This window comes from Melopsittacus undulatus, chromosome 3 (genome assembly GCF_012275295.1).
Source record: "Melopsittacus undulatus isolate bMelUnd1 chromosome 3, bMelUnd1.mat.Z, whole genome shotgun sequence".
NCBI classification, from domain to species: domain Eukaryota; kingdom Metazoa; phylum Chordata; class Aves; order Psittaciformes; family Psittaculidae; genus Melopsittacus; species Melopsittacus undulatus.
The window spans coordinates 73869785-73941873 of record NC_047529.1 but is presented as its reverse complement, the minus strand read 5'-3'; the positions used below and the strand labels follow the sequence as shown (position 1 = coordinate 73941873).

The following is a 72089-nucleotide window of genomic DNA, read 5'->3' as shown; positions in this document are numbered from 1 at the left end:
TTATGTGTAGACAAGCCTTCATTCACAGTAGGAGCTCTAACAAGATCAGGAGGAATGACTGGCCCATGCCCAGCACGTCTTAGGACAGATACTTCCCACACAACACAGTGTAAGACATTCCTCAGTCACAGCTCCAGCTATAGGGCATCCTCAGAATATATACCTAGTCACATATAAAGCACAGTCTGAAGTACTTTTCTTAAAGCCAGTGCTGTGGACAGATGCCCAGTTTGGAGACAGGTGTGCAAATGTTCCCTACTAATTGCTCTCTTCTGATAGAGAACCCTGCCCTTATGAAACTGCAGGGCTCATAAGAGTCAGTCCAAACTTGTTCAAGCTTTGTTGATCTTGGTCAAGCAGCAAAGAAAGGGCCTTTGAGCTCCCTCAGCTGATTCTGCCTTAAGCAGATGAGGGTGCATTTTCCTCACTACCAGCCCCCAAACTCCTTTCTGCCTTTGTAGCCACTGAATCTTGCAGACTCATTCCTTCCTTGCCCTCATTTTAAGCTCTTGTTCTTACTTGAGTTCCTTTCTGTCCACATATTTCTGATGCACAGAGACACCCTTCTGTCTCAACAAGTCTGGTTTGTTTGGTTTTGTTTTTTCCCAAGCTGGTTCAATTATATACTGTATTACAGAGAGCCGAACTATTATTACTCCAAATGCCACAATTCAAAAGTACTTTCTTGAACAGCTATTTACTGTTTTAGTTTTGGTTTGTAGGTTTGGGCACCTACACTCAGTTCTGGCAGTGAACAGAATTTAAAGAATAATTCTCAGCGGAAGTTATTATACCAATGTCACCTGAGCACTCCAATTTTCTTATTTATATACACAAAACTAAAGTAGTACTTAAATTTACTAGACAAGATAGAATAGTTATTTTCATAGAGACCCTATATGGTGAACTTTTATTTTCCAGGTTTTATCTTAAAATGTGTCTATTTTTATAATTATTTGAAATAAAAAAATTATTTTTTACAGCTATTACATGGGGGAAAAAAGGCAAACAAAAAGGAAAACATCTGTAAGCATAAACTGCTGTGCTATTACCTACATTTTATTCTTTTTGAAAAATCTTATTTGTAAGTTTTTAATGTTTGGGTTTTCTGGTTTCTGGGGAGGGTTAGGTGCAGATGGGGGTTTAACTGCCTGTTTATTTCATAGGCAAAATGATACCTCTGTGTGCTAGATGTGGCTTTGGAATTCTCTTTTAACAGTATATCACTTGTTTTAGACCAGGTGTTGACTGGTCAAATTACAGGAACATGAAGTATAATTTGTACTTGTCACGCAGGCAGCCCTTTCTTAAAGGCATTAAGTACTATCTTTTTCACCTGATTCAGTGAAAAGAGATCTAAATGTGTGGTGGGCAGTTACACCCTCTCAATGTGCCTCCACACACATCACCCTGCGGATGGTGCTTTGTTATCCGAGCACTGGAATCATGCTGGACCCAGCTGGAAAAGTGGCAAAGCAAGCAATGTGGGAGGAGCAGAGCTCTTAGAAACCATTCCTGGTTTTGTAAATAGGAAAAGCAATTATAATTCAAGATGATGTAGTTTCCAAGTGATTAAGCCAGAGAGAAAGATGACTTATTCTTCCAGTGGAATTGGAAGAGGCATGTAGGGAGTCCCTAATGCACACAGGAGTCCAAAATGCCAGAAGGGCCAAAAATTATATTTCTAAAATCTCAGGCTAAGTTTATCATTAGCCAACAATTTAACATTATAGGCACAGATCAATCAAAGTTCTTAGTGCTGAGGTTCCTACATCTGCAGTTCAGGCAGCCTGGGGAGCTCACTTCAGACTACTTTTAGCCCAATCCCCTTAACTGTGTGTTCACCCAGCCGATTCAAAGCTGTTGAAGGGATCCATTACAGGCTTGGACCATCACCAGCTGTCAAAGTGTTTTCGGTGTACAAGCAGAGGGAAGCTCCTCTGAAAGGAAACAGAATTTAGTTAGCACATACCAAAAAAACTTTGCAAACTAAACCAGAGCTCGTAAGTGGAGACAATTGGGGAATTAACTTCAAAACTGCATTGCTGCTCCAGTCTGGAACACCAAGTACAGCCTCAGGCACCTGAAAAAGGAATGTGGATTTCCAAAGCAGCCAAGTGCCAACAGTACCCACTGACTGTTTATCTTCAGAAACAAAAACACAACATTAAGCTACACAACAATGGCCAATTCATTAAAAAAAAAAAAACAAAAACACAAAAAAACCCACACACACACAAAGAAATATTGAAGCTTCTTCTTTCTAATGCCTCATATGACAAATTACTGAATTAGAAGTCCTAAACAGTGTTTAGGGAAGGGAATTAGAGGCCAAATATTGAGGCCAAAATCTACTAAGTACTAAGGCACCAAGCAGCTCTGTAGATAGCCAGCTCACACTGAAATCACTCAAGCCCAGTGAGGTGCCTAAATAACATTGTGCCTCCTGCCTCCTTCTCCACCAAATAAAGTAAGGCAAATAGTTTTAAAATTTCTGGGGTTAGATTAATGGACTTCTGCTCAGGCAGTTATATAATAATTTTGCACTTCAAATACCAAAACAGCTGAGAGACTTTCAGACCGTAGATAAAGTAATAATACGTTGCACTTTTAGTTTGTTATTCAATGAATGCTACATAAAGTGGGATTTATTTTGCAGCTATTGTACTTGAGCAGCTCCTATTTGGGGCAATGGGCACTTGTGTAGGAAGAACTGCTGTGGAAGCAGTCTCCATAGTGCACTTATTGACAAGATTAATCCTCAGGTTTTCTTCAAAGTGATTACAAGCTGCATCACCATTCCAGAGTTCTCATGTTTCTGTATGTTTCCCAATATGGTGTTAGCAAGAAGTTTTTAAAACTCATATGGCAAAAGCCTGATTAAAGAAAAAAAAAATCCCTAAACTGGGCCATATGTAGGACATTCCTCTTGGTAATCTCTCTGTTTTATGGAACAGCCTCCCAATTTAAATAGAAGTCAACCCAATTTACAAAATTGGATTGGACAAAACACTAGAGAGCATGTTACAGAGTGGGGAGTCATCACACATCGCAGTGCAGATGCACTGCTGAATGACCTAACTTGTCTATTTGCATCTCTAATTTCTATGATATAATCTCCATTCCATACCGCAATTATTAGAGAAAGAAATTAATTTCTTGGTTTCAAGGAAGTTGAAAGAGGAATAGAGGGGTGAAAAGAGGAAATTGAATTTTGCAGAACTATGATTCCAAAAATAATTCCGAAAAGGAAAATCCTGTATGTGTAAGAAGGGGATAAAATGTTATGGGGGGGAACTGACGTTCAGTATGCTTTTAAAGGAAAAAGTTTGCATTGCTGGAATAGTGGCAACAAAGTCACTCCTTGTTTCTATTTTATTCAAAGTGTTTTGCTCTCTTCCACTATTCTTTGCCATTTATTTTTATATTTACTGTTCCATATGCCAATTAAGAATTCTTAGCAGGTCTACCAAGCTGTCGAAATTTAAATTAGATTGCAAAAAAGAACCTCAAAAGCAGAGTAAGATTTTAAATGGATAATTGAAACCAACTGCAAAATTCCTTTATCAGAATGGGGGAAGGGTGATGCTTTTTTAAGAGTGCCTTAAAATTAATCCAAAATGAGTATCACTTATTTTCAGCATGTCAGATTTGGCAGGTCTACTCTGAGGTTAATATGAAAATGAATGTAAAAATATTTTAAGCTTTTTCTCTGCCAAACTGGAGTACCATTAACTGAAAGCTTTCAGAAACCAAGGTGGTATCAACAGTACTATCCACAGAGTATGCAGAGTGCCCTAAAGTATATCCTATTGAGGGAACAGTCTGCATAGAAGCTGCTCAGGGTACAGGCTGTTGTTGATTCTCCTTCTGCTGCTTGGAATAACAAAAACGGTGTCCAGCTGCACGTCATTTAAGGGATCTGCAGTCCTGATATGCAGTAGCTCCGCACTACATAAAGCAGCAAAATAGGCAGTCCAACCTTCCCCCCATGCTACCAAACTCCCATCTTTGCCTCCTGCCCTGGGCTGGCATGATGGTCGTGTCTCGACCAGAACCACAGCTGGTCTTGCACATTTAAATGAGTTTGTTTTTGTGGGTTTTTTTCCAGCAAAAGCCTACAAGTAATAAACAAGACAACCTTCAAAAACTGCAGTGTCTGCACTGGGGCACAGTGGCCTTGTCTGCACCAGTGTTTTTTCTGGAGTGTCTCAGGACTAACAAGGCCAGCCTAACCCCACCAGTATCAGTGATGCTCAGCGCACAGATGCAGATGCAGCTCCCCACCGCTGCCTGCGCTGGTGACTGTTTTACCCCCACTAAGCATTTCCAAAGTTTTAACAGGAGCTGTGCCTCACCCATTACTAGTGCTTAACAGCTGGGGGCAGGGAGGAAGTAAAAAACACCTCAAAATCTCATTAAAGAAGAAAGTGTGTCCCCTCCAGTGGAAGGCCTTGGTTTTGGAGCAGCTTTGGTCTCCGGTGCTGCACCACCTCCCTCCCACATGCTCCCTCTAGTACTTAGGACTCTGGCACTGGGTGACCTGAACTCCTCCTTTCTTTTTTCTAAGTAATTTTCCATTCCTTACACCTGTGAAGAAGAGTTTGAAAAAGGTGACCCATGCAAAGCCAAACCACAAGCCAGGTGATTTCTGCACGCAGTTTTGGAGGGCTCCCTGGGTCCAGCCAAGGGACTGACACTAGGGACCACAATTCTCCTTAAAGTCAGCAGGTCCCAGCTCACACAAACAGCAAGAAATTGCTGTGAAAGCCAAGCCTGCTCCAAATCCCCAAAACTAGAAGAAATCCCACCGTGCCCGTGCCCTGCTCCCAGCACAGGCAGGCACTCGCTGGCCTCTGGTGCTCCCAATGTGTTGGCCCCACTGTACCATGGCCAGTACAGGCAAGACATCCACCATGCTGACCCAGAGGGTCAAGGATGGGTAGAAGATGTCACATGAGGCCTGAGGAGAAGAAGTGCCAGGGATGAGTGGAGCCAGGGCAAAGGGGCTGTGGGGTGGAAGGGAGGAAGGAGCTCGCTCAGCCTGGTGTCAGAAAGGAACATCTCCTGCAGGCAAAACAAAAACTCCTGAGGGAGGTGATAGCTGCTGACCAGCCTGTATCAAATCTGGTTTAACCCCAAAGTTAAAAGTGAAATCTCCATCAGCCCCAAACTGGGATGTGAGTACTTGGATGTGTCCTTGCTGAGAGAGCGTGATTTCTCAATGTTATTTTAGTTTTGAAGCTCTCAAGTGGTTGGGAGAACTGCTTCTGAAGAGAGAGCGGCTTGTGCAATAGCCATTAGACCGCTGGATGGATTTAGTTTATAGACTAGCTCCCTGTCACAGCAAAACAGGCCTGAAACTCACGTGCATGTACCAAACAGTGAAATAACAACAGTCATAGCAACAAAAACTTCTGGGTCAACAGACAAAAGTTTGTGAAAAGAAAGAAAACTTTGATGCCAGATCTTCAGATTTTGAGCTATTTCGTGAAGCAATAGCAAAATGCAGGGTAATGGGGAACCAGAGGAAGTTATTTAAGCAGTTAAAAGGCTTTGAATAAAGACCATTCACAAAAGGCTACTAAGGAAAGTCAGTAGCTAGGAGAAGAGCAGGTAACGCCGTGCCAGTTGTGGATGCAAATCCTGTTAGGGAATAGTAGGCGGGGGCAGAGCAGGACCAATTGCCCAGCTTTCTTGATGGCATTTAGGTAGTGGGGTGCCTCAAGGATCAAGACAAACAGCAGCAGTGTTTAATGAACTTTCTGAGGACTTACTATAAAGGCTGTATACGTCAGAGCAACACACAAGACAAGGCCAGCAGATCGTGAGGCACCTCAGTAAGCTTCAACAACACTAAGTAGCTGAGTAATGCGTCAGCAGAGGGAATGTGGTGTAGATAAGTGCAGAGCAATGTGCCTTGGAAGGCATGATTCAAACTACTCATATACACAAATGGGTTCTGAATTAATTGTAACCTTTCAACAGAAAGATTGAGGCATCAGTGTGGACAGCTTAATGAAGACGTCTGCTCAGTGTGCTGCAATGGTCAAACTCAGAAAAGAAGCTGTAATAAAAAAGTGGATGACAGAAAATATTGTAATGTGATTGTATTAAATATTGATAGAAAGTTTCAGTTAGCCAACCTTAGAGGGATGTGGAAGAGAAATCTGCCTACAGAATAAACTGAATGACCTTGTAGCGGTTGGTCCTGCTAAGTGCCAGGGTCATCTTGCCTGTCACTGACTACAGTTCATCCTAGGCTCTCAGCACCTTAACTGAGCAGAATGATAGCTTTTACAGAAAGAGTACAGGACTGTTTGTACAATGAAGGATAACCTTGACATGGTACATGGCATGCTTGTGTACCTTGTTTAATAATAACGAAACACTCAAAAGGACAAAGCTTATCAATGCAGTGTATAGCTAACTAATCTCTAGAAAGCTGGTCATAAAACGTTCCTATGGTAAATAGTTTTGTTTACCACCAAAATAAGGAGACTTAAATATACATTAAAATACAGTCAGTCCATTAACTGCTGTAATCAGTAGAACTGATTATATAAACCAAGGACATACCATTTCATCAGTTGTTGTACAGAAAATAAAAATGACAAGAGCCTTCAACTTCGAATGTTGAAGACCCAGCAGGGTTAAGATAGAAATCCCTCAGATTTATGTCTCCATCAGTGATGATATAACTGGTGTATTGCTTTATATTAGAGGTTTGTCTTCTCAGCTGTATGGCCACAAGGGAATCCTTCCCCAGGTATAGTGTTGTTGAATGCCTGATGCATTATGAGTTCTTTAGAAGATGTTAGTGTTGGCACTGCTAATAGGCAGATACTGAACTCAGTGTACCAGTAGCTTTTTTCTGTGCTATGAATACCTATCTTCAAGCAAAATACATGTGACTGAATTTCAGATACCCTTTTAGCTATTTGTTCTTTCTGAAATCAAGCTCCCTTGTGCTGTGCTAACAAAAATAGAGCCAGGGATAGCCAGCCATAATGCATGAGCAGCAATGAACCTTATATTACAGTTAAAAATAGCATTAATCAGAGCTACACAATGAATTTAAGCCAGTATTAGTCAAAGAGCTGTTCGTTTTATTCCACAAGCAACATAAATATTCTTGAGCAATCAACTAGCTTTGAAAATTTAAACACAATATATAGACAATGAATGAAATGTTCATAAAATGTTCCAAACTGACAGGACTTTTGCCCTTAAATGTGAAGACTTTTAGAAAATCTGTAAATAAAAATACAGAGCAGTGGATATTTCTCAAACTGTTGGAGGAGTAAAAAGCTGTATGTACATGTTCATTAGCACTAATAACCACCTTCCTAACCTGACACAGGACTGGTGGGAGAGGACTGGAATATCAAGCAACCTCAGGAGGCAGAATGGTAAACTAGCCTCACACTTGCAGGACATATTTTACTAAAGATCTTGTAGACATCTTCAGATGCATGTAAAATCCCTAACATGCATTCTTCCTGTTGCTGAACACCTTCCATACCAGAGCAAACTACAGGGTATTGGTTTTATTGAGCAAGGCATTATAGCGAGGGAAATTATTAGATTTAACATTTTCTACATGAATGCAAAGTGGCTATTGGGGTGTCAGAGTCTGGAGGGAAGAAAGAAGCTGTGGATGTGGTTATGCAAAGAAGTTGTTGAAGACTATAACTTCTGTGATGGACAATACGTTGCTGGGCTGTTGCCATTCTCAGTGTGAGAGATTTGGTGAGCGGTGTTGAATGTAGCTGCAGGAAATGGGCTATTTGGAAGGAAAAATGCATTGATCTTCCCAGACAAGAGCTATGAGGATTGAAAGTTTGCAGGGATAATTCATCCTGGAGCAGAAAGGAAGCAAGAGTCTCCAAAGATTCTTGCAGAGGTAACTGGTAGGGAGCACTGGGAGTGGAATATTTAGGACACAGACAAGGCAGAGAAGAGAGGGGAGCATTTTGTCCTGTGGCTTGGGTGGGAGCAAGCGTGGCAAGGAACTGCTGCCAAGAGGTTGTTGGAAATGTTACCTTCTGTGTAAAATTAAAAGTACCAGGGTGGACTTTGCCTTTACTGAAGTCAGTGATGATGATGACTGAAATTAAGATGGCAAGGGTCTCACTCATACTCTGAAATAAAAGCAGAAAACTAGGATAGCTTTAAAATCTTTTTTGACATCAAATATCAGTGGCCACAGTAGTGGTACTTAGGCATTCACGCAAAAAGATCTCAGGCACTTTCTAGGAGTTTTTCCATTTCATAGAAAGAGAAACTGAGGTCTGTGTGAGACTTTCACAAAGGGAAAGGAATTTGGATGGTTAAGTCTGACTTTCATTGCATTGCTGGAACTGGGAGAAGGGGGAGAACAAATACTCTGGCTCCTGTCCTGTTGATGAGACCACTATACAGGCTGTTAAAGGACTTATTTTCCTTTCTGATTACATATCACTATTTAAATCCATCAGCTTCTACTTTAAAAGGAGAAGAGTGCATGCTCAATTCTAGAGTAATTAGGTAATGTTGGTATTAGCTCTGAAGCTGTAAAGTGCTAATTTATGTAAAAGGCAAGTAGTAGTATTGTTAGTGCTCAAGTATGATATCATCAGGCTGACGCATAAGAACAGCAAAGTGTGAAAAATCCCATACATCTGCTTTGCCTTCCTAAAACAAATTTAAAGTGAAATTAATCAATTGAAAAAATCAGTGTATCATAATTTTGCAGCTCTCACAAAGACATGTCTGATAAGAAAATTGAGTTTATCTTTATGTTGCTAAATAAAAGGCCTCAAAACTTGAGGTTTAACTAGTTTTATAAAATATAAACTATTTTGAACTTTTCACATTTATTTTGTTTGCATTATTTTTCAGGGGTCCAACCAACGTAGTGTACATATTTCAGAGCAAAACTAGAAATGTACTGAAATCAAGTCCATTGCTTCTGAATCCTATGGCTCATGAAACAGCTACTTACACAAGTGGAAACAACACTTCCTGGTGCCAACCAAAACGACAGGCTGAGGGAAAACAGGAAGTAATCCACACAGAAAGTGTGTAACTAATCTTGTGAGGGATAGCAGTAAGCCTCCTCTGCAGCAAGCTTCAGGAAGGGAGAAGCACAGATAGGCACCTACACTGAGAATGGCCTGTCTGAGCAAGATTAACCCTTGCCACAGAAAACTAAGATAACATATCGCTGTTGCAGAGAAAAACAATCTGAAGTACTGGATTGAGATGAGACCCAATGAAATGTAAAGCCTCAAAAGAGGGGCTTGCAGTAAAAAGAGTTACAGGCTATCAACTAGACAAATGCAGTGAAAATCCACTGAAAAGATGGGCCAGACTGGAATGATTCCCAGATCCTTCATACTTACAAAAGGAAACCACACTGGAGAAGGTGTATGCGAAATAAGTTGCCTAAAATGCTGAATGAGATGAAAAGGTTTATTGCTTACAAATTCTCCTGAACACACAGCATATTCGTAAAGGCCTGGAATGAATGATGCTGCCATTACCACACAGTACACACATTATTTAATTTAGGAGAAAAACATAATCAAATCAAAGGAGAAAATGTAACTGAAACTGCAACTGTCTGCTGACAATGTGTGACATGTGACCAACACCACAGCTGCTTGTAACCCTTTATCATCATCAAGAAGATTAAACTACTTCCCTATTTATTTAAATAAAATTCGAAGTAGCAAGGATGCTGGAGAAGCATTAATGATCATGGTGATATATATGTACCGAAGAGCTATTTTCCTCCATGCTACAACACTGTTTTGACACACACTTGTTTGCTGTACACTGAACCCTTGTAGCATGCCACATAAGTCAGTATTTCTCATGTGATTTACAAAGATTCTGCTGCATATGATACTGTCAGGTCCAATAATCACGTCTGAAATATGTGCTTATCCAAATCTACATTAACATTCAGTACAGCAACAGAACATTTCTCTTATGTAACCATTACATTCATTTTACTAACATTTTCTTCATGACAGAAATATTGGAATTGCAAAGCAAAATGTGTACTTAATCAATGGAATAATATAATTACATTTTAGATTGGGCATTATTAAACTCCAGGCCAGACACTCACACAGATCAGCATCTCAAGTGGGTTGCTGGGCTGTAAAGATGCAACCACCTGGAAATCCAGTCCCAAGTACAGACCACTGTTGGATTTAAACTGCTAGTTTGATTGGTTGGTGGTTTGAGAAGTCAAATTTTGTTAGCCTTACTCATACTGAGAAGTATCTTACTTCCTGCAGAGCCCCACTGATTTAAAATAGGATATTTGTATGCAGGCATGAGAGAGTAGGTACAGTGTGAAATTATTTGCCTAAAATATGTGATTGTTAATCGTGTGTATAAACGTATCTGGGATTCAGTCCTATATTTGTAATCATAACTCTTTCTGGGTTGGAACATTCCAATTCATTCTAATAATAAGCTTCAATTATTTGGTGGACTTCAAATGAATTACTTGTCAACTACTAGCTCAATTAATTACAGAATGTATGCAATGAACACTTCAGGTGTAATCATCCAGGTCTAATACGTACTTACAACTATGTACTCTGCTTTCTAATAATTTTTAATTAAATAAAACATTTTGTTCTACCTGAAATTTTTAAAAGTCCTTGTTGACCCAAACCAGTAGCATTATTACACGGCTCAGTCTCCAAACAGAACAAAATTCGGATCCTAAAGCATAGCTGGTGACTGCTTTCCATCTCTGTGCTCTAATTGAACCTGGTGTCATTTGGTTTACTACAGAAACTGATAGCATTTTCTCAAAGGCACCTGAATATTCTCCTTTTGTTGTTTCTGGTTCCCACTTATACCCAAAAGGAAAGAGTAGCAAAATTGTCCATGCTGGGGTTCTGCATGACAGGTTACAAACAGAATGATACTTGATTAATGATTTACTTACATGTCTGTTTATTTTGCATGTTTACAACCTCTTGAGCTTCTTTAAGAAATAATGTTCTTAATAAGTTTTCCCATTTTTACAGTTACTTTTTCAAAGAAATTACCTTGCAGTGAGATTACACTTAAGAACATTGGTTGCAACCACACAAGCTTGAAGGAGCATGCAGAGAGGGCTGTAACAGTCAAACAATGGAACTTGTCACCCTTCCCAAGATATTCTCACAGACTAAGACAATGCAGATGAAGAGTGCAAAGCCACATTCATTATTACCCAAATAAAATATACCAACACGTTACTATCTTGAGCCATCTAAACAAACAGGAAAAGGTGGGTGGGCAGAGAGGAGCACAATTTGCATAGCTGTGCTCCTTAATTTAGAACAGCACTTTGATGTGTACATCTTTGGTTTCTGGCACACCAACAGGGGATGCAAGCATACAAGGCACTCTAACATACCTCCAGATGCTCCAGGAAGTTCCTTGCTCTGGATAACTCTTTGCTTTTCATAAAGATTGGTTGCCAACAAACACACTGGTAACCCCCATTCTCAGCAGAGTAATCACTTCCAATCAGGGCAGTGATGGATTGCCTTGTGAAACCTGGCAAAGGAAAAGCAAGTCCTGTGCTGACTAATGGAGATAGCGCATGCTCCGTCCCTCTCTATTTCCACCAACTCTCCCACACTAGCCAGCTGTGAGGAACGCAGTACAGATTTGCTTTGACATCACTCCGGTAACTCCTTGTAATATACACCACCATTTGACAAAATCCCCAGTTTATCGTCTCTTCCACACTTGGGCTGCCTACCTGTGCATCAGGGGCAGTACCTCACTGAAGAGCAGCCTTCCCCCAGAGAGTAGGGGATTGGAATGGGAGGGCAGGTGTTCAGTCCTGCTGTGGATGGTGTCTGAACTAGCAGAGGGGAGCTGCACTGGCTTTAGGAAGCTTGTGCCTGGTATCAAACTAAGTGAACTGAGTTAATGCAATGTTCTGCCATTGTCTGGACTTTCCTGCTGTTCAAACAGCCAAATTTGCCAAGGTAATTCCTTCCTACCTGGATTCTTGAGGATCTCACGCTCAGACCCATGGGTAATCTTGTGTCCACTCTTACTCCCTAGTCATACAAGACTAATACATCTCTCAGTGAAGCATGTCAGACAATGGAACTTTTTCCAATCAAAACCCCTGTTTTTTCACCCCACAGGCAAAAAAACACACACTGTTCTTCTCACAAAGGGAATTCCAGGGGGAAAACCAGGCATGTTGAGAGACCAAAACAGATTTCTCTGCTTCCTGGGTGCCCATCTGGAACAAACTTGTCATGTTTATTGTTTTTCCTCAGGGTGGGCAGTGAAACCAGTGGCAGCCATCCAGCTCAGCAATAGTAAAGCAAAGAGCTGGGGACCTTCTGCGCCACAGTTCCCTCCCAAGCACCAGGTGCCCCAGGGAAGGGTGGGATTAAAGGAAGCTGTAAGGAGGTCAAAAGCAAGAGCAGCCAGAAAATCACGCCTTGTCTTCTCAATAACAGAGCTTAATCATTTCTACAGAAAGGGCATTTATTCCAGGATATCATTCTAATATAAAATTTCCTACCAGATAACCCTAGCAGATGTCCTGCACTGGGTTTTCCTGACTGACTGCTTTGTGTCAGCATTGGAGGAAACACATAGAAATTCACCTTCATGGAGATCTGGAACAGACAAGTCTCAGAGTTAGCGACTGTATTTTCAGAACTACAAAAATGGACTTAGAGGTCCAAGTCCCTCTCAAATCCCTTGCCCTGTGTTTTTTGCTCCAGTGATATATCGCTGGAACTATAAGTATTCATCTGGCTCGAACACTTCCAATAAATACCTGGAAAAACACCATCTGGGATTCTCCTTTTTGATTCTCCTTTCCTTCCTTTCACCACACTCTGCAGGCATTCCAGTCTGGAAAGAGTGAGCAAGGCTGCATCTGCAACCCAGCCTCAGTGCCTGCCTGAACTTCTGATCCCAAATATTAACACCCAACTGAGGATCCATCTTTTCCCTTCTTTTCTGTGGTCGTGTTTGCTCTTTCTCAGAGATTCTTCCTAGATGGGCACAGCAGTCACAACCTGCTTTTAACTCCACTCAGATTCTGCACTGAAAATGCTGCTGCTTTCATTCTAACTCCTGGCCATCTCCTGATTCTCAGTGCCCTGCTTTCTTGCTGTTTGACAGAAGAACCAGCTCAGGTATGTTGAAGACTTTGAAGAATATGTGTGAAAAGATTTCTTTAAATAGCCATAGATTATTTAGATCAGAAGAGGCAAACAGATGAGATGCAGGGCTTCCTGCTAGCTCAGTGGTGATGGGCTCATGCTTTGTCCTGCATTCCCCTAGCTGCCTGTCACCAGTCTTCCAGCCGTTTCCTGGAAAGCAACCAACTGATTGTGTTCCCACTTTGCAATGGCCATAAACAACGACAAACTTGGCTCATCTGGAACTGCTTTGCAGAGCATTATATGGACCTCTTTGCAACCACCGATGAAGGAAGCTCCATTATGCCTAATTCTTTGTGTGTGTGCTGTAAATACCTGAAGACATGCTTTGTGTGAGTGAGGTGTCATGGAGGCTGTGACTTCTCTACTGTTGTTTCTGGCAGTCTCATGCCAACTCTCCATCATTCACTTTGGCAAGCTGGCAGCTTCCAGTGTCTGAAAGCCGAAAATAGGAAAGGGCATTTGCAGGGCGGTGATATGATGTGTGCTTGGCTTTAAAAAGGATCACAAACTTAAGGCAGTGGAGAGCAAAAAGGCATACCAGTATCACCATGGATATGTGACATTAAACAAACTACTTGTCATGATACACAGCTGACTACTTGCCAAATGGAACAGGATCTTCTTATTATTCATTGTTTTGTCCTGTAAAACCTGCACAGTCACAAGAAGGAAAAATCTCCAGAAACGTACTGTTACCTTCCTCACCATCCCAGCCCATACTGGGGCTGCTGGTTCAACTCACAGATGTCCACCTGCATGCACACACTGAAGACTAAAAGATGAAATCCTGGTGGGCACCCCACTTAATCACTGCTGAAAAGGGAGCTGCAGGATGAGGTCACTTCCTCGAGGTAACTCTGATACTTGTAACACTTCCTGTCCTCCCAGGGCTTTGATTCCATCCCTCCTGTCCCTCATAGCTAAGGGGTCAGCCTGGTATTTTTCTGTGTCTCATATACACCCGCCCACTGCTGCCTGCCTGCATGGCTTTGCTGAGGACTACACCAGCCACACAGGGAATTACCCTTATCTAATCCATCACGCCACACCTTGCTGTGCCCAGGAACCTAACTCTACTTCCATCTAGGGGGATGATGGAAGCTCCAGATGAGCTGGGGCTAACTCTCCCTTCATAGCACACGGAAGCCAGGTGAGTTCCTAGCCCACCCAAAAGGGGACAAGAGGGCTGCCACATGGACAGCATCTTGAAGCATCCTACTTGCCCTCTCTGCCTCCCCAGGGACCTCCTGTATCCTTGTGGAGTGTGTCTAGGAGCAGAAAACCCATCTCAGCCTACATGATGGCTGTGTTGACCTCAAAAAAGGTGCACAAAATTCCTTGTGTCTGGGGAGGTCGTCCTGCATCTCAACCTATGTGAGGGCAGCTTTGACCTTAAAAGCAGACCAACACAGTTCCTTGTGTCTTGCCTACTGCTGCCCCCTTTGGTGTGCCCGTGGGCAGCTGAAAGGAGGAAGTGGAGAGAGGGAGCAAAAAGCCAGGCAAAGGCACTGCTGAAAATGGGCCATCATCTAGAACTTCCCTACTGCAGGCCAGGCCTCCCAGGCCCTTTGCACTTCCCAGCTGCTTCAACCTGGCCATCCGTCCACAGGGTGCTGGTGGATGTGGAGTAAGAGACAGGAGCACTAGTCCCGGGGTGATGGTGGTGATGGTGGGCTCGTACACACGTGCCCATGCCAGGTCGGTGCTGCAGGGCTGGGCAGGGGGCACTGATAGGGGATGTGCTCAGCCAGGCTGACAATCTTTGCAAAGCGTGTACCCACCGTGCCCCGTGTGTTCAGGTTTCCTTTGCCATTCCACGAAAAACAATCATAAATAACTCAAATAAACCCACCAACCAGGCCTAGGGCAAGAGCAGGTGGGCACTCACCCTGCACACCCGGTGGGGCAAATACCAGAGATGGAGAGAAGGGGGGGGGCGCACCCCCAACTTCCCCTCCTGCGTGCAGCACCCGTGTCTGCGGAAAAAGGTGGATCTCGGATCTCGCCTCAGGGAGACGGGCAGGGCCCCGAGGGGCACCCACGCGTGTCCGGGGGCTCCCACCGGCGTGGCCGGGCACCTGCACGGCTGCGGAGCCAGGCTCCGGGGAGACGTGATGGACCTCGCCCTGCCCAGGCAGCGTCCCGGAGCGCCCAGCCCCACGCGTGTCCACAGCGCCACGAGCGGCCGGGGCGTGAGGAAGCCCGGCTGTGCCTGAAGAGAACGGACCAGAGGAGGGTGAAGGGCGGTGGGGGGTGCTGCCCGGCTGCAGAGCCCCGCTTTGTTCTCGGGGGAGCAACCTACGGACACATGTGTGGCCCAGCCGAGAGGAGCGGGGTGCTGGGTGCCTCCCTGAGCCGCCGTGCCCCTTCTCGCGTGTCACTTTGCACGCGTGTGCCCCTGCCTGTGTCTTGTGTGTGCGTGTGTGTGTGCGCGTTGGGTGCTGGGCTTGGGGCTGGTTTTGGTGGGGTTTTTTTTCCTTTCCTTTTTTTTCCCCTCGCTTGCTCCAGGTTTTACTTCTGGTTGCCTGTAAGGGTTTTGCTCCTCCCTTCTGAAATCCTATATTAGCCGTGGCCAAAGCCGTGTAAGAAACACAGCTCATTGTTGGCAAGTGCCGATGAGCCTCGCAGAGGAGTGAAGCGCAGCGCAGCGCCGGGGCTGCGGCAGCGACCACCGCGCCGGGGAGGGAGCCGGGGCCGCCCTCTCTATGCTGGGTGACTTCTGCTAACCGATTTCACCGCCACCTTCGAAGCAAGAGCAGGAAGAAGCCGGGAGGTGAGTGCGGCGTTCTCATAGCTGATGCTGGGTGTCCCTTTTGTGTGCAACAGGAAAAATGTGACTGTTTAAACACGCGAGGAAAGGTGTTTCCCGGCCGCCCGGCTCTGCCTCCTTATCTGTGCGTAACCATGTTTTTACCAAAATAATTCGGACTCCATCCCAAAAGTTGCCGGCAGCGGCTAGGTGGGACTTGCCAATTCTTCGCTTGTTCCCCGCAAGTTGGCGAGCGTGCCGCGGAAACCCACTGCCTTCCCCGCCGGAGAGGGGTCTCGGCCGGCTCCTGCCCTCGCCGGGTGGTGGCCCGTGCTACGGTACGGCATAGCACGGTACGGAACGGCACCGCTCCCCGCCGGTGGGTGCTGGACAACTTGGAGCGAGTGGGAAGGCGTGTGTTGCTCGCCGGATTAGCGGAGGGGACCGGCATCTGCTCCCCGTTTATTTTTCCTTTTGTACTGCACGGCAGAGCCGCGGTAGGATATTTTTTTTCCCTTTTTTATTTTTTTCCCCCCTATCCCACCGAAGAGGACGGCGAGACCGGAGAAGTAACTGCTCCCAGAGCCAGGCAGATGCAGCCGGGCCGGGAGAGGGCAGTTGACTGCATGGCTGAATGGCTAGATGGATGTCCGAGGATGTATTTTCTTAATGTATTCACACGCTAACTTTCCAGGTGGGCGATGGCAGACCACATGATGGCCATGAACCACGGGCGATTCCCGGACGGATCCGGCGGGCTGCACCACCACCCCGCGCACCGGATGAGCATGGGGCAGTTTCCCACCCCCCACCACCACCAGCACCAGGCGCCGCCGCCACCGCAGCAGCAGCACGCCTTCAGCGCTCTAATGGGCGAGCACCTCCACTACGGCGCTGGGAGCCTGAACGCGAGCGGCGGGGGGAGGCACGCCGTGGGGCCGGGCAGCGTGAGCGGAGGGCACCCGGCCGGCAGCCTGGCTCCCGCCGCCCGCTTCGGCGGCTCCCAGTTCCTGGCCCCCCCCGTCGCCAGCCCGGGAGGGCAGCTGAGTGCCAGCATGCAGCTCCAGAAGCTGAACAACCAGTACTTCAGCCACCACCCTTACACCCACAGCCACTACATGCCGGACTTGCACCCCGGCAGCCACCAGCTGAACGGCAGCAGCCAGCAGCATTTCAGGGACTGCAATCCCAAGCACGGCGGCGGCGGGAGCGGTGGGAGCGGGAGCGGGCTACCGCCTGCCGTCCCCCACGTTCCCGCAGCAATGCTGCCGCCCAATGTCATAGACACTGACTTCATCGACGAGGAGGTCCTCATGTCCTTAGTCATCGAAATGGGGCTGGATCGCATCAAGGAGCTTCCCGAGCTGTGGTTGGGACAGAACGAGTTTGACTTCATGACAGACTTCGTTTGCAAACAGCAGCCCAGCAGGGTGAGCTGCTGATTCATTTAAAACAAACAAAGGACTTTCTATCGGTGCGAATGAAAACATTCCCCTAGACACGGTGTCTCACTTTTCGGGGCTTGAAAAGGTGAGAATCTGGAAAGCAAGAGTCAACTATGCGCTTGTATAAATTCTTTTTTTCTTTTTCTTTTTTTTTTAATTACTGCCACTTTTTTTTGTAGCTTTGACATTCACGTCCCCTCCCGTAGCCATAATTTCTAGCGAACTGTTACCTTTTTATGTTGGTTGCCCCCCCTTCCCCTCCTTGTTCTCTTAATTTCCTTGCAGTAACGTGCCCATAATTCCCACAGTGCTGAACTGTTAGACATTAATCTTGGCAAATTGCTTAATCTGGTGGATTTTGTAAACGATGATTTCCAACGACTTGAACCGCATTCAAATTCTGAGTGAACAGGGACAAAAAAGCCTGCATTAGTTGGTTGCATGAACTTTGAAGGGCAGATCCTACTGCACAAATGCTGCCATCTTGCTTAATTTTTAACTATGCATTGCAGTGCAGAACAATAATTTATTTTACCTTTTTTTTTTTTTTTTTTCCAATACGCTAAACTGGAAGCTTAACAGATGTGGGCCAAACCTTTCCAGATCAGGACAAGTAATACTATTACTTAAAAAGTCTGCTGCCCATTCCCCCTCCCCCATATATGTACAGACAATAATATGGTGTGGATGGAATGTTGACTAGTGGCAAACATTTCACAGATTATTTTTTTTTATTATTATTATTATTTTGTTTCCGTCTTCAGCGTTTTGACACTGTGCTAATATAGTTTATTCAGTACATGAAAAGATACTACTGTGTTGAAAGCTTTTCAGGAAATTTTGACAGTATTTTTGTACAAAACATTTTTTTGAGAAAATATTGTTAATTTATTCTATTTTAATTTGCCAATGTCAATAAAAAGTTAAGAAATGCTTTAGTTTTTCTAGAAGTCATTTACCAGTATTTTTCTTCAAAACTCTTCCCCACTGCCCCTGGTAAGTAGAACATCTATCTGTACAACCGTGTTAGTGTGCAAAAAGACATTCCAAAATAGAAGGTACACTACACCCATATATATGTCATGGTGAACTTGGTAGGTGAGTGGGATTTAAACATACTTACAGCATAAAGCCTCATACGTAACGTTGTAATATGCCTGTCAGTGTGGTTTTATGAAAAATAAAGTTGCCAAGGCGCAACTTTTTTGTGACTTGCCAACATACTTGCTTTAAATGTAGTTGTCCAGAGTTATGATGCATAAAGTATTTATTATATTTATCTATTAAACTTGTAATTTTATAAATCTGCTTTCATTTATATAGTACACTTTGTTCTTTTGTATATTTCTTATCTCACCTGGAAGAGCTATGTAAACAGATCAGGTGCTGTACAAGTATCTGTAATTGGGGAAGAGGGTGGGGGTGTCATCCCGTCCCTCTCACCTTGCAGGGCTAACACAAGAGATTGCTGCATCAATCCAGCTCTGCATCGCACCAGAACCAATTGTGTTTTAATTTCCAGTGACTTGGGAGAAGGAGAATATATCCTAAAAGTATTCCACTGTGGGACATCTCTGAGCCCTCTCTCCCAGAACTTGGGACCAACTGAAGCCACTGATACAAATCCATACAGGTCTACTTTAAATATTTGGGAGAAAAATGCCCATTATCATAAGGCAATTAGTGCCAATAGTTACAGCCTTCTGCCCCCACCCGGCCTTTGGCAAAGCTCCTGCTCAAGTTCTTAAGTGAGGACTGTGGGATCAGGATCCTAGTAATACATGTAATCCCATTTAGCCATGCTTCCCAGGTTCAATACAGGGGTGATAAAACCGTGCTTTCTTTCTGCTTACTTTTTCAGACATATCTTCTGAATTTATTAGTAAGAAAGCCAGCATGGTGGATGTAGTTAAATTTTAAGCCAGAGAATGTAAATAGGGGAGGATATTGCCCCACAATGGGAGTGTAAATAGCAGTGTTTTGAGTCAAGCTGGGAAATCAAACTGATGACTATTGCTAAAATTGTCCCAGCTGGTGAGAAAAGTGATACTTGGCCTTCTTTGCCTTGCAGACACAAGCAGCTAATATGTTTTATGAATGTAAGTCAATAAATGCATGCTTGTATCAAATTCTTAGCAAAAGTAGACAGAAGGAAGTGTTTCCACACCTGGGAAAGCCTTATGACAAAATGCTCTCTGCAGGCAGTAACAGCCTGTTCTTAGACAACTCTCAGCACCCAAGAATTTGAAAAAGTCAACCTGGTTTCAGACAGGGATTGCTAACATTTTCGTGACAGTAAATTTACATCGAATGTCAGTGAATCATAACTTACTGACTCGCCAATAACAAAGGAGTGATTAGAAGAATACAGCTATAGTCATTGCTCAACTTGCCACTGTAAAAATACTTTTCCCATGTTATGTCTGTTTGATCTGCATGCGCTGCATTGCCCTCTTCTGCTGGAGTTTGGGAGGGTGATTCTAATCAACTTCTTATAAAACAAACTACCAAATTATGTGCATACCAAATTGCAGAGATGTTTAAAGCCTGTAGGATCTCCTAAACCTAAAGGGAATATTCTCGCTTTAATGATAAGCAATTTTGCATCATACAGTTGGTTAAACAACAGATTCTTCACAATTGAGACATCAGTACTTAAGTCTGTCAACATTAAATCCGTCCATTTAAGCTTTTCCAAGAACAAGCAGTTTCACAGAGTCTATTTGCTTATGACTCCTCATAGAACTGAGAGAGCTGCCTCTGAACAGCAGCAGCTCCTGAAGGCACTGGCATTGGGCAAGGCTTCAGCAAGGAGTTTTAAGGTATCTTAAAAGGAGACTATGGGGAAATTTGCAAAACAATCATATTGCCTACTTTTCCCCCCTATTTCTCATTTTAGCTCCTAGTGGATAGCACAATAACAAATTTATGTGTCCATAGTATCATCCCCCAAGCAATACTGGGGTCCTGACCCAAATGTTCCCAGCGTGCACCTCTTGGCAGTGCTCCCACTGGCTCCCACAGCTGAAGCTGTAACAGGTCTTTACATAGATCCTCTCTAGCCCCCACACTGTTTAGAAATACAACAAAGTAATTTATCATTGGAACTCAACGATTAGTGAAACACGCAGTGACCCACTTTTCCAGCTGCCACCAGATCCTCGCAAAGGATGTTGTCTTGTGTCTTGTTAAGTTGCATTCAAGAAACTTGACCTCTGTGCTTTGGCTGGCTTTCAAGAACTTCCAACATGGTACATGAGATCTGCTCCTCTGTAAGCCATGGTCATAAATAGACATGGCACTTTATTTGGAAGGGAGATCATCTCTAAACCGCCCCGACACCCTAGACATGCTCAGTGGAAAACTAGGTGCCAACTAACGCAGTCCTATGCTTCCTGCACCGGGCTGGCGCTGGGGCTGGGGGCTGTAGGTGGGCAGCTGCCTCCTCACCGACGCGGCGCAGCTGACACATTCCGAGCCTGCGGCGCTGCAGGACCCCCGGGATGATGTGAGCTGCCCGGCCCGACTCAGTGCGGCTGCCGCTGCCACCTGCGCTGCGCTGCCGGCGGCACCACGGCGCCCCCGTGTGGTCGGCTGCCCTCCCTACCGCCGCCTACCCCTTGGCGCTGTAGGGCTCAGCGCAGCCGCCGGGGAGTGGGAGGGGCGAAGGGGCCAAAGTGTCCGGGACTCCCCTCTAGAACTGGAGGGTCATGTCTCCGACGCAGTGTGGGGTTATGCGTTCCTCCGGCGGGACAGAGAGGAAAGGCGCAGCCCTGCACCACCAGGAGTGCCGGTGCCCGTCGAAGCTGTGCCCAGCACCCGGCTCCACTGTATGGCACGCACGGCGGCCAGAGGGGGTGCAGGGCCCCCTTAATTTGTCGGCGTGGGTCTAGAGAATAAGCAAACAAACGGTGTGAAAGCATGGCTGTCTCAGGTTTTATTTGAAAAAAGTTACGTAAACGAGGATTATTCCATGCTTATCCTGTCTTCCGGGGGGGGGTTGGAGAATTCCAACATCTAAATTTGCAGAGTTCCTTTCGTTTGTTTTTTTGGGGTCTTTTTTGGTTTAGTTTTGGTTTGGTTTTTGGTTTTCTGTTTGTTTGTTTGTTTGTATTTATTTGTTTTGGCTGTTTTTTCTGTTTTCCCCAAGGTGATGTTTTCCATACCTATTGGTTTGGGCCAAAGCTATGGCATGCATCTGTGAAGCTACTGATAGTGCTTCTTCATGGCATAGGCAGCTTATGCATCAATATCTTGCTAGAGGAGTGATCCTGATCTTGTCCTGTTCCCCTTTCCTGCTGCCTCCACTTCCTCCTGGCTGTGCAGCACAACAGGCCTTAAGATGTGAGTTGGTACCCAAGGGGCTGATACCCCCTCAGCAAAATCAGGGTGGGCATGCACTTCGAGGGGAGGAAAATGAAGTCAGAAAAGCAGTTCTTGTCCCTGACCCTACAGCTATTCTTTTTGAAGCCCTCATATCCTCCAAAATACTGGCTGTGGGGCTACTGCAGGCAGGAATAAGAAATACAAATGTTACAGATCTGCGCTACACACACTGACCTTCACCAGGTCCATTTCTGTACCATCACTCATAGGGATAGCATTGTGATCAAGGACTGAGTAACATTGACAGGAGCTGTTTAAATTATAAGATAAAGTATTTTTTAAATAGGCAAATGTATTTATCAGATAACACTGCATGTGCAGTAAAGCTAAGATGAGGAATCAAAGGAATTTGGAACCCAAGGCAGCAGCATTTTCTCAGGGTTTCATGTATTCGAAGTGCATCGTTTTGTCAGCACAGAGGAGGTGCTTTACACAGTTTATGAAAATATATTTACACATTTCAATATGGTGCCACTATTACTATTGTGCTCACACACAAGGTAAAGCTGAGTCTCAGTAACTGCAACAATAACGAGATACATCAAATGACTGAGCAGATGAGCCGTTGTTACAGTAGGTTCTCTGTTATTCCCTTTGACTCATTTTAGAAAGAAACCTGCAACACCAGGTTTTTAATAGAGATGGATCAGGTATTGCAGTCCCTCTCCATCTGCTGTGCCCTTCCCCCTAAAAAAATTACAGAGGGGCCATTTGATCACAAACCTGAAAGAGATATTGACAGACGTATTTACTTTAATAAAAATAAGCAGAATATTTTCCAGTTTATCAGGCTTTGTAAAATGCTGGCCAATTTTCTCACCTTTTACTTTCACCAGGCCATTTTGTTTTCTCTGTTTATCGGTGTGTTTATTTGACAGTATATTCCCTAATTTATCAGCAATAAAGTAAAATAAAAGACACCTTCGGAATTATGAGGCTCCTTAAAACCGTGACTGAAGTTACTGGTGTGAGTACACAGCATTTCTTAGGCTCAAAAGCTAAATATTTGGTAGCTGCTTGCTCTCATAAGATGCTGAAGGCAACCTACTTATGTCCAGCTTTGATCGAGAGCCCTCTAACAATCGTACCATGAGTTTTCTGCTGCAACCTGATTTGCTCACACTAGTGCACCATGCAGGAGAGGGTGATGCTTTTGAAAATATATAAAATGTCTTATCTGCTGCTATTCAAACAGAAGTGACTCAGAGAATTTCAGATTCCGCTTTCTCTCTGTGCCGTGATAAGTATTTAAAGGCTTGTTATGCGAAATATTTTGTTTTCTTCCAGCTGTGTTATTTGATGTAATAATTGGTGTCTCTGTCTACAGACCTTGTCCTCCATATGTCCTCCATCAACTTTGTATGAAGTAAAGATGTAAAGAACAGATACTTGGGATTTTCCAGTCATAGGAAGTGACACCAAGCCTCTGCATGGGTCTGTTTGTATAGAAGCTAACCATTTACATTTTAGGTTGTTTATAGGATTATAAGGGTTATATTTTGGGTTGCTACTGGGTTGCTTATCAGCAGGCTGCACTAAGGCTGGTGTGTGACCTGACAAGGAGATCATAGAATCATAGAATTATGAAGGGCAAAGTTTGAACGTGGGTACGGAGATGAATATAAAATCTTTCTAGGTAGTAGGCAGAAAAAAACCCCTTAGTAATGACCATCACAGAGGAAGTTTTAGGGGATAGGTCTGAAAACCAGTCATTTCTAACCCACAAGCTATAAACAGGTGCCTGTCTGAGAAGCAATGGGGACAGCTTGGTTTTGCATGTCCTATCTGATGAGGCACAACATTGTACACTGGAGAAGTGTCAAATTTGAGGAAATGTGAAGTGTTAGTTTTCTCCTCAGACCATTATTAACAACATAAACTTGAATTTGCTCTGGTGCATGTAAGTGAGCAAAGCTGCTGTCAGATAGAACTGATGAAACCTGCAGCCTATGTGCTGTCCGCTCTGCTGTTGAGGATGGACCTTGCTCCTGAAAGATGAGTAGGGAGCAGTCCCATTCCCAGTCAGCCACCATGCTGGAAAAACTGTTGTGTCCATAAGATGGACTCAAATCCTGTGCTCAGTCCTGTCTCTAAAAAACACCTTCTCTCTTTTTAAATCCCCTGTAATCCAATTTCTCAGCCTCATCCGGTGGGATTCTCTATCAGTGGTCAGGAAGCACCACAGGTCCATGCTTTCACGTGTCCTCACTTCAGTTTAGTGCAGGCACAAACACATCTTTGAAAGCATCTGGGGCAGCAGCAGTGAGCTTGCTTTGGGATGCACAGTCAGCCTGAGCAGTGGGTTATTGTGGCTGTGCCCTGGGATGGTGGGGGAGTGCGACAGCCTGTCACACGTCACCTTGTGTGTGATTTTGCCATGTAAAGACAAGAGGAACTTCTGATGGGCATCTCACCCCATCCACGGCTTTGCAGACAGGGACCTGCTGCCGGGCAGCCCACCGACCCACCACAGGGCTTCTTTCCCTCTGCCTTAGCTCCTGCCTTTTGCGACAGGGTCTTCTTGCCTGACTATTTAATCAAGCCATTTACATGAAAGAGAGAGATGCACAGATAATCACACAGATTTTTGAAAGGAGCTGTTTAAATTGTTGATACTTCATACAATGTTGATACAATTGTTGCTTACTTCAAATCACATTTTATGTTTCGAAACCAAGCAGGAGTAATTTAACATGATAGATATAACCACGCTATATGAGTGGGTGCAGAAGGGTTGCAGTACTCAGAGCTTGTCCACTAGGTGTAGCTGAAACCCTGTGTTTCTCATTGATTAAAGTCTTTAAAAGAGCAGCCTTTTAAATTGATTTATTGTATGCGTTTTAACTGAATGAATGTAGTCAGAGTGAATAGTGATGGATGCTTATGGAATGGAGCCTTTACCTAATGCAGGAAACACATCTCCGCAGTTTTACAATCCCATCACAAAAATCAGGTTACTATGCACAAGGACTATGGTTCCACTAGTCCAGACTTTCTAGTCCAGGATTCTTTTTGACATGGTTCATCTCATATGTAAATATCATATGCAGTGAAGTCCTCTACTACAGGACTGTGCGGTTTTCCCCCAGGCTTTATTATCAAGTTCTGTGTTTAAAAGAGGATGTTGGCTCCACAGGAACCAGTGAAGCAGAACACTTCTGAATTCCAAAGCTGAACTCTTAGCTAGTATTTTGGCCTAAGGAAGAAAAGGAGAACATTCTGCTTCCTTGCCTCTCCTTCAGATCTCTCTAGCTCTTTCTGTACATAACAGCTTTGTCCTGAGTTGTATCCTTATGACTTTGATAGAAGATAAGGCAAAATAAGAAAAGACCTGGTATGTAAGCCAGGTTCAGGAGGTTCATTCTCCTCATTTTCCTTTTTTTTTGTTGGGTTTTTTTTTTTTTGTGGTTAGCTTTCAGTAATTTTCATTCATGAATTGTGAAGATTAACAGGAATTAAGATTATTATTATTTATCTGTGATTTTTCCAGGTAACATTCATCCAAAAAATCAAGATAAATGATACTCTGGGTTTAGTTCTGACCTGGGTAACTGCTTACCCAATGGTGTTCAAGTCAAAAGTCAGAGCCTGACTGGTGGCTTACCCAGTACAGCCATACCCATGGGATCCCTTTTGGAGTGTAGGCAGTAGGTTATGTTAAAACTACATTGCATATTCTGAGTCTAACACAGTTATTTCAGTTTCCCTAAGTCACCCCACTAGTGTCAGTGTGCCTAAAAGTGCCCTGAGCACATTATTCACTTTAAGAGGACAAACATTTCTTGGCCAGAGTACACCACAGAGGTCTAGACCACTCTCAGGTCTTTTAAGTCCTTCTTGAGAGTCTGCAGTGGTGTTGCTGGCGTCCCATTTGACCAAGTTAAAGCATTGCATGAGCACAGCACTGTAGGTGCTGATATTAACCATCCTCTGTAACTCCAACAACTTGTGTTGCAATGATAATTTCAAATTGGATTAAGTCAGGATTCACAATCACTATGATGACCAAGAGCATATCTGAGATCCTTATTAACTTAATTCGAGTATAATATCACATATTTGAGTATAACCTTAGAGTGGTGTTTGGGTCAGGAATGGATTAGAGTATTTTCTGATCCATATCTTCCTCTGACATTAGCTTATTTACTGTTAGAATCATAATTATTTAGTGGGACCTTCTGATTACTTTTTTCCTCCATGTAAGGTGAAATGACTTGAAAATGTCTTTTTTCTTAGTTCTGGGTTTTGGAAGGGTTTGTTGTTTTTTTAAATCACCCTGGTAGCAGGTGGCCTTTAACTACTGAAAAGGAAAGTAGATGGAAATCTGACTAACATTTTCCTTGGTTTTCTTTTTCCTCTCTCACAAAAATCAACAGCTCCAAACTGCTTTCGGTTTGTGGCTTTTGCCAGCCTCTTGCATTGTGAGGAAATTGCATGTTACTTTTTAAGGAAGCTTAAATAAATGCATGTTTCACTTTCATGTGTGTCACATCTTAGCAGTATAGACACTTTTGTTTTTCTGGTTGTTCTCAGTGAACAGTGAAGAAATATATGTGTATAATATTTAATATCCTAACCAATTCAGGTTGCTAGTAAAGTATCCAGTGTTATCAAGGTGTTTCATACTTTCCTTTAGAAAAGCAAGTTGCCAACTTATACCTGTTTGCTCCAGCAGTTACCATGTTCATGATTCCTTAGCATTTGTTGCCTGAGATGAATGATCATGCTGAAATATTGCATTTCTCTCTTCTTCCACTTGTCATGAAGATTACCTGGAAGACTGATGACCTGTGGGCATCCTTGACACCTGACAGCCTAGGAAGAAACAGGATGACAGAACAAGACTTTGAAATTGATAAAGCTTCACAAGGACCCAGCTAGTCAAATGCTAGTTGGTGACATAAAAAGCAGAAGACAGAGCAAGCCAGACGTAAAGGAATTGTATCTTCTCCTTGTTTGCTGTTGGATGAAACATAGGAGGTTTCTGGAGGACTTCTTGCCTTGTGTACCCTCCAATAGCTTTTGCTTTTTGTGACTGGCAAAGAAGTGAGAAAGAATAGAACTAAAGATGTATTTTATTTTTGCCATTTTCTGGTTAGTGAAACAATCCACAATCTTACAAATAGTCACTCTCCTTCCTGCCTGCTCTGCTAGCTGATCTCCTAGTGAGAAAAGATTATGGCACAGCAGCTAACACTAAAGAACCTGGAGGTGCAACCTGAGATCAGGAGCCTGCTGTGCCAAGGGAGTACAATCATGCAAACTTAGCATGCATCTGCCATTGGCTGATAATGATTTCAGAGTGTCTGAATGAATTAGAATTGTTCTCTATGCTTCCAATGGATGCAAAAGAAAGGCAGCTCTAGGGAACTTACCCACTGGCCATCTTACAAGACATGGAAGACAGGTGGGAGGCCAGATGATGAGAAAAAAGAGAAGGTAAACTGAGAAAAGGTAATATTTATTAGTCATTAGAATAACCATATGACAGTCACGGAATTTTATTTACATTGTCCTGTGTGGGTTGTAACAGTCACAACCCATGCAATGGCTCACAGATCTCACAGATGTCTTACGAATTTAATGAAAATCAAAATTTGAATTTACCATGGTCATGTGAAGTACATGTGAAGTTCCTTTGTATAGGAAGAATTACTTTCTATCGGCTAACATTTAGACCCTGTCCTATAATTTACCTAACTTAAGCCTCCTTTGTCAAAGCAGCGCAGTTTTTAGACCATCCTTGTTCAAGCTGACTAGAGAAGTCCTATGAACTTCGCAACAAATGAAAACCCTTTGCTGAAAGTGAAGGCACATAAAGCACATAAAGACACAACATTTTTGTGAGGTGGCACTTCCCTTCAATCTAAACATGCAACTCTGGTCTTCATGTATCAAGTAAGCACGCCACAATTAAAGTAGAGAAGAAACTAAGCACATCTTGTTCCCATCTGCATGACCTTTGGCAAGCCATTATTTATTGTGTGTTAACATGTAATACTTTATGTCTCAGTTTACCCTTTGAAATAATGACTACAAGGTGCCTTTTGCAGTCATTGCTGCTTGATGTTGAGCTTTCTTAATAGATTATATTAGATCCTTGCATGCAAGATACTACACAACTGGAAATCACTGCCACAGAAGTTTGTTCCTGTGCCTTTCATTCTAAGAGTTTGATTTAAATATTTTAACCTTAGATAACCATGATTTATAGTAAAATACATTTTGGGCTCAGAAAACAGAACTAATAGCCAAGGGGGAAAAATAATAGGGAAAACAGAAACTAGTGATGTGTCTTGCAATGCTGTCGGAACACAGACAGTACTGCAGATTGGCTGCTGATGATTTGAGAGTATCTGAGTGAACTAGAATTGTTTTTTGTGCTTCCAAGGAGGTGCTAAATAGTTGATTTCTTCCTGGTTCTGCAATTCCCCCTACTCCAACAGGTTTGGGAGTCTCCAAATTCCATAACGTCTCTGAGGCTATGACAAGCACTTGAGAATCATTAGCCCATCCTGTCTTTTAGAGTGCCGTTAGAGAAAAAACACTTGTAAACTTTGCTGTAGTTGTAGTAGAGTTTTGGAGACACATCTGAAGATAGCCAAGTATTTTGCATATACATGTTCATCCTATTTGAGCCCGGGTTCTAAATTAGAGACCAACTTGCCTTTCACAATAAGTATGACTTGCATAGGATTTTGATGTATGCAAAATGAAGATTTGCTATATTCTAACAAATTGGTGAGTTTGGTGGTATCTCTAATGTTTGTCTTTCTATGTAGTAAAATACAAAAGTCATTCTCACCTGATCTTTTCTTTGTTCATCCTTTCATCTTTTGGACTTTACTCTTCACTTATCTTGTTCCCCAAACATTGTTAAGCTTAATAAGATGATTCTACCAAGACATCCAGAAAACCCTTATAAAAATTACTTAATTAACACTGTTTCACAGTTTTGATCTGTTAATGCCAATATACCTTTTGCATCCTTTTGCATCATTTTGCATTTCCCATGCAGTGATTCTCTTTCCATGCATGTCTTAAAATAGGTCATTCATGTTTACATCAGCAGCAGTTTTAGACATCACAAAGTAGTTCTGCCAGCTCTGCACATCACACCATGGTTTCCTCTGAACTAACAGTTCATCAGCTGCCCTGTCATTATCCTATAAATAAAGATTCTCTTTGGGACTTCTTTCACCATCACTGTCTCTGTTATTTTCCCCCTTCTTCCTACAGGTCTTCATCTTTCACCACAAACACTCCCCTTATTTCCAGGCACTCTTTAAGTGTTATATTAATCTGTGTCATTCCCACTGTGTCAGTCTCTATTCTTCCCTTCTCTGTAGTCTCAGACAGGTTACCCATAACCTCAATGTTGCTCAGCCCCTTCACCCCACTCAGCTTACTTCAGATTGTCAGCAGACTTTGAACCTTGTCCTTTCCAGAGGAAGATGTTTGTCTTGAATTACAAGATGCTTTACTGCCCATGGTACAGCCTGTACAACTGAGAGGGCTAGCCTTCAATTTCTAATTTGCTTCGTTCTCTGTGCTGCTCACCAGCAGGTGCTGCTTGGGAAATCAATGGCTGTTCCACACATGGAGCAGCTGCAGAACTGAGCCTCTTTAATGAGTATTTTCCATTTCTAATTTTTACTAGACTGTTCTAGCAGCAATCTAAAAAAAAAACCACACACACAAAACTTTGCATATTGATAATTAATTTGATGCCAGTTAACATTACTAGCAAATGGAAGGGGCTAGGAAAGGGAAGGAGAGGCAAAGAGCTACCTCATACAAAACAAGTCCATTTACTGTATCTCACTCAAATAAGTAATTTCTTCTCTACAACTCACCCTTGTCCAATGTACCACTGGCATTTAAAAGACTTCCAAATTGCATCTGATACATGATTTACAGCACAATCACATCTGAATTGGGCCCAGAAGTTTCCCTTTTCAGGTTTACAAAATGCTCAGGGTTGATGATTAACTTGGCCCAACTCTGTTCTCACAGTCTATTGAAGATAGAAGATTGTTTCTAGCTAGAAGAGCATCATTTTAAAGTTGAATTAGATTAAAAATAGACTGTTTCAGGATTCAGTATCTTTTTGAAGTGTCATGCTAGATTTCATGTTAGCTTATCATGGTGTAAATCAGCAGTAACTTCATTGCAGTAACAGAATAACTGGCAACAGCTAATACTGCTCCTTTACTTCCCAATGAATTACCTGTATAGAATGGAGAAGAGCTGTTTCTAAACTGCAGAGCTGCACAGAAGTGTGACTTCATGCCTCACCTGAGGGATTCCTTTACTTCATGTGGGATTTTTCAAGTGAAGCTATTCTCCATTTTGCCAAATTCTTCAAATACCACATAGCATAATGTTTCATGGAGAGTCTATCTCTTGGGAAAGCTGAAGTGGTGGAAATTGCCTGGAGAAAATTGAAACCTTGATAATTGATTTTGCTTGCACTTAAAGTTTCTAAAGACTTGAATCTTTCCAAGAATAAATCAAAAACTCTTCAGCAGCAAACCACAGGGAATTCCTCCAGATTCTTAGGGTGGTTTCCTTGCTAAAATTCAGAAATTATATTCTTACTGATGTAGATTAAGAATTAAATTACTTGCTTAAAATAGTTAAGGCTTTTGCCTATTGGGATTTTCTGTATCAGCTAATTTGGCTGCATTATTAACTGCCATTGTTAGCCAGGATCTTCGAGCTATAGAAGAAAAAAAAGCTTGGCAAACTTTAGGTATGTGATAAAACCTTCAGGCCATAAAATCTTATTAGAAGGCAAATCATAACCTCCCAACCTTTTTGAGATTGATTTGGAGCTAAGAAACCTGAAGAAAATTGATACAGTGTGGAACACCTGCTTTGTGAATGCAAATAAATGCAAATACATTATTTCCCCCACTTTATTTTTTTTTTTTCATTGACACAGGACTAAGCAAGAGAGAAATAATTGCCAAGAGGTCACCATGCAAAATGTCTGATTGGTCCAGGTGTTTATGATATTCTATAGAAGTAAATTAAGCCCAGTGGAGATGGGTCTTGACAGACTTTGCACTGAGACCTCATAGGACTCCCCTAACACCAGCTAAGTTGTAGCAGCCCAGAGCAGGGACTGAGTCTGTGCCAGATTCAGCAAGCTTCTGACTTCTAGACTGCTGCTCACACATCACCCCATGCTTCTGCATCTCAAGACCTTTATGAGGGCTCTTTCTAAGGTCTACTTCTGTGTTTTACGTTATAGACATTCCTAAAATCTTCATACGCGTTATATTTTCATTATATACCTTACATGCCTGATTGTTACTATACATTGACAAGTTGTAAGTATAATATATAATTATGTAATGGTGTAAGTCTATTATGGTACATATTTACATAGAATGGATCAAATTTTTTTTCAATATAACTGATTGAAATAGTGGTAGTACAGGATCTGGTTCTGCCTGGGTAAAATATAATTTGAAAGACTTGTGTCTTTCCAAAAATAAATGAAATACTATTCATCAGGAGAGCTGTGAAGAGCTCCTCCAGGTCCTTAGTGGGGTTTCTATGCTAGAATCCAAAAATTATGCTCTCACGAATACGGATCTGGCACGGAGGTGTCAGACCATGGCAAATGCTCTGACCACACCACTCAAGTCTTGGAAGGCAGACGCAGGGACTGTGGGAATGAAGATCTTAGGCCCACTGTAGGAGAGGATCTGGTTCTAGACCATCTTAAGAACCCGAACATGCACAAGTCCATGGAACCTGATGAAATCCATCCGCAGGTCCTGAAGGAGCTGGTGAATGAAGTTGCAAAGCCACTGGCCATCTTATTAGAAAAATTATGGCAGTCAGGTGAAGGTCCCGACAACTGGAAAAAGGGAAATATAACCCCCATTTTCAAGAAGGGGAAAATGGATGACCCAGGGAATTACAGACCAGTCAGTCTCACCTCTGTGCCTGGCAAAATCTTGGAGCAGATTCTCCTGGAAGCCATGCTAAGGCACATGAAAAACAACAAGGTGCTTGGTGACAGCCAGCGTGGCTTCACTAGGGGGAAATCCTGCCTGACCAATTTGGTGGCCTTCTATGATGGAGCTACGGAACTGATGGACAGGGGTAGAGCAGTTGATGTCATCTACCTGGACTTGTGCAAAGCGTTTGACACTGTCCCACATGACATCCTTGTCTCTAAATTGGAGAGACATCAATTTGATAGATAGACCACTCAGTGGATAAAGAACTGGCTGGATGTGCGCACACAAAGAGTTGTGGTCAATGGCTCAATGTCCAACTGGAGACCAGTAACGAGTGGTGTCCCTCAGGGATCGGTGTTGGGACCAGTCTTGTTCAACATCTTTGTTGGTGAAATGGGCAGTGTCACTGACACTGATTGATTGAGAGCGCCTTCAGCAAGTTTGCTGATGACACCAAGCCGTGTGGTTTGGTTGATACACTGGAGGGAAGGAATGCCATCCAGAGGGACCTTGACACGCTTGTGAGATGGGCTGATGCCAACCTCATGAAGTTTAACCATGCCAAGTGCAAGGTCCTACACCTGGGTGGAAGCAGTTCCAGGCACAGCTACAGGTTGGGCAGAGAAGAGATTAAGAACAGTCCTGCAGAGAAGGACTTGGGGGTGTTGGTTGATGAGAAAATAAACATGAGCCGGCTGCAGTGTGTGCTCGCAGCCCAGAAAGCCAACTGTATTCCGGGCTGCATCAAAAGGAGCATGACCAGCAGGTCAAAGGAGGTGATCCTGCCCCTCTACTCTGCTCTCGTAAGACCTCACTTGGAGTATTGTGTGCAGTTCTGGTGCCCTCAACATAAAAAAACATGAGACTGTTGGAACAAGTCCAGAGGAGGGCCATGAGGATGATCGGGGGCTGGAGCACCTGCCATATGAAGAGAAAAGAGAAGAGGAAGAGGAAGAGGAAGAGGAAGAGGAAGAGGAAGAGAAGGCTGCATGGAGACCTCATAGCAGCCTTCCAGTATCTGAAGGGGACTTGTAAGGATGCTGGGGAGGGACTATTTTTTTTTTTTGTTAGGAACTGTAGTGATAGGACAAGGGGTAATGGGTTAAAACAGGGGAAGTTTAGATTGGATATAAGGAAGAAGTTCTTTACTGTGAGGGTGGTGAGGCACTGGAATGGGTTGCCCAAGGAAGTTGTGAATGCTCCATCAGTGTTCAAGGCTGGGTTGGACAGAGCATTGGGTGACATGGTTTAGTGTGAGGTGTTCCTGCCCATGACAGGGGGGTTGGAATTTGATGATCTTAAGGTCCTTTCCAACTCTAATTATTCTATGGTTCTATGAATTCTATGATTCCACTGAAGACTGCATCTCCCTGTATGACAGAACCAGGAATGCTTGTCTCCAGATTTTCTTGTGCTGCTGGCAAGCAGGTTCTTATGAAGCAGAGCAGCTACAATTTGCAGAGGGTGCAGATGGCTCTTTTCTGGCAAGTGCAAGGAGACCCTCCCCAGCCTCTTCTCCTTCTGTTAGGTGACTGGCCTGAAGGCCAAATCAGTCAGTATGGCTTCCAGGGGATATTAGGGCTTCCGCAGAAACTAAACTGGTTTTTAGGTGGAAGAAGAATTAAGGCTTGCCATTGCTGGTGGTGAAAAAGAAACCCTCAAAAGTCTTAAAAGTGGTTTTAACCAACACTGCCTTTGACCAAGTACTGCCTTCTGACAAGGCTGCATTTTTAAAGCCTTTCAGCATCTGCAAGAAAGACTCTGAACTCAAACCATTGGTCACTCTCCTAAACCTTCCTATGGCATGCAAAAAGGAGACACAACCCCCAAAAAAGTAATTGTTTCATTGCCAATGACATTAGTACTGGAAAGAGGGAGAGAGCATCAGCAGGTGAGAGATGAATGTTGCAGTTCAGGAAAATGGCCTGGGGAAAGGAAGGAAAAAACAGGGCAGAAAAATATAGGAGCAAAAATCAAATGCTTCAACAGGATTGACTTAATGATTAACTTGTCTGTCAACTATGCATTGAATGTCATATAGAGCAAATTGTATATATAGGTAAAAAATCACTAATTAGGTTTTTTTTTCCCGTGGATAGCCTCTATCTTCAGTATATTTTTGCTGATGATAATTATGTTCAATCCAGAAACAGGCAATTCCTGTGTAACATTGTGAGCAACCTCAGTGGAAATGCCACAGCACAACAAAGAAAGTGTAGGGTTATAGATATGCAGTCCAGATCACAACTCAACACAACCGAAAAATAAATTCTGCTTTATTACAGCAAATTCTCAAGGAGTGGTCTAGCTTTCATACAAGGAAGGTACATTTCTCCTCTTTCTCATGGACTACAGAAAGCTTTTCTTTCTCTTCCCCTCAATGGGGACACGAAATACCCAATGCATTGCAAAAGCAGAAACTTCAGAAGCAGTGTAGGTTTCACAGAGAGTGTTTTCAGCCAGCTCTCTGCTCAGCTCGCCCGATGCAACCATACCAGTGTTCAGAGTGTGGATGCCAGTCGGCTGTTTGTAGTCAGCATGTAAATTGCCTCCATGGCAATTTCAACACACTCCTTTAAATTTCTCAGCCTGAGTTTTGTTTCCCATTATTAAGGTGGTTGCTTCAATTCATGTGACCAAATTCAGCAGATCTCTTTTAATCTTCCAGAACTACACACACATACTTCCCACATACTCGGGAACACTGGTTTTATCTGCCCTTTTTCGCTCCCTGACTGTACCAGACTGTTTTCTTTACTTGCATATTTAGGAACAACTCAGAACATGTAGCTTTGTATTTCTTGCAGCTAATTTTTATGATGACCCAAACAAATTTCCTGTTATCAGTATGCTCTGACAGCTCAAGAACATGACCAAGTTCTCTTGCATGTCATTTGAGCTGTAATAAGGGACTGTGTGCATGCTGTCAGGCTGTTGCAAAAATGAGCTTGTACGTAATAGCTTTAACCCCAGTGAAAGAGAGCAAAGCTGAACATGCCTTATGTTTGCCAAGGAGTGCAGATATGCTGGAGTAACTTTCCACAGCCCAGCTGCTGCTTAGGTCCTTGGTAGCTCTGTTGTGCATTTTGATCTCAGAAACCCTGGAGCTGATTTTATTTCAAAAGAAAAATGAACAGGGGACTGGAACAGGAGAAATCTGCAGTTAAAACAGGAGGAGCACAAGGAGCCTGCACCAACACCCTTATCTTCACTGTTAGTCTGCTTGCACGCTGCCCTGTCACAGGCTTTATCTTCTCTCAAAACACATCCAACTGGTTTCCAACCCCCTCCAAAAGATTCACAACAAAAGCCCCTGATCTCACAATCTCCCTTTCTTTAGCCTTGAATCTGTGACTTCTTTAGGAGCACTACCAAGCCACCACCAGTGTCTGAAGAAGATTCAAAGAACTAATTTTTCCTTGAAGCACGATGCCCAAATAATATGAGCTGCCTTTTCAAGTAGAAGAGACTAATGAGAAACCACTCTAAGATGTTCCTTCTACCCCACACGCACTGTCTTCACAAATACAGCAGGGCATTTAGTCCTCTCCAGTGGAAGTTTGAGATGCTGCTAATATATGGACTATTTCTAAGCCAGTACTTCTGGATACTGAGCTGCCCAGTACTGTTTTCTCTTATATACCCTTGTAAATCAGGTGCAAAACATTTCTAAGACCTCTAGTGCCATGCAACAATAGTTTGGTTAAAGACCTATTCCAGATCATTATAGCATACATATGTTTTCCCCCCTGTTGTTCTGAGCTTGATTATATTATTTTTCACTGGAGCCAAAGTCCCAGTTCTCTTCTAATAGCCCTGGTTGCCACTTCCAGTATCAGCCTATTGCTTCTCAGGTGTTCACATATTTGTTCATTAAACTGACCTACATCTCTCCCTAGGGAGTGGGCAGCAGATGGTCCTTAGGCCATCTGGCATCTCAAGATGCTGCCTGAGCGGCTTGTGGGTCACAGAAGTGGGAGATGCTAGTTGCTGGACGAAGAGCATGCAGCTGAGCTCCCTGGGGAATGCTCTGCTTGTTTGTATAAACAACTTTGGGCCAATATGAGTTGGCACAGTAGCATGCAGAGAGTAGTTCAGACAGGTTACCTTTACAGCAATGAGAACATTTGTTTGGGAACTACTGGGATCAGGGGGACAGCTACACCAGCCATCCCCGTTATCATTGCTGCCCCAGTAGGAGAGGCTGGTCAATTCACCAGAAGGTCACCACAGTGGCTAGGGCTGAAGCACTTGTCCTATAAAGAGAAGCTAGAGAAGTGGGATGTGCATCCTGGAGAAGAGACAACTTTGGAGGCCCCCGAACTGTAGCCCTATCAAGAAGACAGAAACAGGTTCCTCATAGGGGTGTAAAGTAGGACAAGAGGCAATGGGCTGAAACAAGGAAAGTTCAGGCTAAGTATAAGGAGAAACTTTTTCAATATGAGGACAGGCAGGCAGGAGAACAGGCTTCCCAGGGAGGTCATGCAGTCTCCATCCTTGGAGAATTTTAAGATCAATGTAAAGCCCTGAGAGACCTGAAAGATCACAGCTAAGCCTGCTTCGAGCAAGAGGTTGAACTGAAGACCTCCTGTGGTCCCATCCAGCCACTGATTCTATGATTAAAAATCAGCCTGGTCTCTAACAAATCCTGCCCAAATCCCAGGTTCATGTCACAGAAAGCAATCCCAATCTTTCTGGTACAGATGGGAAAATTAGACCAAATTTGACCAATCCATAGTCAATACAGACAAATTTCACACAGCACAATGCATCAAGGCATTGAAGGATTAAGACTTAATTTTGAAGAGTAGCAGCCGTGTACAAATCCTTCCTTTATTTTCTCTTTCTGAGGGCCCTACTCTTGAATCTCTCCTGTTATCTCTGTTGGAGCAGGGAATAGCCAACATAGCTGGCTTACGCTGCCAGATAGCAGGCAGCCTCCCAGCTCGCCTATCAGAGCTGGTCCCCTGCAAAGCACGGATTCAGTCTCTGCAGTGTTTGCTCCTGCTGTGTCATTCTGTCCTTCCCCCCCTCTCTTGGTCTTCCCGTCCCTCTACCCTCAGTGGCAGAATTAAAGTACCAGTGTCCTGTTGCTGCTGTGCCCTTGTCTGAGCTTTCTGCTTGACTTTTTTTCTCTGCTCAGCTCTCCTCTTTGCTCCGGTAAGTCTGATAAACAGCTTTCTTGGTGTCACTGTCTGGTGGCATGGTGCAAGGGTTTTAATCTAAGTAAAGTACTTACTTTTGGGACTGTCAGCTCACATTTTCTAGAAATAGCCTTAAAAGCCCAGGCACTGTGTGATGTGTGAGAAAAACAGGCAAGTATCTCAGGCTGTTGGTGAAAGTAAGAAATGCTTCTCTGAAGAGAAGCTGACTTTGGTAGAGCTTGCCTTCAAGTGAAACTGGGGGCCATAGCTGACTTGTCACAAGAGTAAGTGATCAAGACTCAGGTATGGCATGAGAGCTGAGGCAGGGGACTTTAGAAAGTCTTTGATTCTTTCCATACCTTTAGAAAAGCCTGCCATGAAGCCTCCAGATTTTTGTTCAGTTTTGCACTAGAAAAATGTTCATAAATCATAAACGTTTTCAAATGTAGCACGCAGTTGATAAAGCTGATTTATCTCCGCTTTCTGAAGTAATACATAGGACAGTGCCTAGGCTACAATAAGGCACTTGTGTTTTTCTGGAGGGTAACTGGAGCTACAGTAGCGTGGGCCATTCCAAAGCTTCATGTTTGCCGCTTTGAGGTGTTACTGTAGTAAAGGCTGGTGTTATGTAGAGGTAAAATCTCAGATATTATCAGCATATGCTGGCTGGTGCAAGTATATGGAATGCTTTGATTTAGAGAACTCTGTGTGTGTGTACGAGAATTTTGAGCATAAAGTGCTAAATACCAACACCTATTTTAGAAGCCCTTAAAATAACTCCTGGCTGCAGAGCAGGTGCCATGTGTCCTTCTGCTGGATACATGGGAGGCAAGAGCTAAAGATAGTCGGGTCTGTAAACCCCCTAGAACTTCAAGCTGAAAGAAGGGAAGGAGGAAGCAAATCCCAGAAAAGAAGGAAGGGGAATCACTCTGTTCAAAAGAAGATAAACAAAACTCTGCAACAGCACGCAGGACAATCTGCAAGAGAAGCTAAGGACATGTGTTCTGTGCTTTGTCCATGTCAGGACGGTGCCTGGCAGCAGGGTCAGCTGCGGTGGTGTGAGGGGTGGGCTGACAGAGGCCAGCACAGGCATGGTTTTCCCAGCAGCAGAGGAATGGCTGCTGCAGCTCTGCTAAATCAGGCACTGTCTCTTGCTAACTGACCTTTTACTCAGGAAGTACTGGCTGATTTCAAAGCAGGGCAAAGTCAAATTGTGCCCTAATGTGAAATGTTAAGGGATACAATCAGAGACAAATTAATTCTGCACATTACCAGGCTGAGCTTAGCCACACACCTTTTTCTGTTGCCTTTGAGTGCAGCCATGGCTATGCTATGTGCTCAGCCTGGGTTTGTCTCACTGAGGGACGGCAGGCATGGCCATGAGTCCTCCTGCAGAAAGGCATCAGCCTGGGACCAGTGTCACCTTCCACTTGAGACTGGAGGTCACCTGTGCCCCAGGGAGCTCCGTTGCCCTCCTGGGTTATCCCAGAGGGAGGAGGAGGATGGAGAAGAGCCTCTCCCACAGTGGGGAGGCGGCAGCACCCTCTGACTCTCAGGGGTGTTTCCACTGGAGGAGAGGAGGGAAATAGTGACTACTGTGGGCAGCAACCACAAGTGTCTGGGATCAAGTTTCAATCCAAGACCCTAGGGCCAGGAAAGAGACTGATCTCAGGCTGTGGAACAGGTCCAGGATTTGGGACTGCAGGAGGAAAACAGCAAACAAGATGCAATGCTCAGACTTGGTCAAATTACTGGTCAGTCCCACAACCCTTGGCATAAAACAGGATAAGGCTGTGTTGGAGATTCAGGTGCCTGTAGACAACTGTAAGGGTAGTACAAGTCACAGATTTCAGGAAGTGGATAGTCTAAAATTGGGCAGGGCTAAAATTCCTGGAGGAACCAAGGAATTCCTCTTCTGGGCTCAGTCACCTAATTTTTAGGCATTACTGTGTCTAAGATATCATATAATGTAAACACTTTGTGTGTTGCTGAGGTTGGCACCAAAAGTCTTTTACAGCCTGATAAGGAGGAATTCCTGATGTACACCAAGGTTAAACAGGCTGGAGGACAAGGACGACTGGGGCCAATAGCAGTAAAGTCTCCCAGCATTAAAGGCTGTTTTCAGTCGATGAGAGCTGCCCTGTCTCCCTAAATGGAAACTCTGTGAGGCATGGAAGCTGTTATGCAAAGCAAGGTACAGAAGTCTTAACAGGTGTCATATTGGTGATTGAAAGTAGTTATCAGTCATCTGCTTTAGCCTGGAGAAGAATGGAACAAAACATTAAAATACTAATTTTAATGCGTGTAAGTACAGTCCCTGGTATGACCCTGCAGGTTGGCACCCTTCGGTTAAAGGTTCATTGCTGGGTATTTCTGTGGTTCCTGCCCACTCACTGGTGGCCTGAACCTCAACAAATGTGAATTGCCATGGTTTCAGAAACTGATTATAACTAATCCCATTCTAGCCAGGAATGTATGTTAGGAAAAGTTTCCTGCAATGCCTGCCTTTAAGCATCTTGTGTCCTTGATTATAAACATCCAGTTTCTCCTTCATTCACCCATGGTTTTCCCTTATTACTGAAAAACACTGTGTATAAATCATTCGCTGTTGTTGGCTTAAAGGCTGCTGTGTTTGCAGGCATGCTTCATGATTCATGTAGGAGGAAACCATTAGCTGGATGGTGCTGCTCCATAAGCAGTGCAGGTGGGAGGCAGCCGAGGAAGAGAGCAGGGGTACAGTAAGAACTGCTTCAACTTGTGCCTTCTCACAAAACAGGGGAGATACCTGGAAGAGAAATTAATATTTGGAAATGTTTAGTGATACCATTCTCCTTCTGTGATGAATGTTATGACAAAAATAGCTAGTTTAAATTGGGGATATACTTTGTGAGACTTTTGTTCTGTCTAGACAAGAGCTGGTGATCCTGAGTTTTTTAGCTGATTGATTGCCAATTAGCTCAAATTACTGAATACAACTGTAAACACTAGTCTGAACATGTCAGAGATAATCATATATTTTGTGGAGCTTCTAGTTTAGCATTTACAATAATCTTACTGACCTTGAATTATTTTGCAATCAATTAACTTCAGTTAAAACAAGATCACAAACTAGTCTAACATTCATGCTATCTGCAATTATTTACCTAAATTGCACATGTAGGGTCTAATCTTTCAACGTAAATTAAACTCAATGACATCAAATCAGGTGGATGTAATTTCACAATCACTTTGCAGTGATAAAATGACCATGCCGCAAGCAGGAAGAAAAGAATGGGATGAGTCTGTCTGGCAGGGTCTGTGAGACCAGGTCCAGACGCCTTCCCAAGCATTCCTGCTGGCAAGTTGTACCTTTGGAAGAACTGCAGGGGTATGAATTTATAGCTAACAGTTTTCAAGCACATCTTGACCCCCACTCAAAGCCTTCAGTTATTTGCTTGAGACATGATAACCATATTTGACTGTATTGCCTGTATGCCCAGTCAAATAGCTAGGCAATCACATCTTGAAAAACGTTGCCTTAATGATGGCCATCACTGCACTTCCAAACATCACTTTGAGTGAAAAGAGCTTAATAACAACCACTAAGTCATGTATTACAGTAAATTACATCTCTCCTATCATAGACTGCCTTTGGACAAGTCAGTTTATGATTTTGAAAGCTGTAGAAATTTACACACCCTCCGCAAACAGTCAGGGATGCTGTTTCTGCTGGCACGCACCTTGCAGGAGCTGGGAGCAGGTGCCTGAGATACTCTCACTGACATCCTCATCACCTTGTCCTGAGTAAGCTGGAGCAGCCTCCAGAGGAACACAGACAGAATGGGGACTCTGTGTTCACCTGGCTGAGTACAGCTGCTCAAAGACATGAGAAAATAAAAGCTTCCCATTGCAAACTGGGAACAAATAAGCTGAAATTCACCCCAGAAAATACCAGAGGACCAAAACCACGTTACGCCCGGTCAGTTTTACCTCACTGTGATCTATTCTGTATTTTGTACTTTGTCAAACAAGCTGTCAACAGCATGCATCTAGTACAAAAGAAGAGTGTGTTATAGCTGCTTATCTTGTTCTTTGCCATTAGTCACAGTACCAAGCCAGGCCTCTTGCAGATCAAGTGCTCTCCAAGACCACAGAACAGTTCTCGGTGCAGAGGTTTCATTAAAATATTCCTCTTTTGTACTTACTGATTTAAGATGTGCTGATGGGAGAGAAATGGGAATTGAAATTGATATAGCTGTGAAGCGAAGCTGCCCATATTGGTAGCCAGTGCTGCAGGTAAACAGATCAAGAAGAGTAAACATGTGACAAATAGCATGTTTGCGGAGGGGAATGGTATAAATGACTTGGGTGTCATTTTGTGTGTTATCATTGCCAATGGGAATAAGAGGTTTTGATTTTTAAGTATTAGATTTGGGCAGGCTTTTCCTCTTGGAACATATGTAATTTGCTTTTCTCCCTGCAGGCAAATCACCTCAGTTGTTTATTTAAGTGTGACATATTTAGCAAGCCAGAGACAACAGATGAGCTGCCATCCCAAATTCTACACAAAATCACTCAGGTCCTGGCCAGCCTCTGGGAACAGCTAGATGACTAATTCTGTGTGTTTTTAAGCTAATCCTCCATTTGTTTGCTGTCAGGTACAGCACCAACCATGGAGAATGACCAGGCTCCCATCTCACCTGGACAGGACATCCAGGGGCACAGCGGGGATAAACCTGCCCCTGGCTCTCAGGCTCCTGCTCCAGCACCCATGGAGCAACCAAATGCCTGCCCTGAAGCAGCTGTGTGCGATATCTCAGAGGAGCTGAGCCGGCAGCTGGAGGACATTATTAAAACCTATGGGTCTGCTGTGAGCTTAATGGAGAAGGAAAGTGCCACTACGGGAGCTGACAGGCCTGAGAAGGGAGAGCCAGGCAGCATGGAGGATGCAGAGTATGAAGATGTGAATGAGGAGAGTGAGAAAGAGAAGCTGACTCCTGGGGATGCTTCCAGAGCAAAGGAAGCCAGCAGCAGCAAGGAGCAAAAGCTGGAGAAGAAAATCTTAAAAGGACTAGGCAAGTACTTGCATACACAGCCCTTCTGTGAACAGAAGTAAAAACTCCCTGGTTCTTGCTTTTCCCACTGTTAAGCCACTGCCATGGATGATATGGACCTCCAGTTACCACTGAAAATTATGGTGGCTCGTACAACCTTTCTCTAACTGATAACTATCTTCAGCAGTTACCCAACAGATACATGTAGGCTGTGTCAGATATTCGTCCTTTTAAAAAGGCAAAATCTTTTGATTATCTCACATAATTCTGATGTACTATTGGGCTGCCCAAACTAGTTAGCCAAAGCTATGAGTCTGATGACACACTGTGCAAGGCTGCTTCTTAGACAAAGGAAAACCTGGCCTCTTGTTTGTGCCTCAGTATGTTTGTTTCTTCCCCTGCTTCTTCAGGTACTATTTATCACTAGTTACAATGGTGCTAATGGTGCTACTATGTGGTGTGGAAACCTGCAGAGCAAATTCACTGTTATGCCCGAGTTGCCTTTCATCTAGCAGACATCCAGACTCATCACAGACTATAAGAAATAAGCCAATAAGTTTATCTTCTCTAAGTACAGTGCTTAGAGAGCAGCTCGGCCATGGCAGGGCTCTGTTAGCTGAGCTAGAAAGAAGTCTCAGCAGGTTTTTGTAAAGAATGTCCTTCCCACTGAACAGCCGCTAGAGAGCAATGTAGCTACATCTGATCTTGCAAACGCAATTCATCTCGCATTCTACATTTAACTCAGGACAATCTTCAAGCCTCTCCTTTACGTGACAACTCAAACCCAACAGCAGACTAATCCTATGGAAAAATCACTAAAGGACGTTCTTACAAACGAGGGATTAAGCATAGGACAGAGCAAGGATCTTTTTCCCCCAGATTCCTTGAATATCCAGGAAAAGAAAGCTAATCAGCTTCTATTGGCTTGGGTTTGGTACAGTTATTAGTACCTCTCTATGATCAGTGAAAACACTACCAAAGCTCGGTTTTCCAGCTGTGGTTGCAACAGTTTTCACTCCAGGCTTTTATTTAAGCTCTTTTCAACTTATTTATACTGGTGCGGTAGTGAGAACTTAGTGTGAAACAGTGGATTTCCTCCACAGGCAGTATTCCTGAACTGCGCTAGGCCTGGAGAGGAAAAGGTCCAACATAATGCAGAAAACAAATTTGCTCTCTCGGCTTCAGAAAATAGGAGTATATAGGAAAGCACTTTCAACACTTTCAAGCCCCTGTCATCACAGCCATCCTTATCTCCAGGGACACCAGGGAGATTTTGTACTTGATAAACAAGTAGTGTTCAACCTTCAGCTCTTATGCAGGGCTAGAATTAATACCAAGAGGTATCACAAGAGAAGCAATACATAAATGGAATGTAGTGATTTAACTATGCATGCCCAGATAGTTATTAGACTGTCTCTGGTACCTGTACTCTCTTCATCAGTCAGGGAACTGATTTACTATCATGTAGTCGACACCTGGCTGGCAGTAACTGCTTCTCTGAGTGTTTCCATCAACACCACAGTCTTCATAACTAACTTAATCTTCCTCTTGTCCTGTGCAGGTTGAGCAGCACAGGAGCTGAGTACACCAGCTTTGATCAATTTTTGCCTGCAAATAGATCTGGTTTCAAAGTTTCCATCCTATTTCAGTCAAATGTGATCCAGTAATGTTGCAAAAAATATTAAATGAAAATCAGATTGTACAGGACAAAAGCATTTCACAGCCAGGTCTTTTGCTAGAAGACAGCACATTACTGAGGTCTGACATGGAGGAAGATTCAAGCATGTTTGTTCTTATGGGGAGAAGAAAAATCCAGAAATTTGTAGCAAAATGTGTTCTTTCCTTCCAAAATACCTCATTTCTCATGGAGTTTTTACAGATCCATGCATCAAACAACCAATTTCATAACAATACATGGCTACAAACTACCTCTACTGTCACATCTCTGCTGCTTTTTTTATTTTTAAGGGAAGGAAGCCACCTTACTGATGCAAAGCTTGAACAAGTTGAATACTCCAGAGGAGAAGCTGGACCTGTTATTTAAGAAGTATGCTGAGCTGGTTAGTACACCATTGGTTCTTTTCTGTGTAAACTGTCTATACAGGAAGGTATAAAAAGCATATGCTATGTAGCATGGTCAAACCTCATGTAGTGATAGCATCTGTGCTGGTAATTATGTCCCAAAATAATTGTCAGGGTCAAATAATCAATTATGGGTGAAAAGGAGAAAAAAGTAAAATGTGAGGAAAACAAGCTGGACTTTAGGTTAAAAAACTGATGAGGCAGAATATTTGGACTTTAAGGCAATTCTGCCAAACCAATTCACTGGAGACTAGTGTCTCTGCTCCTGCCTTCCTCTTCTGCAAGGAGTTTTGCATACCTCTGCATGCGAGCATTGCTTTAAACTGTGTATCAGTGATTTAGCCAAAATGAAAATAAATAAGGGTTTAGTATAAAATGTTAGGAAGCAGAAGATCTGAGAGAGCTGAAGCTGATCACTGCAGAAACTACAATAGTGAAATGAAGAATCAAAGCCCCTGCCGCCATGTCACCTCTGTAACACTGCCACCTCCCTGACTCTATTCTTTCCATACTTAAGGTGGGTTATTTTCAGATCAAGTGTTTTCTTCTAGTTAAAGGGCTGTATGGCCTTAAGCTGTGGAAATCTTACAAATGAGAAGGCTGCAGCATTTTACAGTTTGTGGAGTGCTGAAAAATGTGCTAAGCAGAACATTGACTTTGTAATTGGTTTTATGCACAGATGTGTCCATGCCTCATCATAATGTGAAGTTCAGCTTTCCCTTTCTTCATGTAAAATCCTCTGATTTCATAATATGGTCTCAGGCTGTTTGTGGTTTAGCTCATGCTTAAAGGGACTTCATGCCCACAGATTAACTGAAATGAGTCTTCTTCCTCTATAATGTACTCTCCACTGCATTGAAATGTCACTGAAGTACTGTATAAAACAGGGGCCATATTGCCCTGTGGGAGAAAGGTGCTAAAAGAAAATACTGAGTATTTATTTTTGACATCCTGGACAATGTGACTAAATTAAACCACTTCATAAATACAACTAAAAGCCTGCTGGATAAAGCCTTAAACTGCTTATTTAGCATGGCTGAAGAGTGTAGTGTTTTTAACAACTTATCAGCAGGAAGCTGTAGTAGTTACCACTCTTTGCTCCCTCTTATCCATCCCCATCACACACTTCAGGTCACTTTTTGCTTTTGCTGTGTTGTTTTCCAGCTGGATCAGCTCCCTGGCTGGGTGAACCCTGTGGTGACACAGACACTTCCTGCAGCACAGCTCAGGGGAAGGTGCAGCCATGTGCCAGGCTGAGCTGGGTGCTGGCAATGGCTTCAGCCCTGTTAGTACAGTTGCTGTTAGCTGTGGTTTAAGGTGCTCTGCTCAGGCACCCCATGCAGCACCAGCACTACCCCACAGACTATATACTATTTAACTGTTAATACAAGCCCTGGCACAGTCTATAGCAAGGGCTACCCCAAAAGTTGGAAGTCATGAGGGAAGGCAGGGCTAGTGTGAAGGAAGCCATTCCTGCAGGGACAGGAAAGCAAGTTAGTGTAGCCCTTTAGGTACCAGCTGTGTCACGCTTCTTGCCATTAGAGAACATTTTATTCACTAATACTGGTGTAGGCAGAATGGTTGGGGCTAGTAAAGCAGGCTGTGCTTTACTTCAGCTTTTTTCTACAAACAGCTGTTTCAGAATTGCTTGTAACCAGCTTATTTTCAGTGGTCCTGAGAGTCCCACAAGTGTTGGGTGCAAGAACTATGCCCTAATAAATAAATGTGTTACCATTGTCTTCAGTGGGGTCAAGATAAAACTTTTTTTCTAAGTGGAGAGTTCATCTCTCTAGGTCAGCCTTCCAAACTCAGAATTCCTTCTATTTGTAGTTAGGTTTAACCAATATTTATTCTCAAAAATTTATCATTGGTGGCCCTTTTGTCATTCCTACTTACCAGTGAATTCCCTTCTTGAGTGAAAAAATAAGACTGTGCCTGAGACATTCCTGAGAACTCTGAAATACAAGCTTTTAGCACAAGTCGTTTCTATGGGGGGAAAAACAAAAACTCAAAAAATGCTTGGAAGATTTCTCATATGACAATTAAGACCTACTTTATTCTAAACCCCCTATCTCACACAGTTTGAATGAATCATCTCAAATTTGGATAAATCATTATCCACTCAGCAGAGGCTGCGCATGCAAAACGTGAAACAAAAAGAACCTTTTCTGTGTGTTTTTAAAAGGGAAAGGGCCAAATTCAAGCTTATAAAGGAAAACAAATGTCAGCCTTCATTACAGAGAAGCCATTTTTTCCCCACAATACTAGAAACATTATTTCAGCTAGTGCAGCTTGATTAGGTGCAAAAGCCCCTATTCTGATCTATGGGGGTAAAAACACACAATTACACATGCTGAAAGTTGGGCATAAACTGTAAATATACTTCAAGCTGGTGACTGCATTGTTTCATGGCATGACTAGCTGTGATTTGATTGATAATACACTCAGCTCTGTACTGTAAGCATAAATTACAGAACATCTGCAGAAAACAAAACCTCAGGCAGAGAAAGTGTAATATATGATGGCTGTTGACCTTGTTTGAGCTGCACATCATTCCCCTGCACTCACAGACTTTCCCAGTCATACCGGGGTTAATAATACTAGTGGTACCTTATTGCTAGATGATGTAATCTTAACAGCAACTGTTATTATGAAGGTTTGCACACTGCAGCTCATGTGCTGATGTTTTTCAACCAAAAAACATCTGGACTTCAGAAATATCTCTCAACGTATGCACGCCTGTAATACAGCAAGGAGGGCTGCTGTGTTTTGGAAAGGGAGAAAATCTTTAAAAGCTTCAGAGGTGAAATGCTTCTTTGATGTGACTGTTATGGTGTTAATATGCAATGCAGGGAATTTTTCCAAAACAGCCAGTAACAAGCACATGCTAGAAGAAATGACCGGCCTGTGCAGGGGCTGGTGTTAGCAATTCTGTTGCTGCCCCTCATTCCCCTTCCAAATACACCCTCCTCCCTGCCAACTGTCTAGAGAAGGCAGCAGCCATGCACCCACAGGAGAGCAGGTTCCCAAGTGAATGTCAGGCATTGCCTATGTTTGCTTCAGTAACTAGGTGGTCCAAAAGAGGTTTGATTCACTGTAACCCACTCCCATTGTTGATGGCACTTCCAGAAACACAAGTGATGGGTGCTTCCATGTGCTCCTGTGAGGGAGAGGAGCCTGGCAAGAGGAGGTGTTCATTCACCATTTTGGGGAACACTTCCCTCCAGAGCATTCTCCTCCATCAGCAGCAAAGACCCCACACAAACAGCATGCCTGTTTTCCAGCACCTCTTTGCTAGAAGCTGTTTCTTTTTTCAGGAAGGTGCAAAAACAGAATGAGCAACTCCTGCGTTGTCTCATGGTCTGGGGAAATCTCACTGTGTAATGCGCTACCAGCTGCTCCAGTTCCTAACGTTGACACAAAGATAAAAACCTCACAGGTGTCCTTCAAAGAAGTTCAGATCAAGGAAGGAAAGGCTGAAATGGTGTGACAAGAGTGTTAAAAATTATGTTCACCCACTCACACTACAGCACACTTGGGACTGTTGCAGCAGAGGGCTCACAACTCCCTTCAGGTTCCTCTCTCGTCTCCCATTAGTGATGATAAAAACAGAACATTTCCTAAGCGGTTAAGGAAGTGTAAAGACTTTCCTAAAACCAAAAGAACTGGATTTCTTTCCTGTCTCTCTCTATTTCATTTTAATCCTTGTTCCTTGCCCAGCTTGAAGAACATCGTGCTGAGCAGAAAAAGCTCAAGTACCTGCAGAAGAGGCAGGCCCAGATCACCAAGGAGAAGGACCATCTACAGAGTGAGCACAGCCGAGCCATCCTCGCCCGCAGCAAGCTTGAGAGCCTGTGCCGAGAGCTCCAGAGGCACAACAAAAACCTCAAGGTGAGTGGTGGCCTTATCAAGATACCTGGCAGTGGGGGAAAAGATGATGCTGATGCCTTCCATCTTGCTCTAGTACCAAAATAAAGAGACATTTACATCTGCGCATGCAATATATAGTTATGCATATGCTGTAAATTTGAGGCCCATTTATACCGAATCCTCTTTATTTCTTGCTTGGAAATACCCAAGCATTTTTGGGCATTGAGTTTGCTCACATTAGCTGTAAGTGCCCGTTGCATTATCAGGGAGCCTAGCACAGAGAAAACTGGTGGTGCTAACAGACCAGGCCATGGGACTGCAGGTGCGAATGCACGTGCATAGGCAGAATAACAGCTTTGCTCCAGAGGACTTACTGAAAGCTGGGCTATGTTTTCATGTAATTTAAGCAGTTGGGCATTTTCAAGTGATGTGTGAGGATCAGTCAATCAGAACATTCATGTCAAGACATCAAACCAGCACTGTTTGTAGACGTTGTCTGGATTACAAGAATCAGTTCAAAAAGGAAATTTTCAGGAGTGTGAAAGGCTGGGATACATATGCCTATTTCTTGGTGCCTCACACCATTTAAATGTGAAATTTATAACATAATTATACTTCTTGAAAAACTTTAGTTTCAAGAAACATATTTCTGTTGTGATTCTCCTTTTTTTCCCAGAGTACATGTTAGTGATGGTGGTGGTATTATTATACAAAAATCCTCTGCTTTGATCTATTCAAAATCCTTCCTTATGGGGATATAGTTATGTATAAAATTACACATATGAATTGTCAGCAGCAAGAATTTCACCTGATATAACCTCTATTAAGTGGAATGGATTTTCATTCATTTCCAAAAGCTCAGGAGCAGGCCTTCAGGGTCTAGCTCTGACTTCCATTGTACATTGGTAAGAATATAGCTGGGAGGGGGAACAGCCACATATACATTCAAACTGTGTACCAGTAGAAGGACAAAAGCAGTTTAGGAGATAGTTAGGAAAACTAGAAGCAGATCTCTGTGTGCTCAGTTACAGTAGCACAAAACTGGTACTGCCAATTAAATTTGTGTCTGTCATTGTACCAGACCTGAACCATACATCTTGATATTGATCTACACAGATTTACCAGACTTTCTTTGGGCAAAATCTTTTGATGGAGATACAAGCTAATTTTTAAGTAATTTAAGAGTACAGGGTACAGTGCTTTGCATAGACTTAACTGAGATTTCTAAACAAACCATATCAGTGGAACAGATCAGTGAAAACTGGATTATAGAGAAAAAAAAATACTATATTTGTAAAGTTTTTTTGGAACAGGACTTGTTGAATTACTCACACTATTGCCCAGATACCACAGGCTTATTAATCTCACTACAAGAGTGCATGATTTTCCTCTTTGTATATAAATACTTCATTACACATTTCATCTTTACATTTAGAGAAGTCTTTTTCCAGCATCTTTTAATTTGTTGGACTGTCTTACTGTGGGACTATGTCTCCTAAATAAACCTATCAATTTCAGACTCAGTTCTGGCTTTTATCCTCTACCTCTACCAAGTGAACCAGGAAAGGTACCTGAGCTGATCAGGTAGCAGGAAGAAGTGTTCAAATTTTTGCCACTACTTTCTAAGAACTTGGAGACTTTCCAAGAAACCCAGAATATTAGCTTTCCTCTGGTTCCTATTCTTTCAGTGTAAAAAACTCCATAGTTAAATAAGACAGTAAGGCAAAATACACTTGCAGAATGAATGAAAATTAAATGAATAAACAAAAGCATTCGATATCTTTATTTGGTTTTGTCTCTAAGAATTTTAACATAATTCTTGGAATATTTGCCTTTAAACTTTAGCTCCTGGAGACCTGTGCATGTCCAGAATCTCATCTTCTGTTTATTTAAATTAATAACAATTTCTTCCAGTTACGATTGTACTGAGAGGGCCCAACACAGCCAAGTCCATTAAATATTATTTTTAAAATCTCCTGCTTAAGTAACTTTTATTTTGGTTTTGGCAGGACTGAAAGCTGATTCAGAATTTTTTAACACTTGGGATTAACACTTCTGATTATGCTCCAAAGTGTAGGAGATTGCATCATTTCAATAGCAAAGGAGAATCTGGTCTGTCCAGATCACGAACCTCCTCTGACTTACCATGTGGTACATTATATGCACATCACGTCATGTAAATGTCATCTTCACTCATCTGGTGTGTGGAATTCCCATTAACTGGATATCAGTGCAGCCAAGTGGTGATGAATATGCAGTGTGGATCTGCACTGAAAATCCACAGGACAGATCAGAGAAGAAATATTTCTGGTTAGTACTGGATACTGGCCTCAAAATCTGACTTATTTACAGCCCAGCTATCCAGATTATTTCCCTGCAGCTACACTTCACAGCAGAAAACAGATGTTTAATTCTCCTTCCAATAAAAGCAGAATAAATATTTGTGAAATAGCAGAATGTGTTCCCACTGCAATAGAGAGTAGCTCTGGTAAGACCAACAGCAACTCCTTTTTCTGCATGGTATTCATGTTCTGTCAATCATCTGACAGTTTGGTGGCTACTTACCATCTTGTAGTGACATGAACATCTCAGGTCCCTTGTCCTTCCTGCTATGAGGCATTAAGCAATGACTCTCATACAAATGTCACGAAAGTCACATTGATTATAGGCTCAGCTCCAAACTGGCTCAGACCATGGTGCCTGGGAATGAAGAGAATGATTAATTAAAAATGGAGTCTGCACTCATTTCATCTCAGCAGACCAACAGTCTTCCTGAGTTGCCCCAAGGAGGCATGAGGACCAGAGACAATCCTGCCCTTCTGTTTGCAAATTATCACACGTTCCAGTGATAAATCCCAAACTGTGGAATATCCTTGTCTTAATTTTGCAAGGTTTTATCCAATGCATTTTTATGTTTTTAGCAGTAGAACACAAGACTGATAGCAGTACTGCAGTAGGACACAAGAATCTTTGATACATCTTTGATAGGGTAGATATGAATCACAGACTAAGAAAGGACAGAGGAAAGGCAATAACGATTTATGGTCAGACTTCAGTCTTCCACAAGGAGAAAGCTAAAAGAATTTTCAATGACTTCTTTTTCTCACTAAAACTGAACACTTGCTTTCAAACTATTAAAAAAATAAGCACAGAGTGAAGCAGCTGACAAGGCTGATCATGGTTTGCAAGTTATGAATTCATCATGATGATGCTGAGAAGTCACCACCCCAGACACCCTCTTGCTCCCTACAACCAAGCAAGCCAGGAGCTCTGGACTCCACACACCTATTTCAGCTTCTCCAGCAGTAGCACAAAACAGAAGTCAGTCTTAAGCCTCCAATCTGGGGGAAACTTAAGGATCTTTACACGATGGCGTCTTGAAATGGGAAGGACTAAGGAACCTGTGAGATAAAGGTGCATTTTCTCAGTTTATGGAGATAGGTATAAGCAGAGATGGGGCTGCAGCCTTGTGATAATAAAGCTTGGGTGATGCCAATGATTTGGGGTTTGCCAGACTGTGTCTGTCCAGGTGAGGTGGGTAAAAGGGAGCTGGCACCACAGCCCCAGAGCAGAGCTGGCAGTGATGCAAAGTTCTTCTTGTGGCATGTGGGCATCTGGCCCCCTCCCTGGCTCTAGTGTAGATGCAGCTTCAGGCATTGGCTTTTACAGCTAGTAAAGGCTCAGGTTTAAAACAGACACCTCCAAAGACCTACCACTATTTCCAGCATAATAGCAGTAGAACCTAGAAACCTCTGTTATTGAAACTTAGGGATCAGGCACCAGCTTACCATCAGCTGGGTATTGGCAGCATTGCCATGGCAGAGCACTGGAACACAGAGGGTTTTGTTCCTTTGAGCAGGGAAGAGTCAATGCCTGCAGGTCCCTGCACAGTGCCGTAGCCACACAGTTGCCCTTCTGTTCAGACAGCTCTTCTCACCCACATCCACGCTTAATCTGCCTGCAATCTCAGGGATTTCAGAAATCACTGCCATTTTATGAGGGACTCTGAGAAGCCCTCTGAGACACAGCCAGACCCCCAAGCAAATACCCTCCTAAGATATCTTTTTCTCTGAAGCAGAAGAGGTCAAGAGAAATAATGTGCCCTGCAACTAAATGCTTCCTGGCTTAGTGTCTTTAACCTTGAATATTTGTATTGTCTCTGTGCTGTGTAATTATTCTACTTCAGAGGAGAGAATGGATAGGAAATAAGATCCTCTGAGTAACACATGCACAGAGGTTTGTTTGGTTTTTATTCTTTTTTTTACATTTGCATGATTGCTACTCTAGAGAATGTCTCATTTCACCTTGTAACAAAAATGTTCAGTGTGACATGAGCACAATCCACTGATTTTTTGGTTTATATTTGGCTGGATTTATTACTCCGGAGAGCTATAAATCATAGCAGTGACATGTTATAACACCATCTCATCCACTGGAACAATAAAGTACTTTTGAGGAAGGATGTTTTGAAACCATACAAATAGGACTCCAGACATGCAAGTTCAATTTTTCACTCTGATTTCTTGAAGTGAAAGCACCTGGTCACTTTTCTCCCTGCTAAGGGCTGCACCTATCCAATTGGGAACTAAAAGGCTCAAGCAGTTTTTCAGACAGTGTATTAGAGGTAAAATGGAGCTCTGACTTGACTGAAACTATCTAGGAATTCAAGTTTAATTTGGCAAAGTTTTGAACAAAAATAAAAGGAACTGCTTTTAAACATCCCCTTTCAAAAAAAAAAAATCAAATGTTTAATTTGGGAATGCTAAAGGAGCTGATTTAAACCACCTTCTGAGTAGCATTTTTAACTGTACTTTGGAACAGCATTTCCGTTTCGATAATGCACTAAAAAGATCTAACCTAAAAGTAATTACAGACAACACAGCTCTATTTCTGGTCAAGCAAAATGTTTCAGGCTAAATTAAATAATTCTCACCAATGTAAAAAATAAATAAATATTGAAGAGCTTCTCTTTCACCTTGCTGCAAACTTTGTGTGTGTCCAATTTCATCACAGGGACTGAACCAGGACCCCCAAGTCATCTGCTCAGCTCTATCTGAAACTATTTCTTCCTCTTAAGAGTGAGAATCCTTCTGGGCTCACACTTTGTTTTACTCTGTCTGTGAGTACTCACATGTGTTCTGGTGTGAACTGCAGAGCACATCAGAGCTTTGTGGTGATTTCTTTGAACTACGGTGTTATTAACACTAAGGGCTCCAATACTTTCCTCCCATCATCCAAGGTGTTGTCATCTCTGTCACTTCCCGGTGAGCTAAAGGACAAACATTCCCTACCTTGAACAGCAGCTGTCCAAGATCAGACTTGTGTGGTGCATGCTAAGTAGAATTAGGGTCATTTGGTATTCATCTTACTTTAAGACTAGGGCCTAAATCTACACCTTTTATGTCAAATTTATGACATAAATAATACCTCATTAGAGTCAGCTAAGGCTTTATTCAAGTACATTTATAGAAACTATCCATATGCAGTGTTACCAGAGATTTTTATGTAAATGACTATGATAGCTGAAACCTCATTAGAGTGTGCCATTTGCATGCTGCAGAGTGGATTCTTAGCGTGATTCTGGCATGATTTGTAACTAGAGCAGATACTCTCCTAGCCACTGCACATCAGGATTACATTCCCCAGAAGGGCAGACTGCCCTGGAAGAAAATGTGTAGGGAATAAAAATAGTCCATATTTCTGGATCCAAAGCAATGAATCCAGATTCTTTCTGCATTGTCTTTTTTATTCAAATCCAAAACAGAATTTCAGTAATTAAAAAAAAAATAAAATCTCCAGGATTCTCCAGGCAAAATTCTGATTCTTTGCTTTGATTCTGTAAGAAACAGCCCATAAGCTTTCCTTGATTCCATTATCTAATAAATCAGTGCAAATGTTGGTGTCAGTAAAAAAGTTAGGGAAGAAAAATTGAGGAATTGGGATGAGGAATTGGGATGAGTTCTACAGAAAGGGATGGATTTCTCTTAAACATGAAAGTCCAAAAGACTATAAATTTGATATGAGGATTCCTGATTAAAAGGAGGCAATTTAAAGGGTGATTTTTTAATTCAATCAAAAAGAATTTTGATAAAAGTGCTTTTGACTACTTCCACTGAATATCTTCTTCCAAATCAAAAGCTGTGCTGCAGTATCATGAATCAAGACATACATGTATGGCCCCTTTCCAGGCTTGCTTTGATCTGAAACTGCTCTCTACATCCATCTTTGTAAATGCAAATTCTTAGTTCCCTAATTTTTTCAAGGCCAATGTGTAATTTGCTCTGTAAATTTAGAGTCATGCCTAATGCTGGAGCAGATGAAAGCAAGGAAATCTCCAGAGCGGAATACAAACACATATAATCCTTCAAAGGGAAGCGTTATGCTACTCTGAAACAGTATCTTTCTGGAACCTCTTATGTGTCTTACTTACATGACTGCATTCTCTCCCATTTAACAACAGGAGGAAACAATTCAGCGGGCACGGGAGGAAGATGAGAAGAGGAAAGAAATAACTAATCATTTCCAAGGCACACTGAGTGAAATCCAAGCACAGATTGAGCAGCAAAGTGAGAGGAACATGAAGCTCTGCCAGGAGAACACAGAGCTTGCAGAGAAGCTGAAAAGCATCATCGACCAGTACGAGCTGCGGGAAGAGGTGAGAGAAATGCCCTGCTGCCCACAGGGACAGACAGCAAACCTGGCTTCACTGAGGGAAAGCAGAAAGCACTCCCACCCTATCCTCTCTGCTGGCTACCATGTCTCATGGAGATAACAAGGGCAGTATCCCAAATGGGTCTATGCATGTAACAAGCCAACCAGACTCTGTGTGACAAACCCTGTGGCCATGGGGTTGTGTGAACCAGCACCCTTCCTGCAGCACTCACCTTGTTGCTCTGGGGACAGGGGCCAAGACACCCAAGCAGCAAGGTATGCCAGCCGTCTGCTAAGCTGCTCCCCATCCCTCTCACAGCTTCCCCAAGTCCCCAGGGATCTCCCCAGTGCTCCTTTCCTGCTTTCCCTAAGTCACCCCCAAAACACCTCCCAGCTGCCATCTTTTTGGACAGCCTGCTTTGTTGCTGATGCCAGGTACACCTGTGGTCCCTCCAGACACAAGTCTGATGGGCTCCAGTGTAGATACTTTTACCCTTCCCCAGAAGCAGAAAATTAAGACGACAGATAAAGGAGGCCCTTTGCATTGGAATATATTCTTTTTTGCAGGCACAATGCTCACAGTAAGATCAGGCAGATAATAGCCAGCTGGGAAATTATTCATTCTATAAACATTAGAGTTGGTCAGAAAATTTTGACACAAAAACATCCATTCAGTAAGATCCTAAACTACCTTTTTTTTGGTATTTTATGACACGTGCTAAAAAACATCACAGTGGGTCTTTTTATTGTTTCTAAATACGTTTACTGTGAGCCTCAGTACAATCAGACAACGTTATCATATTGAATAAAACATAAGTAATCTGTACTTACAATATGGAATGCCCAATATAATATGTGCATTACCAAATCTATTTAATCCTGTATGAAGTCTTCTGCTGAATGCAGGTAATGTACATTCCTGTCTTGTTGTTTCTATGAGAAGAAGATGAAAAACAGAGGGATGTAATAAGAATATTTGCTTCTGTGAATTTTATCTGAATGAATCAAAAGTGAAGAGGTCTATCAGCAACATTTACCTCTCAAAGGTCACTATGAAGCCAGACATTATACAGGGCAGAAGATGCCTCTGACCCAGTTGGTTTGATCTCCTCCAAATCCCCACTCATGTACTTTCACACAGGCCCTCCAAGCCCATGTTGTGCATGTACGGCCAGAGCAAAGGGTGTGTACAGGGCTTGTACTTACAGAGCTGTGTACAGCAGGTGCAATGTGTCTTTACACATTTATCTAACAGTGGCTTAGGTCTGCTGGCCACTTAACAGCTCAAAAAAGTGTCCCTCCTGCATATTTACTATTGATGAGCAATTATTTGATCTTCAGTTATACTGGATTGTACTGATGACTTCATATGTAGACTATGGCCAGAGCAAAGACTCTGAAGTATTTTATTTTATTTTCATAAAAATAATTCAAAATAGGTAATATAAACAGATTTCCTTTCCCATGCAAATTCTGGCACAATTTGTTCTTGTCAGTGCTGTAGGGTTTTTTAATAATTGCAGTAGGGTAGGAGTCTTCCTGTTTTGCAATGCTTTTGTCTTACGAGCGTTTGAGTAGATAGCTGTACATGTGTGAGCATGAAGCTCTGTGTACATAGTGAAACCTGCACATTCAGCAGAATTTATTTTCTTACAGCACCTTGATAAAATATTTAAGCACAGAGAACTTCAACAGAAACTGGTGGATGCCAAGTTGGAGCAGTCTCAGGAAATGATGAAGGAAGCCGAGGAGCGACATCAGAAAGAAAAGGAATATGTACCTATCCTCCTAATCTGCCTGCCTCTTACCTAACATTAGGTCAAAATGAGCCCTGCATGCTATTTCACTAATACGTTGGTTCTTCGGGTCCAAGCTCGGTTACAGTAGCAGAGATGCTTTTATTGCTGCTGTCAATGCTGAATGTAAAGGAACAGCATCTGAAAAGCTGCTTCCATTGCCGTTTGCAGATTTTGAAGCTAACTGCAGAGCGGTAGGTTAGAGCACAGACTGCTCTAGCTAACTCAGTGTTACTACACAGTTGATTCATCATGATGGGTCAGGTGATGCCATTAGCTTTCAAAAGGCTCTGATATTTGATACTGCATCTCCCCACATGATAAATGAGCATATTTAAACAGCCAGAGAGGAGAACAAGAACATGGGATTAACATGAGCTGGCTGAATGCTTACTATTCCCTGAAACTCAGAGCCTCCCCAGACATCCCCCCTGTGGGTCTGGTGGAGGCGGCTGCACTGATCTCATACTGTAAGGACTTACCAAAGTTCAATTTGACCTAGGGATTCGATTTTACTATCATCCCATAACTGCACAAGATCTCTGCACTGATCTAGTGGCTAGAATACCCACTCCTACTCAGCTTTACTCCCAGCTAAAGGCTGAGGGGGAAGAGAAGCTGAGGCCTCTCCGTGGGCACATCTGCATGTTGCTGCATGACAATTTTTGATCCAGCTCAGTTATTTTAATGCCCATGTAAAGACAAGCCCCAAAATTTCCTTCACAACCATTGATTCTTGGCAGGTCCAAATTCCAGGAAACATTTCCAAAAAATCCCTTGCAATAACAAAGCAAATTTGGGCTTACTTTATTGCTGTCACTGGGGGTTCTGCTATGTAGTACCAGATTTCAGATACTGAGTGAAAGAAACAAACAACAAAACCAAACAAACCACAAAAAAAAAACAAACAAGCAAACAAAACCAAAAAATCCAAGCAAACAAAAAAAACACCAACAAAAACAACAGAAGAAAACTGACGTATACAGTTTTGTATCAATGATCTTTCTTACTGTGCCCCACAGAACATGGATTTTGGGGTTGCCTGTTGCCTGTGACTGGCCCTGTTCCTAGCCAGATCTTTGTGTAGTTTATCCAGAATTGATATACCCAGTTTTGGTGTTTTAATTTCTTCTAAAGCAGTGAACATCATCACTATCTACAGTTGGGAGTGGGAGATTTCCTTTGTGGCTTTGCTATGTATGACTAGCACCTAGGAAATAGCAGGTTTGAAAAGAAGCTACAAAGCCTTTAGGCAGTGGGTGTATAATGATATGCACCATGCACAAAGACTATTTTTTTATACTGTCCAAAGTAATGCTTAAAAACCCTGCTTTGGTGTAGGCTGGTGATATATGGCTAACATCACCTTAGAGCAAAGTAGATTTAGCTGAAGAACTGAAGTGACTGGCCAAAAGCCATGCTACAAGTCAAGGCATGATGAGCATGTCATGATTCATCACAGGTAGCCCAGCACCCAGAGAGCTGGCCTACACTTGTCTCCCACCTTAATCCTATTGCTGAGCTCTTAGTCCTACCCACCCAGCTATTGTGCTAATGTCTGTGGGAGTAATGTATATATATCTCTGTATGTAAGAAATCAAAGTCGTTTTGATGGAGTCCTCTCATTTAGCTGAATTTCTCTCCAGCTCAGTAATGTGCAAAGCCAGAGCCTTACTGCTTTTCAGTATCCTGTCCTCTGAGGGAACAGCTCTTAAAACCTTTCTCTCCGCACTATTTTCTTACATCCCTACACATGACTTTTGGTGCAGGATTTTCCAAATGTCTTTAAATGAATTTTTTCTCTATTCTTTTATCTACTTGATTAGTCCTTGTAGGCTCACTTTGATGTCTTCCTAGGTAGTTCTTCCATGTAGGAATCTTTGCCCCTATACAAAACTTCTTTACCTCAGACTAGGAGAAATGTCATCTCCTGCAGCCTCTGTACATCACATCTCAATAGACAGATTATCTCATTGCTTGAACAATCCACTCTACATGTGCAACAAAGAATGCAATTCCTATAAAGCAGCAATGGTTCATACTGTGTGGCCTTCCCAAAGGGTCAATTTGACCTAAGGATTCAATTCTACTATCATCCCATAACTGCTCAGCACTACTTGGACTTTCTCCTAATACCATACATTGTTAGCACTTGTAATGCAAACTTTGATGTGCAATTAATTGCACTTTAAATCCTCTGTGGCTTTCAAGTATATGACTGGAAGGTATTGATCAGATTTCTACATAATTGGAACTTGCAGAGTCTTGCAGCAAAAAAGGAAGCTTAATTTTCACTCAGCCAGTCCCTAGATCCATGTCATTAAATGGGAATGTATGTTCCTGGGGACCGGTTTTTTAATTCCTGAGTATGATATGACTGTCTGGGCCTCCAGCAGCTATCACTGCTCTAATAATATAGTGTAACATCACTACACTTCACTGAAGTGCTGCTTTGTAAACACCACATGCAATATTTATTCATTTCTTTATACTCTGGCCTCCTTGTTACCACTTCATAGCCTATTAATAAATGTACCAGTTCTCCTGACTTGTTTTCTTCCAGCTTGGTGTTTGCAGATGACCTCAGGCTACATAACACCACATGCTAATTTGAGCAAACCTCCCTGTGGCTTGCTTCCATTATAGAAGAGTTTATTAACTTTTGAACTTTTACAGGCTGCAGAAGCTATGTGGGTCAGTAAGAGAGAGTACAGGCAAAAGAAGCAACTTTTCCTAGTCTTCACTGTCCATCTCTTGTGCTGTGGCAGAAGATGTGCTGCAGGAGGTGGGACCTTTTCATTATCCCAGGCACAGTGGGCATGAAGGCAATCGTAGCTGAGATTTAAACAATACGGATAAAAGCCCAGTTCTTGGAAGTAATAATTGGCCTATAGACTGGGTAGCTCTGAAGCTTTCCAAAGCACTTTTCATTAAATCATTCAAACCAGACACCCTAGAATTCATAAAAAAAAAAAGAAAAAAAAGTGAAACTTAAAAATCCAGATTTCATCCAAACTTAAAAAAAGCCAAACTAATTCTTTCTCTGTGTGTAAAACATACTGTCTCCCAAGAAAACAAGTGCATGAACTGAGGCTCATTTAATCCAGGCCTACTCATACCATCTCTTTTTACTGGTCACAACACAACCTATTTGAAATTTTAGTCAACAAGATCTTAGCTCAAGAATTTGACTCACCTCCATTAGATCAAGCATTAGATTAAATTCTCAAAATAAATATGAAGAGGTAGGTATAAAACACAATGTACTGTGGCTTCATAAAATGCGTACTCGAGCTGTGCACATTCTTGTCTAGGTAATTGTAGATGGTAAAAATTCAGTGGGTCTAAATCAAAAGGGCAAATTGATGGAAAAAGTATTTCTCTAGAGCTTATATATATATTTAATGTGTTCGCAAGTCTAATTCAAATAGTGCCACAAATAGCTGTAGGGAGGGAATTCATTTTGTTGTTCAGTCAGCATTTTTAGGGTATATTCTCAGCTCTTTTGCCAGGTGGTATTCAAATAGTTTATGTGTGTTATTTCCAGCAAAATGGTTGGAATAAAAGTTTTAATTAGGGGTCAAATACATTTTCTGCATGTGGTTCTACTCACCTTTCACTTCCAATATGAGAGTAGGATCTATTGACTTACATGGTACTTTTATTATCAATAGATTTTCAGAGCCCAACAGAAGTGTTACAAGCAGTACAATTTAATCCAACAAAAGTCCTGTGGTAAACTGATTTGTTTCTATCTCATTTCTCAAGCTATCATTAACATTCTTTCTCTAAAACACATTTGGCCTAACCAGTAAACCCTTTACAAATGTGTGGTGGGGGATAGGCACATTTCTTTCAAAACTTCAGTAAATGTTTTGACTTTCAGGTTAAACCAATTGCTATAACATTGCCATGCACTTTAGAAGTGCTGACTCAGAACTGCAGCCTGGAAAAGACTCTGTACAGTTCATTCTTACAATTCATTCAGCCCTCCCATCTGAAGCCTGCACTTCATAATATCATTTTGCCAAATACCTTAAAGTGGGGAATCACATCTTCCCAGGAGCGGCCAGGGATAACACTGCAGTCAGGCTTTTCCTAGGTTGCCTCCTTGATCTAAGTGAGGCATTAATCACCCTGAGTTGGGATACTCCACTAAGAACATGTCAATGCAAATGGAGCTTAAAGATAATAGTTACCAAAAAGCATATGGCATTTACTATGTCATGAAATCACATGGTAAATTTCTGAAAGCTCACAGATTTTTTGAGGCATATCTGACTGTGACCACACCTGAGTGCTGAGTTTGACATTCACTGGAAAGCAGGAATTTGGCCAGAGCTGTGCTGAAAGTGCCAGAAAGTATTATAACCATTCTCTAGAAGTCTGCTGAAGATATGGTTAAATACCACACTTTCTAGAGCCCACTGCTCTGCAACATCATTCCAAGTAGGTTTTGAACTCATATTCAAATATGCCTTTGGAAACCAAATGCCCTGTTCCATGTCTCAGGATGGCACTAGATGCTCTATCTTGTCTAACTCCTCTACATTCATCTAAGAGTTAGATTACTCCTTATCATGGTAGTAGTGGCAAAAGCACAGGTAGGTGGAGGATAAGGATTTCCAGCTGGTAAACTAGGGACCTAATAATTTTTTCTCTCTTGCTCAAAACCCAGCTCCTGAACCAAGCTGCAGAATGGAAGCTCCAGGCCAAAATGTTAAAGGAGCAAGAGACTGTCCTGCAGGCACAGGTGACGTAGGAGAGGTGATTGCATGGTGTGCCTTTATTTCCCCGTTTTTAACCCATGAGACATACTCCAGGTAAAGTATCCATACTACTTTCTATGTATTCCCTCTAGCCTCATTTAACATGCAAAGGAGACAGGTTATTTTTAAGCCAACTGCAAGTTAATACCCATACTGCAAATCATACTGTGGTATGTGGGTTTTTTAGTCTGGAGAAGAGAAGGCTCCAGGGAGCTCTTACAGCAGCCTTCCAGTACCTAAAGGGGGCTTACAGGAAATGTGGAGAGGTGCTTTGTACCAGGACCTGTAGGGATAGAACAAGGGGTAATGGCTTTAAACTGAATGAGGGTAGATTTGAATTAGAGCTAGGGAAGAAAATCTTTACTATGAGGTTGGTGAGGCACTGACACAGGTTGCCCAGAGAAGCTGTAGATATCCCATCCACAGCAGTGTTCAGCCCAGGCTGGATGTGGCTTTAAGCAACCTGGTCTAGGGGAAGGCACCCCTGCCCCTGGCAGGGGGTTAGAATTAGATGATGTTTAACATCCCTTCCAACCCTAACTGTTCTATAATACTATGATTTATGAGTGTTTAAAGTACTCAACTACATAACAATATGTGTGCCTTGGCTTGATTATTCACCATAACTACCCTTCAGGCAGGTTTCTAATCCAGCAAAGCACTGGAATACATACATATCATGAAACACATTTACCAAACTGGAGCTGATGTGCTCATGGGATTTTCTGTACTGCAGTGTGAAGGCAACATTTTCATTAACTTCAGCAAGAATTCTGCCTGCTAAGGGCTTATACAAAGGATTTCAGTGTTTGGCTGGAATTTGAAACATTCAACAAAGTAAAAATCCTTGCCAAAATTATACTAAGAGTCAGGCTGCAGTGAAAAGCAGTAAAAACAAGAAACAGGCAGTATATGCTACACTTTGAGAGCAATACAATAATCCACCTTTAATGCAAGTGAGAACACCCGATTACATGTTTGACTTTGGACTTTCACATCAAAAAGAGGTAGCATTAGTAGATTTTCCTAGACTTACAAAAACAGCCATGTAGATTTATCTTCTTTAACTTGTCTGCAAGAAAGGTCATCCCCAGCAGAGCTTTGGGGAGTAGGGAGGGTGTCAGTTCTTCAGCCCCTCTGCAGCTGCTCATCTCCTCCACCCACCAGGAAGTCCCTTCCAAGCCCTTGTTCACAGTTAATCATACTGGTAAGTTGTTCCTTCTCTGCCCTTATAGAAGGTCTAATTCCTACCTGTTGATCAGTCAAGAAAGGCTATCATTAAACTGATAACCTGGGAAAACACTAAGAGGGGTTTGGTCCTTTACATGTTTTTTCAAAGGCTGAGATAAACTGGTAATGCACCAGAGAACATCCCATAAACTGCTGCTGACACCAGTTTGACAGGCTCTGCAATCAAACCTCAAAGGCCTCCAGCTGAGTATGTCCCAACTGCAAACCTGCTCCCAATTTTCTCAGAGTGGTTTTAATTACACTTCTATGTTTAACCAGAAAGAGTTCGTATGGAAACAGACTTCTGTAGCCAGTTTAATGAAACTGAAGATACTGATAAAAGCTAGAATATATGAAGCATACATTTGACATAGTAAAATTGGTTTTAGAACAATCCAGTCAAACAAGTCTGCAAAGGCATTGGTAATATATGTGCCCTTTGCAGTCTTGGATACATGAAAATTAAGTGATTTACTTGTTGAAATAAAATATGCATTAGTTAGAGCTTAAGTGTGAGAGCTCTGTCACCTACACAGCAACCTCCATTTGGAATTACTGGGAAGAATAACATTATTATTATTATTATTACTATTATTATTATTACTATTTCCAGTATAGTAGGCACTGAAGGGCCTCCCTCATGGACCAGGTGCCATTGTACAGAAGAGAAACAGCATAAAGAGCTCCTTGATGCAAACAGCAAAAACCAACAAATAGATATTAACAAAGGAACAGCTCCATAGAAACTATGAGAAGATGTTGGTCAGTGAGATAAGGAGAAACCATAATACAGCCCCCATGGTCTGCTATAGTGAGTGAGATATTACTCAGTTCTAGAGGAGGAGATGAACACACACTGCTTCTTTGAGCTGGAAGGAATCAGGGGACATAATTTTCACACCTGCCTGCCACATCAGGGGACATGATTTTCAAGCCTGTCTCTGGGAAGCACAATGTGCCTGAGGTGGCCAAATCTGGCCCTCCAAATGGTGATGGAAGTCTGGCACTGGCTGAGGGAATACACCCAAACCACAGTGGTGCTTCCCAGGACTCTTCACACCCTCCCCAAGCATGTTGCTTAGGAAGACGTTTTTAGCTTTGTGCTTTGAAACAAAGCGAGAAGATTAAAGTCAGCCAAGGCCTTTAATTTTCAGCAGCTGGCATGGTGCAACCACTGGGCTATGGCAACCAAGAACTTAACAGGGCCGAAGGAGTGTCCTTGCTGTAGCACCTTCATAGCATGATGATGCTGAGATGTCCTTACTTCCCAAAGCCTTGCTCTCAGTTCTCACCTGGCAGCAGCACTGCCTGTGCTCCCCCTGCTCATGTTGTCAGGGCCCCTGGATAGATGGTAGGCAGCAGATGAGGGGGACCTCATCTCACTGAGGAGCAGAAGTGCATGCTCCTACTGACAGAAATCTCTCACACACTGTTCCCAGCCACTGTGAAAACAGTAATTTATTATTCAAATTTAAATTCCATAAGCTATTCCTGGTGCTATGATATTGCCTCAGGCCCAGCTGAGATCAGAGTTTGCCCTGTTCAAACCTAAAAGGTTTTCAATCTAATTAAACAATAGGCAAAAGTTGGAAGGGAAAAGCAGAGACAGAGAACTGAGGTGAGGTTTTTAAGACAATGGCTCAGGGCTAGAAACTCCAATTCGCTTGCTCCCACTCCTGCTCCCTTAACTGGCTTTGGGATGCTCAGGCATTTCTCCTTAGAGCCATGACATCTATTTCAAATGTCTCACTAGGTATCAGTGTCCCACTTATGCTATGGCACTCTAGTGGCTAAAACAAATCCCTTAGAGTTTCTGTTTGTGCATAGGTCACAGCTCTGGCTACAGCCTGGTGTAAACACACTTTGTCAGCTACCTCTGATCTTGGCATCACAAGCTCTACACAGATTAACCTCCCATGCCTTCACCCAGCTCAGTGGGGAAGGGCTGCAGCCAGGGCCTTATTCACAGCCACCAAGACCCTAACTACCTAGTTTAAACTTATCTCTGGCACATCCGTGGTACACTGCAGTTACAGCCATGACATGGGGCATCATGACAACGAGCCAGAATGAATGTGAAACACAATATAACGTTAGGCGTTCTGATTTCAAAATCAGAATTAAACCCACCCACTGTTCACCACATTTTCTAAACCTTCTTTTCCTCAGTAACTGCAGAGTAGGCACCAGGGCAGGGTGTGTGTTGGCTGGCACCACACAAAATACAAGCTCCTAGATGGTCATTTAGTCAGCACCCCGTTGGTGTGAAGAGGGCAGTTAGCTTCCAGCCAGACACCCGAATAGTGCAGGCTGCTCTTTAATCTCCCATCACTCGACACCCACCCTGCCTCAGCCACTGCATGTTACAGCACTCTTCTAATGAGAGGTGTCAGGCTGGGCAGATGAAATGTCCAGTCACCTAAACACTGCTGGGGGTGCTCTGGCATCAGATAGAAATGGATGAGATGGAGCTGCTCTTCTTACAGAAAAACTGATCTCAGATCTTTGGAAATTTATTTTTTTTTTAGATATAAAAATCTGGATCACTGACAAAATACAGCCACGAATGAGCTTTCATGTGGCTACCCAGTATAAACTGATAGCAAAATATGGAGCCCTAATAGTCTTAAATGCTGGTACATTGCAACAGATCTGTCTCCTGCTCTGCTTCACGAAGTGAAGTGAAACTGGCAGAGAAGGCTGTCAGGGAATTATTTTCTCTGCCTTTGCTGACCTTGCCTGCAGCTGCAGCCCACAGGCAGGCTACAAAACAGAGCTGACAAGGTGCCCTCTCAGCTCACTCAAACTACAGACCAGAGACAAAGCTGGAAGGGATCCAGTGAAGGATTACAGGGGTGTGAAGCCAAGGGTGGGTTTTGCTTAGTGCTGGGGCTACCCTGTTTGCCAGGTAACATAGGAAGGGAACAGCAATACTCCTCTTAAACAGTGGAGTCCAGTGAAGCACATCGAGTGCTGCCTGATGCAGCTCCTAGCCACAGCCTGAGCCACCAAGTGGGGACTGGAAAGATGGAAGAGGGGAAACTGTGGCTGTGGTGTAGATACCTCTCCCACAGTTCACTTGGACATCAGAAGCAGTTTACACAGGGAAGCACTCAGCTCCCCCTCTAAACCCTGCCAGTGCTTATGTCCACAGGTTAAAGTTTGAGTCTGACAATGTCTGCATGGTTAAAGGGAGCTTAGAGTTTAGCCCTCACCATGCTGGCTGTCGCCTTGATTTAATCCCACTGCCTGGTTCTTCACAGCATCAGTGGTTGCACAGCATTAGGTTAGTCCCTGACCATGGACATGGGTTCAGGTATCACATTATCATTTTCCATTCTGTAGGTCATCCTAGGTGTCCTTTCCTTTAGATTTCAACCACAATTCTACATAGAGGTATACAGGGCTTGTGAGGAAGGGCAGGGAATAGAAAGCTTTTCAGACTTTGATGCTGCCCTCTATAGTCCCTATAGTTACCAAGGGAAATGTTTTCAGAAGTCTCTGCTTCTAGGGAACCCTTTTGCTTCTGAGCACCCAGTTTAGAGATGCCATAGCTGCAACATTCAGGAGAATAAGGCACCCATATTTCCCAGGTCTTTTTAAAATCACTGTCCTGGGTCTTTCTATTTTTCCTCCATTTACTTTTCTGCAATATAGAATCATAGAATCATAGAATAGTTAGGATTGGAATCATAATAACTTGCAACCTTAAAAAGATGCAAAGAGTTTCAGTTCCCTTATGTTTGTGTTTCATGGTCTCCAAACAGAAGCTAATTTGCTTGCCTACACACAAAACTTATTATCTTCCACCAAAGTAGAAGTTCATCATCCTGGAGACTCTGAAATTTCACTGTGGGTTTTTTTTCTCTGTTAATGCAGATCACTCTCTACTCTGAAAGGTTTGAAGAATTTCAGAAAACATTGACCAAAAGCAATGAAGTGTTTGCCACATTCAAACAGGAGATGGAGAAAGTGAGTAACAGCACCTCATACCTGAACTCTATGCTTCACACTTTCCTTTAAAATTTTGGTATTTTTCATTGCAATAATTTTATCTGGAATGGAACCATTTCTGCACATTTTGGAGAACAATCTCATCAGCATCCAAGTAAGATCTGCGGCACACTCAGCCACAACTGATAGCAGCTTACACTTCAGCAATGTAAGATGAACGTTTCACTTTCCCTTTCAGATAAAACCAAAATTTCCCTGGAAGAGAAATCATTTTACCTAGAAGTTAATGTGGTGGTTGGGTACAGACCCCCGGAGATATCAAATGGGACATCTGGAGCTGCATGTGTTAGCCCATGTCTCCAGGAGTGACTGACAGAGCCTCCTGGGTGACTGACACTGGTACAGAAAGGTTGACAGGCTACACATCTTCCTACTGGCACGACAGGCAGAGCTGAAGCCCATCAACACCTTCCCACCATTAAGCCCAAGTGGCTGTTTCACTGCTGCTGGTGTACTTATTTCTTGTAATGAATGGGAGTCAAAAACCAAACACACCCACGTGTTGAACCCACTTTCACAATAAATGATATTCTGCTCTGCCACTGGGGCCCATATTCCTGATGCCCCAACCCAGGCAACCACCAAGGATTTGCACAGTGTTCAGTCTGCAGAAAACCAAATGGAAAGGTGATGCTATTTAGGTAATGGTGTGTTTTGGAAGTAGCATAGAGGTGACTAATCCAGAATGATTTTCCTTGGCAGTGCTGGCTCAGGAGATGCAAGCCCTTTTTTTAACTTCCCAGCAATCTAACGCTGTGGTCTGGTAAAGAGACAAACAGAATAATACCACCTTTTCTTTGCCTTTTGTTTTTGTGATAGTTTGTAATGTGGGATTTGGCTATATTTACAACCGCATAATCAACTGGTCCTACTTTAGGACTACAGACTGAAGGCTGAAAGTTATATGGCAGCTACATAAAACAAAATCCATCCTTTACCATAAATTATTACTTAGCACAGCCACTACAGCTGCTGGTAGCAGAGTTATGTGTACAGCCAAAGACTTGAATAAAATGACTGCCCTAATTTAATCTTCAGCATGGGCTTCCTGTTGTGATTCAGCTTTTCCTCCTGCTTCCGTAGATGACAAAGAAAATGAAGAAGTTGGAAAAGGATACTGCTACATGGAAATCCAGGTTTGAGAACTGCAACAGGGCGTTACTGGACATGATTGAAGAGGTGAGCAGTCTTTTTCTTCTCAGGATGCACTTCTTTCCCCACATAAAGCTTTAACTATGAGATGAGGTGACCTGGAACAGCCAGAAGTCAATGAAAACATTGTTCTTGAATCTAAAGGTCTTTTTTTCCAGCTACCTTGGTAATTAGATATCTTCACACAAAAAGACAACCCCAGCTGCTGGGGCTTTTAGATTGTTCAGAAGCATTCATTACGTCCAAGAGAATCTGAATTATGTAACTGTGAATTTTAAGTGCTCTAAAAATGTGCAATTGTTAATGCTCTCTCATAGAAGCAAATTGGCATTAGTTCACTTCATGCAACTTTCTTTCTGCATAAGAGCATCCTCCCAGGGAATTAATGCGGTCTAGCTAATGAACTTCAAATTTACGCCTTTCATTAACTTCCTGTGTATGCAAACTCTTAAGAGCCAAAAAACAAGCACTGTGGCTCACCATAGTTTTAAACATGCTGTCACAGGGGCATTGCAGGGGACATTCATAAGCATGTTGGAACTCATCCAAATAAGATACGAGGCTGCTTGAAGTTTCACCCCAAATTTACACTGAACTTGGACCAGACCTTTCTGATTAGACTTGTAGATCTGTGCTATTGCTGTTTCTGGGTTTCTGTATCTCTTGTTTCCTCACTGATTGTAGAAACAAGAAAATGTTCCAGTTCAAGCTGCTTTCACAGAATCCAGAAGCAAAATAAGCAAAAAATATAATATAACTTGGTTTCCCCAAAATTCACACCCACTGGATGTTCAGGTAGGCTTTTGGATGCTTATCTATACAGACATCAACTACATTTTTCCACCTCCACAGATTAACAGGTACTCCTGCAAATAGTTTTGAGTGAAATTGATCTGGATCTGTAGGGAGACTGAGAATGCTTAATACAGTGCAGTAACATGGCTGAATTTCCTCTTGAAGCTTTAGTACAAAAGATCATAGTTATTGTAGAGCAGTTGGCAAAAGCCAGCTACCTGGCAGTCTTGTGAGGGCTGCCTAGATCTCAAATTATTTCCTACCTACCAGTTCCACCAAGGAATTGCATGCACCCAAACTCAGTTCTTACAATTTTCTGATGTCTTTGACCACAGAAAGCCATGAGGACCAAGGAATATGAATGCTTCGTGCTAAAAATCCAGAGGCTAGAGAACCTTTGCCGGGCTCTGCAGGAAGAGAGGAATGAATTGTACAAAAAAATAAAGCAAGCACAGTTCCCTGAAGAAGTGAATGGAAATGGCATCTTAGAAGAAGATGATGATGCTGATAGAAGCCCTTCCTCTTCTGAGCAGGCAAGCATTGAGCTGTGCACTAATGACGAGAGGATGCTGAAGGAGCTGGCTGAAGCCTTTAGGGTGTCCCACAAGGCAGAGGAGTCCGTCCCAAGCAACAGCAGCAATCCAGAGGCCAGTGATGCTCAGACGTGTAATGCCATCCTGGTGCCAGAGCTCCCATCTCCTCTAACACCACAGTCAGAGGCTGGGAATCTCTGTGAGCAGCCCAGTATAAGTACACCAGCACCCACTGAACACATACCAGCACCGCCTGGAAGCACACCAGCACCTACTGAAAATACGACAACACCAACCGACAACATGATGAAGCCCAACAAAAGCATGCTCATGCTCCCAGAAAGGGTGCCAGTACCCACAGAAAGTGCACCAATACCGCCTGAGAGTGTGCCAGTACCCACTGTGAACATGCCAAAACCCTCTGAAATCATGCCAGCAACCCCCGAAAACCTGCCAACACCAGCACAAAACCTGCCCCTTCCCCATGGGAATATGCCAGCACCCACAGTAAGTCCACCAAAAGCTGCAGAGTGTGTGGATGACCCAGCAGAGCAGTCTGTCCAAGGTCAGTCGTCAGAGCAAATGGGGGACACAGACATGGAAGCAGTGGATTGAAGATACTGGCGTATCCAACCTTGTCCTCTAAAAACCACAACTCTACTTTGTCCTCTAAATTGATACCTTTCTTTTTTTTAAAGAAACAGAAAGTGGGTGCTAAAACACACTCACATATCTGTAGGCAAATGTAATGCAATTCTCCTTGCAACCACTATCCCGTAATAATGGGTCTGCAAATTTTGCTGTCTTTCAACTGCTTGAAGCATAATATTTTCTTAATGACAGGAAAATACAATGAAATTACAGGATCTTTTTTCCCCCGGCATGATGAGTCATCTAATTCAGCAAAACAATTTTAAAGTGTTGAAGTTTCATGTTTCAAAAATCGTTGCTATTCACATACATATATCTAAAGACTCATCATTAATTATATCAATTTGTTACGACATTGTGTAAAAGATGGCCTACTTGGACACATATTGATTTTCATAAATGAGGTGAAAGGAATCTGTAATTACAAAGCAAAATAGTGAAACCATCGACGTGGTCAGCCATATCCAAGGAAAGCTGCAATAGCAAAAGGTGAATTTCTGTATGAGCAAACTACTACTCACCACTGTGGCCTGAACACCCACAAGCCCTCAGCCTTACCTTGATCACTATTTTCTGCTTAGTGTTCTAAAATAGGTTTTGTTTTCAACAGAACTGCAGGGGAGGGGAGAAGATCTTTTCTAGATTCCTCATAAAATGACTGAAAACAACAGCAACTTACAAACTGATCACAATTCCCAAGGCAGGGGTCTCAACCCTCTTTCTGTATCCAACAGAAACCTGCTAGTTTGTCAAGCTATTTGGGTTCATGAGCCAAAGACAGAGGTTTATGACTATTTCCAGTTCACAGATGAGGTCAAAAGTTCAGAAGCTGGTTGCCAGATCACAGCTTCTAGATGAGGAACACACTGGAGCTACACCAGAAGGTACCAGGACATACTCCAGAAGATACCCCTAAGATCATGCTTCTGAATGGTGTCATCTCTCCCAGTCACAGCCACATGAACCTCTTCACAACAACCTCCTCCTGCTGCTGCTACCTGTGCTGATGCCACCAGAAGGCTGAGCACACTCATCTGTCACCCTGTTCGCTGAAGCAGAGCACAAGCAAATAGCCCAGGAGCAAAAACAAAAGGTACCAGGAAAGCAAAAATCCCTCTCACAGACACCTTCAGGAGCTGGCTATTTTCATCCACTCTCTTGTCTAGCAGATCTTCCTGTCTGCCTGCCAACGCATCCATCATAATACAGCCACCTTGTCAGAAACTGGTCGATTCTGGCACCAAGAACAAAGATGTTAAAAAAAGGGACAAGAGAGGGTACCTACCCAGAGAGTTGTATGGTCTCAAGCAAGGACAGTAAGAAGGCTTTTTGGAAGTTTTAAAAATTCCTTTTATTTCTTGTTTTTCGTCTCCTTCCTCCGGATCCAGTCTAGGTCTTTTGGAATCTGAGCTGGATAGCTTAGGAATTTGAAAAGAGCATTTAAACAAGATGTCCAGAGTCTGGAAAGGCAAATGTTACAATCAAACAAACCCATGTTTATAGACATATACCAAGAAGCCCCAGAAGACAAAGCAACTCATTCAAGCTGGTATTGAAATAGAGGTGAACCAAGAGAAAAGATGCCATCTTTGGCAGCCCATTGGAGACTGCAGTCACAGAGACCTTCCAGCATACCATCCTCCAAAAGTGCAGTTCGAATCTCTGCTTACTGCCAACGTGGCCTGCATCCTGGTTAAGTATGTCTGTGTCTGTGTTTGCACTGCTTGGCCGAGCCTTTTTGAGAGCTAACAGTTGGGAGTATACAGTGTGATTTTCAACAGTTTGTTTTGATATTGCCTTACAAACAGCTATGGCTACAGTTTTCAAATGCAAATGCCTTATGTTAGATACCAAGACTGACAAGATTTATTTCATGTCTTTAATCACCTGAAAGTAGATCATTCAAGTCTTAGTTACCTTAAGCTTCTTTTATAAGCAGTGGAGAAGAATAGACATCTTTCAAGGATAAGTCATCTCATGGTAAAACTGGCATCCAAAACAAGAAATTATTTTCCCTCTGAAGATGCCTTTTCTCTTTGCTGGCTCTAGAGCCAGCCTAAGACAACTAGCTTAAATTTAAAATGTCTATTATTAGGTATCTAAATTAGGCCATGAATGCCATCAAATGTTCAGATTCAAAGCCCTCAGTGAATGGTCATCTCTGAAAGCCAAGCCAGCTATGTGTTTATGAAAACATTAACCTGTAACAAATCCTTATCCTAAGATAAAAAGTTATATTCATCTGATATGCTTTTGAAAGTTTCCACTGACTTAAGATTGTAGAAATATAGTTTCCATTACAAGTTTTGTTTGTTGTTAGAGTGACTTTTAAAACTAATATAATTTATATACCCATTAATGGCTTTTTTCCTTTTTTAGTCTTGTTTGACTCTGTTGCCATTCTATTAATTACTTGAATGAAGCCAACTTCTTTTTCTTTAAGTTGGCCCTTAGAGTGCCTTTAGTTGTTTGAGTTTTCTTATACATTCAAATACTCAATTACATAATAATAATGATTGACATGGCCTTGCAACTTTGACTTGCTTCCATTTTGTGCAGTCATTATGGTTGCATCTTTAATTATATAATTGCTGCCTCATTCCT

At 42.7% G+C, this 72089-nt stretch overlaps 2 protein-coding genes across 2 annotated transcripts; both read left to right on the top strand.

The window, feature by feature from the left end:
• The first annotated feature begins 15393 nt into the window (after positions 1–15393).
• CITED2 (Cbp/p300 interacting transactivator with Glu/Asp rich carboxy-terminal domain 2) lies at positions 15394–18713 on the top strand. Its single transcript, XM_005154778.3, has 2 exons — positions 15394–15978; positions 16649–18713. The coding sequence occupies exon 2, from the start codon at positions 16656–16658 to the stop codon at positions 17394–17396; it is 741 nt and encodes a 246-aa protein (XP_005154835.3). The 5' UTR covers positions 15394–15978; positions 16649–16655; the 3' UTR covers positions 17397–18713.
• Positions 18714–41560: 22847 nt separating this feature from the next.
• On the top strand, positions 41561–69449 carry TXLNB (taxilin beta). Its single transcript, XM_005154777.2, has 9 exons — positions 41561–41963; positions 43911–44002; positions 47745–47915; positions 54355–54549; positions 56202–56321; positions 61020–61094; positions 66220–66312; positions 67438–67533; positions 68637–69449. Exons 1-9 carry the CDS (start codon positions 41561–41563, stop codon positions 69447–69449), a joined length of 2058 nt encoding a protein of 685 aa, XP_005154834.1.
• Positions 69450–72089: the final 2640 nt, after the last annotated feature.

What these genes read in the sequence shown, in the direction of transcription:
- TXLNB (XM_005154777.2), top strand. Translation starts at nt 41,561, where the DNA reads ATGGAGAATGACCAGGCTCCCATCTCACCTGGACAGGACATCCAGGGG. An exon ending in TTAAGAAGTATGCTGAGCTG is followed by an intron (nt 44,003 to 47,744) that starts GTTAGTACACCA and finishes TTCCTTGCCCAG; the next exon opens with CTTGAAGAACATCGTGCTGA. An exon ending in GGCACAACAAAAACCTCAAG is followed by an intron (nt 47,916 to 54,354) that starts GTGAGTGGTGGC and finishes ATTTAACAACAG; the next exon opens with GAGGAAACAATTCAGCGGGC.
- CITED2 (XM_005154778.3), top strand. Translation starts at nt 16,656, where the DNA reads ATGGCAGACCACATGATGGCCATGAACCACGGGCGATTCCCGGACGGA.